General features: G+C 38.4%; 1 protein-coding gene across 1 annotated transcript; it reads right to left on the reverse strand.

Annotated features, from left to right (window-relative positions):
- Positions 1 to 28746: 28746 nt before the first annotated feature.
- On the reverse strand, positions 28747 to 57528 carry stox1 (storkhead box 1). The gene is made up of 4 exons (XM_042502728.2): positions 56976 to 57528; positions 35266 to 35418; positions 31023 to 33657; positions 28747 to 29384 (listed from the first exon to the last, which is right to left on the reverse strand). The coding sequence occupies exons 1-4, from the start codon at positions 57304 to 57306 to the stop codon at positions 29231 to 29233; spliced, it is 3273 nt and encodes a 1090-aa protein (XP_042358662.2). The 5' UTR covers positions 57307 to 57528; the 3' UTR covers positions 28747 to 29230.
- Between the last annotated feature and the right edge of the window lie 11864 nt (positions 57529 to 69392).

Consider the following 69392-nt stretch of genomic DNA (forward strand, 5'->3'; position numbering starts at 1 on the left):
TTTTTGGTGATAGTTTCGACGTTCCAAATTATGCTGTTTTTGGCCGTTTTTGCAACTTTCTTTGCTATGGCATGTCTTGGCATGCTATTTTAAGCAGTTTCCAGCTGTTTTCAACACTTTTTCCAACATGCCAAATTTTGAGATTTTTGCCTTACTATAGTCTTGGATTTTTGGTCATATTTTCGACGTTCCAAATTATGCTGTTTTTGCCTCTTTTTGCAAGTTTCTTTGCTAGGGCGTGATTCTGCAGGCTATTTTAAGCAGTTTCCAGCTGTTTCCGACACTTTTTCCAACATGCCAAATTTTGAGATTTTTGCCTTACTATAGTCTTGGATTTTTGGTCATATTTTCGACGTTCCAAATTATGCTGTTTTTGGCCGTTTTTGCAACTTTCTTTGCTATGGCATGTCTTGGCATGCTATTTTAAGCAGTTTCCAGCTGTTTCCGACACTTTTTCCAACATGCCAACTTTTGAGATTTTTGCCTTACTATAGTCTTGGATTTTTGGTCATATTTTCGACGTTCCAAATCATGCTGTTTTTGGCCGTTTCTGCAACTTTCTTTGCTATGGTGTGTTGTGGCAGGCTATTTTAAGATATTTCCATCTGTTTTCAACAGTTTTTGGGACACGTCAAATTTTGACATTTTTGCCTTACTATAGTCTTGGATTTTTGGTCATATTTTCGACGTTCCAAATTATGCTGTTTTTGCCTCTTTTTGCAAGTTTCTTTGCTAGGGCGTTATTCTGCAAGCTATTTTAAGCAGTTTCCAGCTGTTTCCGACACTTTTTCCAACATGGCAAATTTTGACTTTTTTGCCTTACTATAGTCTTGGATTTTTGTTCATATTTTCGACGTTCCAAATTATGCTGTTTTTGCCTCTTTTTGCAAGTTTCTTTGCTAGGGCGTTATTCTGCAAGCTATTTTAAGCAGTTTCCAGCTGTTTCCGACACGTTTTCCAACATGCCAACTTTTGACATTTTTGCCTTACTATAGTCTTGGATTTTTGGTGATAGTTTCGACGTTCCAAATTATGCTGTTTTTGGCCGTTTTTGCAACTTTCTTTGCTATGGCATGTCTTGGCATGCTATTTTAAGCAGTTTCCAGCTGTTTTCAACACTTTTTCCAACATGCCAAATTTTGAGATTTTTGCCTTACTATAGTCTTGGATTTTTGGTCATATTTTCGACGTTCCAAATTATGCTGTTTTTGCCTCTTTTTGCAAGTTTCTTTGCTAGGGCGTGATTCTGCAGGCTATTTTAAGCAGTTTCCAGCTGTTTCCGACACTTTTTCCAACATGCCAAATTTTGAGATTTTTGCCTTACTATAGTCTTGGATTTTTGGTCATATTTTCGACGTTCCAAATTATGCTGTTTTTGGCCGTTTTTGCAACTTTCTTTGCTATGGCATGTCTTGGCATGCTATTTTAAGCAGTTTCCAGCTGTTTCCGACACTTTTTCCAACATGCCAACTTTTGAGATTTTTGCCTTACTATAGTCTTGGATTTTTGGTCATTTTTTCGTCGTTCCTAATCATGCTGTTTTTTGGCCGTTTCTGCAACTTTCTTTGCTATGGTGTGTTGTGGCAGGCTATTTTAAGATATTTCCATCTGTTTTCAACAGTTTTTGGGACACGTCAAATTTTGACATTTTTGCCTTACTATAGTCTTGGATTTTTGGTCATATTTTCGACGTTCCAAATTATGCTGTTTTTGCCTCTTTTTGCAAGTTTCTTTGCTATGGCGTGATTCTGCAGGCTATTTTAAGCAGTTTCCAGCTGTTTCCAACACTTTTTCCAACATGCCAAATTTTGACATTTTTGCCTTACTATAGTCTTGGATTTTTGGTCATATTTTCGACGTTCCAAATTATGCTGTTTTTGCCTCTTTTTGCATGTTTCTTTGCTAGGCGTTATTCTGCAAGCTATTTTAAGCAGTTTCCAGCTGTTTCCGACACTTTTCCAACATGGCAAATTTTGACTTTTTTGCCTTACTATAGTCTTGGATTTTTGGTCATATTTTCGACGTTCCAAATTATGCTGTTTTTGCCTCTTTTTGCAAGTTTCTTTGCTAGGGCGTTATTCTGCAAGCTATTTTAAGCAGTTTCCAGCTGTTTCCGACACTTTTTCCAACATGCCAAATTTTGAGATTTTTGCCTTACTATAGTCTTGGATTTTTGGTTATATTTTCGACGTTCCAAATTGTGCATTTTATGACTCTTTCTGCAACTTTCTTTGCTATGGCATGTTTTGGCAGGCTATTTTAAGTAGATTCCAGGTGTTTTCAACAGTTTTTGGGACGTGTCAAATTTTGACATTTTGCCTTACTATAGTCTTGGATTTTGGTCATATTTTCGACGTTCCAAATTATGCTGTTTTTGCCTCTTTTTGCAAGTTTCTTTGCTAGGGCGTTATTCTGCAAGCTATTTTAAGCAGTTTCCAGCTGTTTCCGACACTTTTTCCAACATGCCAAATTTTGAGATTTTTGCCTTACTATAGTCTTGGATTTTTGGTCATATTTTCGACGTTCCAAATTATGCTGTTTTTGCCTCTTTTTGCAAGTTTCTTTGCTAGGGCGTTATTCTGCAAGCTATTTTAAGCAGTTTCCAGCTGTTTCCGACACTTTTTCCAACATGGCAAATTTTGACTTTTTTGCCTTACTATAGTCTTGGATTTTTGGTCATATTTTCGACGTTCCAAATTATGCTGTTTTTGCCTCTTTTTGCAAGTTTCTTTGCTAGGGCGTTATTCTGCAAGCTATTTTAAGCAGTTTCCAGCTGTTTCCGACACTTTTTCCAACATGCCAAATTTTGAGATTTTTGCCTTACTATAGTCTTGGATTTTTGGTTATATTTTCGACGTTCCAAATTATGCATTTTTTGACTCTTTCTGCAACTTTCTTTGCTATGGCATGTTTTGGCAGGCTATTTTAAGTAGATTCCAGGTGTTTTCAACAGTTTTTGGGACGTGTCAAATTTTGACATTTTTGCCTTACTATAGTCTTGGATTTTTGGTCATATTTTCGACGTTCCAAATTATGCTGTTTTTGGCCGTTTTTGCAACTTTCTTTGCTATGGCATGTCTTGGCATGCTATTTTAAGCAGTTTCCAGCTGTTTCCGACACTTTTTCCAACATGCCAACTTTTGAGATTTTTGCCTTACTATAGTCTTGGATTTTTGGTCATATTTTCGACGTTCCAAATCATGCTGTTTTTGGCCGTTTCTGCAACTTTCTTTGCTATGGTGTGTTGTGGCAGGCTATTTTAAGATATTTCCATCTGTTTTCAACAGTTTTTGGGACACGTCAAATTTTGACATTTTTGCCTTACTATAGTCTTGGATTTTTGGTCATATTTTCGACGTTCCAAATTATGCTGTTTTTGCCTCTTTTTGCAAGTTTCTTTGCTAGGGCGTTATTCTGCAAGCTATTTTAAGCAGTTTCCAGCTGTTTCCGACACTTTTTCCAACATGGCAAATTTTGACTTTTTTGCCTTACTATAGTCTTGGATTTTTGTTCATATTTTCGACGTTCCAAATTATGCTGTTTTTGCCTCTTTTTGCAAGTTTCTTTGCTAGGGCGTTATTCTGCAAGCTATTTTAAGCAGTTTCCAGCTGTTTCCGACACGTTTTCCAACATGCCAACTTTTGACATTTTTGCCTTACTATAGTCTTGGATTTTGGTGATAGCTTCGACTTTCCAAATTATGCTGTTTTTGGCCGTTTTTGCAACTTTCTTTGCTATGGCATGTCTTGGCATGCTATTTTAAGCAGTTTCCAGCTGTTTTCAACACTTTTTCCAACATGCCAAATTTTGAGATTTTTGCCTTACTATAGTCTTGGATTTTTGGTCATATTTTCGACGTTCCAAATTATGCTGTTTTTGCCTCTTTTTGCAAGTTTCTTTGCTAGGGCGTGATTCTGCAGGCTATTTTAAGCAGTTTCCAGCTGTTTCCGACACTTTTTCCAACATGCCAAATTTTGAGATTTTTGCCTTACTATAGTCTTGGATTTTTGGTCATATTTTCGACGTTCCAAATTATGCTGTTTTTGGCCGTTTTTGCAACTTTCTTTGCTATGGCATGTCTTGGCATGCTATTTTAAGCAGTTTCCAGCTGTTTCCGACACTTTTTCCAACATGCCAACTTTTGAGATTTTTGCCTTACTATAGTCTTGGATTTTTGGTCATATTTTCGACGTTCCAAATCATGCTGTTTTTGGCCGTTTCTGCAACTTTCTTTGCTATGGTGTGTTGTGGCAGGCTATTTTAAGATATTTCCATCTGTTTTCAACAGTTTTTGGGACACGTCAAATTTTGACATTTTTGCCTTACTATAGTCTTGGATTTTTGGTCATATTTTCGACGTTCCAAATTATGCTGTTTTTGCCTCTTTTTGCAAGTTTCTTTGCTATGGCGTGATTCTGCAGGCTATTTTAAGCAGTTTCCAGCTGTTTCCAACACTTTTTCCAACATGCCAAATTTTGACATTTTTGCCTTACTATAGTCTTGGATTTTTGGTCATATTTTCGACGTTCCAAATTATGCTGTTTTTGCCTCTTTTTGCAAGTTTCTTTGCTAGGGCGTTATTCTGCAAGCTATTTTAAGCAGTTTCCAGCTGTTTCCGACACTTTTTCCAACATGGCAAATTTTGACTTTTTTGCCTTACTATAGTCTTGGATTTTTGTTCATATTTTCGACGTTCCAAATTATGCTGTTTTTGCCTCTTTTTGCAAGTTTCTTTGCTAGGGCGTTATTCTGCAAGCTATTTTAAGCAGTTTCCAGCTGTTTCCGACACTTTTTCCAACATGCCAAATTTTGAGATTTTTGCCTTACTATAGTCTTGGATTTTTGGTTATATTTTCGACGTTCCAAATTGTGCATTTTATGACTCTTTCTGCAACTTTCTTTGCTATGGCATGTTTTGGCAGGCTATTTTAAGTAGATTCCAGGTGTTTTCAACAGTTTTTGGGACGTGTCAAATTTTGACATTTTTGCCTTACTATAGTCTTGGATTTTTGGTCATATTTTCGACGTTCCAAATTATGCTGTTTTTGCCTCTTTTTGCAAGTTTCTTTGCTAGGGCGTTATTCTGCAAGCTATTTTAAGCAGTTTCCAGCTGTTTCCGACACTTTTTCCAACATGCCAAATTTTGAGATTTTTGCCTTACTATAGTCTTGGATTTTTGGTCATATTTTCGACGTTCCAAATTATGCTGTTTTTGCCTCTTTTTGCAAGTTTCTTTGCTAGGGCGTTATTCTGCAAGCTATTTTAAGCAGTTTCCAGCTGTTTCCGACACTTTTTCCAACATGGCAAATTTTGACTTTTTTGCCTTACTATAGTCTTGGATTTTTGGTCATATTTTCGACGTTCCAAATTATGCTGTTTTTGCCTCTTTTTGCAAGTTTCTTTGCTAGGGCGTTATTCTGCAAGCTATTTTAAGCAGTTTCCAGCTGTTTCCGACACTTTTTCCAACATGCCAAATTTTGAGATTTTTGCCTTACTATAGTCTTGGATTTTTGGTTATATTTTCGACGTTCCAAATTATGCATTTTTTGACTCTTTCTGCAACTTTCTTTGCTATGGCATGTTTTGGCAGGCTATTTTAAGTAGATTCCAGGTGTTTTCAACAGTTTTTGGGACGTGTCAAATTTTGACATTTTTGCCTTACTATAGTCTTGGATTTTTGGTCATATTTTCGACGTTCCAAATTATGCTGTTTTTGCCTCTTTTTGCAAGTTTCTTTGCTAGGGCGTTATTCTGCAAGCTATTTTAAGCAGTTTCCAGCTGTTTCCGACACTTTTTCCAACATGCCAAATTTTGACTTTTTTGCCTTACTATAGTCTTGGATTTTTGGTCATATTTTCAACGTTCCAAATTATGCATTTTTTGACTCTTTCTGCAACTTTCTTTGCTATGGCATGTTTTTGCAGGCTATTTTAAGTAGATTCCAGCTGTTTTCAACAGTTTTTGGGACGTGTCAAATTTTGACATTTTTGCCTTACTATAGTCTTGGATTTTTGGTCATATTTTCGACGTTCCAAATTATGCTGTTTTTGCCTCTTTTTGCAAGTTTCTTTGCTAGGGCGTTATTCTGCAAGCTATTTTAAGCAGTTTCCAGCTGTTTCCGACACTTTTTCCAACATGCCAAATTTTGAGATTTTTGCCTTACTATAGTCTTGGATTTTTGGTCATATTTTCGACGTTCCAAATTGTGCATTTTATGACTCTTTCTGCAACTTTCTTTGCTATGGCATGTTTTTGCTGGCTATTTTAAGTAGATTCCAGGTGTTTTCAACAGTTTTTGGGACGTGTCAAATTTTGACATTTTGCCTTACTATAGTCTTGGATTTTGGTCATATTTTCGACGTTCCAAATTATGCTGTTTTTGCCTCTTTTTGCAAGTTTCTTTGCTAGGGCGTTATTCTGCAAGCTATTTTAAGCAGTTTCCAGCTGTTTCCGACACTTTTTCCAACATGCCAAATTTTGAGATTTTTGCCTTACTATAGTCTTGGATTTTTGGTCATATTTTCGACGTTCCAAATTATGCTGTTTTTGCCTCTTTTTGCAAGTTTCTTTGCTAGGGCGTTATTCTGCAAGCTATTTTAAGCAGTTTCCAGCTGTTTCCGACACTTTTTCCAACATGGCAAATTTTGACTTTTTTGCCTTACTATAGTCTTGGATTTTTGGTCATATTTTCGACGTTCCAAATTATGCTGTTTTTGCCTCTTTTTGCAAGTTTCTTTGCTAGGGCGTTATTCTGCAAGCTATTTTAAGCAGTTTCCAGCTGTTTCCGACACTTTTTCCAACATGCCAAATTTTGAGATTTTTGCCTTACTATAGTCTTGGATTTTTGGTTATATTTTCGACGTTCCAAATTATGCATTTTTTGACTCTTTCTGCAACTTTCTTTGCTATGGCATGTTTTGGCAGGCTATTTTAAGTAGATTCCAGGTGTTTTCAACAGTTTTTGGGACGTGTCAAATTTTGACATTTTTGCCTTACTATAGTCTTGGATTTTTGGTCATATTTTCGACGTTCCAAATTATGCTGTTTTTGCCTCTTTTTGCAAGTTTCTTTGCTAGGGCGTTATTCTGCAAGCTATTTTAAGCAGTTTCCAGCTGTTTCCGACACTTTTTCCAACATGCCAAATTTTGACTTTTTTGCCTTACTATAGTCTTGGATTTTTGGTCATATTTTCAACGTTCCAAATTATGCATTTTTTGACTCTTTCTGCAACTTTCTTTGCTATGGCATGTTTTTGCAGGCTATTTTAAGTAGATTCCAGCTGTTTTCAACAGTTTTTGGGACGTGTCAAATTTTGAGATTTTTGCCTTACTATAGTCTTGGATTTTTGGTCATATTTTCGACGTTCCAAATTATGCTGTTTTTGCCTCTTTTTGCAAGTTTCTTTGCTAGGGCGTTATTCTGCAAGCTATTTTAAGCAGTTTCCAGCTGTTTCCGACACTTTTTCCAACATGCCAAATTTTGACATTTTTGCCTTACTATAGTCTTGGATTTTTGGTCATATTTTCGACGTTCCAAATTATGCATTTTTTGACTCTTTCTGCAACTTTCTTTGCTATGGCATGTTTTTGCTGGCTATTTTAAGTAGATTCCAGGTGTTTTTAACAGTTTTTGGGACGTGTCAAATTTTGACATTTTTGCCTTACTATAGTCTTGGATTTTTGGTCATATTTTCGACGTTCCAAATTATGCTGTTTTTGCCTCTTTTTGCAAGTTTCTTTGCTAGGGCGTTATTCTGCAGGCTATTTTAAGCAGTTTCCAGCTGTTTCCGACACTTTTTCCAACATGGCAAATTTTGAGATTTTTGCCTTACTATAGTCTTGGATTTTTGGTCATATTTTCGACGTTCCAAATTATGCTGTTTTTGGCCGTTTTTGCAACTTTCTTTGCTATGGCATGTCTTGGCATGCTATTTTAAGCAGTTTCCAGCTGTTTTCAACAGTTTTTCCAACATGCCAAATTTTGAGATTTTTGCCTTACTATAGTCTTGGATTTTTGGTCATATTTTCGACGTTCCAAATTATGCTGTTTTTGCCTCTTTTTGCAAGTTTCTTTGCTATGGCGTGTTGTGGCAGGCTATTTTAAGCAGTTTCCAGCTGTTTCCGACACTTTTTCCAACATGCCAAATTTTGACTTTTTTGCCTTACTATAGTCTTGGATTTTTGGTCATATTTTCAACGTTCCAAATTATGCATTTTTTGACTCTTTCTGCAACTTTCTTTACTATGGCATGTTTTTGCAGGCTATTTTAAGTAGATTCCAGCTGTTTTCAACAGTTTTTGGGACGTGTCAAATTTTGAGATTTTTGCCTTACTATAGTCTTGGATTTTTGGTCATATTTTCGACGTTCCAAATTATGCTGTTTTTGCCTCTTTTTGCAAGTTTCTTTGCTAGGGCGTTATTCTGCAAGCTATTTTAAGCAGTTTCCAGCTGTTTCCGACACTTTTTCCAACATGCCAAATTTTGACATTTTTGCCTTACTATAGTCTTGGATTTTTGGTCATATTTTCGACGTTCCAAATTATGCATTTTTTTACTCTTTCTGCAACTTTCTTTGCTATGGCATGTTTTTGCTGGCTATTTTAAGTAGATTCCAGGTGTTTTTAACAGTTTTTGGGACGTGTCAAATTTTGACATTTTTGCCTTACTATAGTCTTGGATTTTTGGTCATATTTTCGACGTTCCAAATTATGCTGTTTTTGCCTCTTTTTGCAAGTTTCTTTGCTAGGGCGTTATTCTGCAGGCTATTTTAAGCAGTTTCCAGCTGTTTCCGACACTTTTTCCAACATGGCAAATTTTGAGATTTTTGCCTTACTATAGTCTTGGATTTTTGGTCATATTTTCGACGTTCCAAATTATGCTGTTTTTGGCCGTTTTTGCAACTTTCTTTGCTATGGCATGTCTTGGCATGCTATTTTAAGCAGTTTCCAGCTGTTTTCAACAGTTTTTCCAACATGCCAAATTTTGAGATTTTTGCCTTACTATAGTCTTGGATTTTTGGTCATATTTTCGACGTTCCAAATTATGCTGTTTTTGCCTCTTTTTGCAAGTTTCTTTGCTATGGCGTGTTGTGGCAGGCTATTTTAAGCAGTTTCCAGCTGTTTCCGACACTTTTTCCAACATGCCAAATTTTGAGATTTTTGCCTTACTATAGTCTTGGATTTTTGGTCATATTTTCGACGTTCCAAATTATGCTGTTTTTGCCTCTTTTTGCAAGTTTCTTTGCTAGGGCGTTATTCTGCAAGCTATTTTAAGCAGTTTCCAGCTGTTTCCGACACTTTTTCCAACATGCCAAATTTTGAGATTTTTGCCTTACTATAGTCTTGGATTTTTGGTCATATTTTCGACGTTCCAAATTATGCTGTTTTTGCCTCTTTTTGCAAGTTTCTTTGCTAGGGCGTTATTCTGCAGGCTATTTTAAGCAGTTTCCAGCTGTTTCCGACACTTTTTCCAACATGGCAAATTTTGAGATTTTTGCCTTACTATAGTCTTGGATTTTTGGTCATATTTTCGACGTTCCAAATTATGCTGTTTTTGGCCGTTTTTGCAACTTTCTTTGCTATGGCATGTCTTGGCATGCTATTTTAAGCAGTTTCCAGCTGTTTTCAACAGTTTTTCCAACATGCCAAATTTTGAGATTTTTGCCTTACTATAGTCTTGGATTTTTGGTCATATTTTCGACGTTCCAAATTATGCTGTTTTTGCCTCTTTTTGCAAGTTTCTTTGCTATGGCGTGTTGTGGCAGGCTATTTTAAGCAGTTTCCAGCTGTTTCCGACACTTTTTCCAACATGCCAAATTTTGACTTTTTTGCCTTACTATAGTCTTGGATTTTTGGTCATATTTTCAACGTTCCAAATTATGCATTTTTTGACTCTTTCTGCAAGTTTCTTTGCTAGGGCGTTATTCTGCAAGCTATTTTAAGTAGATTCCAGGTGTTTTCAACAGTTTTTGGGACACGTCAAATTTTGACATTTTTGCCTTACTATAGTCTTGGATTTTTGGTCATATTTTCGACGTTCCAAATTATGCTGTTTTTGCCTCTTTTTGCAAGTTTCTTTGCTAGGGCGTGATTCTGCAGGCTATTTTAAGCAGTTTCCAGGTGTTTCCGACACTTTTTCTAACATGCCAAATTTTGAGATTTTTGCCTTACTATAGTCTTGGATTTTTGGTCATATTTTCGACGTTCCAAATTATGCTGTTTTTGCCTCTTTTTGCAAGTTTCTTTGCTAGGGCGTTATTCTGCAAGCTATTTTAAGTAGATTCCAGGTGTTTTCAACAGTTTTTGGGACACGTCAAATTTTGACATTTTTGCCTTACTATAGTCTTGGATTTTTGGTCATATTTTCGACGTTCCAAATTATGCTGTTTTTGCCTCTTTTTGCAACTTTCTTTGCTATGGCATGTTTTTGCTGGCTATTTTAAGTAGATTCCAGGTGTTTTTAACAGTTTTTGGGAAAAGTCAAATTTTGAGATTTTTGCCTTACTATAGTCTTGGATTTTTGGTCATATTTTCGACGTTCCAAATTATGCTGTTTTTGCCTCTTTTTGCAAGTTTCTTTGCTATGGCGTGATTCTGCAGGCTATTTTAAGCAGTTTCCAGCTGTTTCCGACACTTTTTCCAACATGCCAAATTTTGAGATTTTTGCCTTACTATAGTCTTGGATTTTTGGTCATATTTTCGACGTTCCAAATTATGCATTTTTTGACTCTTTCTGCAACTTTCTTTGCTATGGCGTGATTCTGCAGGCTATTTTAAGTAGATTCCAGGTGTTTTCAACAGTTTTTGGGACATGTCAAATTTTGACATTTTTGCCTTACTATAGTCTTGGATTTTTGGTCATATTTTCGACGTTCCAAATTATGCTGTTTTTGCCTCTTTTTGCAAGTTTCTTTGCTAGGGCGTTATTCTGCAAGCTATTTTAAGCAGTTTCCAGCTGTTTCCGACACTTTTTCCAACATGCCAAATTTTGACATTTTTGCCTTACTATAGTCTTGGATTTTTGGTCATATTTTCGACGTTCCAAATTATGCATTTTTTGACTCTTTCTGCAACTTTCTTTGCTATGGCATGTTTTTGCAGGCTATTTTAAGTAGATTCCAGCTGTTTTCAACAGTTTTTGGGACGTGTCAAATTTTGACATTTTTGCCTTACTATAGTCTTGGATTTTTGGTCATATTTTCGATGTTCCAAATTATGCTGTTTTTGCCTCTTTTTGCAAGTTTCTTTGCTAGGGCGTTATTCTGCAAGCTATTTTAAGCAGTTTCCAGCTGTTTCCGACACTTTTTCCAACATGCCAAATTTTGACATTTTTGCCTTACTATAGTCTTGGATTTTTGGTCATATTTTCGACGTTCCAAATTATGCTGTTTTTGCCTCTTTTTGCAAGTTTCTTTGCTAGGGCGTTATTCTGCAAGCTATTTTAAGCAGTTTCCAGCTGTTTCCAACACTTTTTCCAACATGCCAAATTTTGAGATTTTTGCCTTACTATAGTCTTGGATTTTTGGTCATATTTTCGACGTTCCAAATTATGCTGTTTTTGCCTCTTTTTGCAAGTTTCTTTGCTAGGGCGTTATTCTGCAAGCTATTTTAAGCAGTTTCCAGCTGTTTCCGACACTTTTTCCAACATGCCAAATTTTGACTTTTTTGCCTTACTATAGTCTTGGATTTTTGGTCATATTTTCAACGTTCCAAATTATGCATTTTTTGACTCTTTCTGCAACTTTCTTTGCTATGGCATGTTTTTGCAGGCTATTTTAAGTAGATTCCAGCTGTTTTCAACAGTTTTTGGGACGTGTCAAATTTTGACATTTTTGCCTTACTATAGTCTTGGATTTTTGGTCATATTTTCGACATTCCAAATTATGCTGTTTTTGCCTCTTTTTGCAAGTTTCTTTGCTAGGGCGTTATTCTGCAAGCTATTTTAAGCAGTTTCCAGCTGTTTCCGACACTTTTTCCAACATGCCAAATTTTGACATTTTTGCCTTACTATAGTCTTGGATTTTTGGTCATATTTTCGACGTTCCAAATTATGCATTTTTTGACTCTTTCTGCAACTTTCTTTGCTATGGCATGTTTTGGCAGGCTATTTTAAGTAGATTCCAGGTGTTTTCAACAGTTTTTGGGACACGTCAAATTTTGACATTTTTGCCTTACTATAGTCTTGGATTTTTGGTCATATTTTCGACGTTCCAAATTATGCTGTTTTTGCCTCTTTTGCAAGTTTCTTTGCTAGGGCGTTATTCTGCAAGCTATTTTAAGCAGTTTCCAGCTGTTTCCGACACTTTTTCCAACATGCCAAATTTTGACATTTTTGCCTTACTATAGTCTTGGATTTTTGGTCATATTTTCGACGTTCCAAATTATGCATTTTTTGACTCTTTCTGCAACTTTCTTTGCTGTGGCATGTTTTTGCAGGCTATTTTAAGTAGATTCCAGCTGTTTTCAACAGTTTTTGGGACGTGTCAAATTTTGACATTTTTGCCTTACTATAGTCTTGGATTTTTGGTCATATTTTCGACGTTCCAAATTATGCTGTTTTTGCCTCTTTTTGCAAGTTTCTTTGCTAGGGCGTTATTCTGCAAGCTATTTTAAGCAGTTTCCAGCTGTTTCCGACACTTTTTCCAACATGCCAAATTTTGACATTTTTGCCTTACTATAGTCTTGGATTTTTGGTCATATTTTCGACGTTCCAAATTATGCTGTTTTTGCCTCTTTTTGCAAGTTTCTTTGCTAGGGCGTTATTCTGCAAGCTATTTTAAGCAGTTTCCAGCTGTTTCCAACACTTTTTCCAACATGCCAAATTTTGAGATTTTTGCCTTACTATAGTCTTGGATTTTTGGTCATATTTTCGACGTTCCAAATTATGCTGTTTTTGCCTCTTTTTGCAAGTTTCTTTGCTAGGCGTTATTCTGCAAGCTATTTTAAGCAGTTTCCAGCTGTTTCCGACACTTTTTCCAACATGCCAAATTTTGACTTTTTTGCCTTACTATAGTCTTGGATTTTTGGTCATATTTTCAACGTTCCAAATTATGCATTTTTTTACTCTTTCTGCAACTTTCTTTGCTATGGCATGTTTTTGCAGGCTATTTTAAGTAGATTCCAGCTGTTTTCAACAGTTTTTGGGACGTGTCAAATTTTGACATTTTTGCCTTACTATAGTCTTGGATTTTTGGTCATATTTTCGACGTTCCAAATTATGCTGTTTTTGCCTCTTTTTGCAAGTTTCTTTGCTAGGGCGTTATTCTGCAAGCTATTTTAAGCAGTTTCCAGCTGTTTCCGACACTTTTTCCAACATGCCAAATTTTGACATTTTTGCCTTACTATAGTCTTGGATTTTTGGTCATATTTTCGACGTTCCAAATTATGCATTTTTTGACTCTTTCTGCAACTTTCTTTGCTATGGCATGTTTTGGCAGGCTATTTTAAGTAGATTCCAGGTGTTTTCAACAGTTTTTGGGACACGTCAAATTTTGACATTTTTGCCTTACTATAGTCTTGGATTTTTGGTCATATTTTCGACGTTCAAATTATGCTGTTTTTGCCTCTTTTTGCAAGTTTCTTTGCTAGGGCGTTATTCTGCAAGCTATTTTAAGCAGTTTCCAGCTGTTTCCGACACTTTTTCCAACATGCCAAATTTTGACATTTTTGCCTTACTATAGTCTTGGATTTTTGGTCATATTTTCGACGTTCCAAATTATGCATTTTTTGACTCTTTCTGCAACTTTCTTTGCTATGGCATGTTTTTGCAGGCTATTTTAAGTAGATTCCAGCTGTTTTCAACAGTTTTTGGGACGTGTCAAATTTTGACATTTTTGCCTTACTATAGTCTTGGATTTTTGGTCATATTTTCGACGTTCCAAATTATGCTGTTTTTGCCTCTTTTTGCAAGTTTCTTTGCTAGGGCGTTATTCTGCAAGCTATTTTAAGCAGTTTCCAGCTGTTTCCGACACTTTTTCCAACATGCCAAATTTTGACATTTTTGCCTTACTATAGTCTTGGATTTTTGGTCATATTTTCGATGTTCCAAATTATGCTGTTTTTGCCTCTTTTTGCAAGTTTCTTTGCTAGGGCGTTATTCTGCAAGCTATTTTAAGCAGTTTCCAGCTGTTTCCGACACTTTTTCCAACATGCCAAATTTTGAGATTTTTGCCTTACTATAGTCTTGGATTTTGGTCATATTTTCGACGTTCCAAATTATGCTGTTTTGCCTCTTTTTGCAAGTTTCTTTGCTAGGGCGTTATTCTGCAAGCTATTTTAAGCAGTTTCCAGCTGTTTCCAACACTTTTTCCAACATGCCAAATTTTGAGATTTTTGCCTTACTATAGTCTTGGATTTTTGGTCATATTTTCGACGTTCCAAATTATGCTGTTTTTGCCTCTTTTTGCAAGTTTCTTTGCTAGGGCGTTATTCTGCAAGCTATTTTAAGCAGTTTCCAGCTGTTTCCGACACTTTTTCCAACATGCCAAATTTTGACATTTTTGCCTTACAATAGTCTTGGATTTTTGGTCATATTTTCGACGTTCCAAATTATGCATTTTTTGACTCTTTCTGCAACTTTCTTTGCTATGGCATGTTTTGGCAGGCTATTTTAAGTAGATTCCAGGTGTTTTCAACAGTTTTTGGGACACGTCAAATTTTGACATTTTTGCCTTACTATAGTCTTGGATTTTTGGTCATATTTTCGACGTTCCAAATTATGTTGTTTTTATTTCTTTTTTGCAAGTTTCTTTGCTATGGCGTGTTGTGGCAGGCTATTTTAAGCAGTTTCCAGTTGTTTCCTATACTTTTCCAACATGCCAAATTTTGACTTTTTGCCTTACTATAGTCTTGGATTTTTGGTCATATTTTCAACGTTCCAAATTATGCATTTTTTGACTCTTTCTGCAAGTTTCTTTGCTAGGCGTTATTCTGCAAGCTATTTTAAGTAGATTCCAGGTGTTTTCAACAGTTTTTGGGACACGTCAAATTTGACATTTTTGCCTTACTATAGTCTTGGATTTTGGTCATATTTTCATTTCCAAATTATGCTGTTTTGCCTCTTTTTGCAAGTTTCTTTGCTAGGGGCGTGATTCTGCAGGCTATTTTTAAGCAGTTTCCAGGTGTTTTCCGACACTTTTTCTAACATGCCAAATTTTGAGATTTTTTGCCTTACTATAGTCTTGGATTTTGGTCATATTTTCACGTTCCCAAATTATGCTGTTTTTGCCTCTTTTTGCAAGTTTCTTTTGCTAGGGCGTTATTCTGCAAGCTATTTTAAGTAGATTCAGGTGTTTTCAACAGTTTTTGGGACACGTCAAATTTTGACATTTTTGCTCTTTTACTATAGTCTTGGATTTTGGTCATATTTTGACGTTCAAATTATGCTGTTTTTTGCCTCTTTTTGCAACTTTCTTTTGCTATGGCATGTTTTTGCTGGCTATTTTAAGTAGATTCCAGGTGTTTTAACAGTTTTTGGGAAAAGTCAAATTTTGAGATTTTTGCCTTACTATAGTCTTGGATTTTTGGTCATATTTTCGACGTTCCAAATTATGCTGTTTTTGCCTCTTTTGCAAGTTTCTTTGCTATGGCGTGATTCTGCAGGCTATTTTAAGCAGTTTCCAGCTGTTTCCGACACTTTTCCAACATGCCAAATTTTGAGATTTTTGCCTTACTATAGTCTTGGATTTTTGGTCATATTTTCGACGCTCCAAATTATGCATTTTTGACTCTTTTCTGCAACTTTCTTTGCTATGGCGTGATTCTGCAGGCTATTTTAAGTAGATTCCAGGTGTTTTCAACAGTTTTTGGGACATGTCAAATTTTGACATTTTTGCCTTACTATAGTCTTGGATTTTTGGTCATATTTTCGGCGTTCCAAATTATGCTGTTTTTGCCTCTTTTTGCAAGTTTCTTTGCTAGGGCGTTATTCTGCAAGCTATTTTAAGCAGTTTCCAGCTGTTTCCGACACTTTTTCCAACATGCCAAATTTTGACATTTTTGCCTTACTATAGTCTTGATTTTTGGTCATATTTTTCGGACGTTCAAATTATGCATTTTTGACTCTTTCTGCAACTTTCTTTGCTATGGCATGTTTTTGCAGGCTATTTTAAGTAGATTCAGCTGTTTTCAACAGTTTTGGGACGTGTCAAATTTTGACATTTTGCCTTACTATAGTCTTGGATTTTTGGTCATATTTTCGATGTTCCAAATTATGCTGTTTTGCCTCTTTTGCAAGTTTCTTTGCTAGGGCGTTATTCTGCAAGCTATTTTAAGCAGTTTCCAGCTGTTTCGACACTTTTCCAACATGCCAAATTTTGACATTTTGCCTTACTATAGTCTTGGATTTTTTGGTCATATTTTCGACGTTCCAAATTATGCTGTTTTGCCTCTTTTTGCAAGTTTCTTTGCTAGGGCGTTATTCTGCAAGCTATTTTAAGCAGTTTCCAGCTGTTTCCAACACTTTTTCCAACATGCCAAATTTTGAGATTTTGCCTTACTATAGTCTTGGATTTTTGGTCATATTTTTGTTCCAAATTATGCTGTTTTTGCCTCTTTTGCAAGTTTCTTTGCTAGGGCGTTATTCTGCAAGCTATTTTAAGCAGTTTCAGCTGTTTCCACTTTTCCAACATGCCAAATTTTGACTTTTGCCTTACTATAGTCTTGGATTTTTGGTCATATTTTCAACGTTCAAATTATGCATTTTTGACTCTTTCTGCAACTTTCTTTGCTATGGCATGTTTTTTGCAGGCTATTTTAAGTAGATTCCAGCTGTTTTCAACAGTTTTGGGACGTGTCAAATTTTGACATTTTTGCCTTACTATAGTCTTGGATTTTTGGTCATATTTTGACATTCCAAATTATGCTGTTTTTGCCTCTTTTGCAAGTTTCTTTTGCTAGGGCGTTATTCTGCAAGCTATTTTAAGCAGTTTCCAGCTGTTTCCGACACTTTTTCCAACATGCCAAATTTTGACATTTTGCCTTACTATAGTCTTGGATTTTTGGTCATATTTTCGGCGTTCCAAATTATGCATTTTTTGACTCTTTCTGCAACTTTCTTTGCTATGGCATGTTTTGGCGAGCTATTTAAGTAGATTCCAGGTGTTTTCAACAGTTTTTTGGGACACGCGTCAAATTTTGACATTTTTGCCTTACTATAGTCTTGGATTTTGGTCATATTTTCGAGCGTTCCAAATTATGCTGTTTTTGCCTCTTTTGCAAGTTTCTTTGCTAGGGCTGCTATTCTGCAAGCTATTTTAAGCAGTTTCCAGCTGTTTCCTACACTTTTTCCAACATGCCAAATTTTGACATTTTTGCCTTACTATAGTCTTGGATTTTGGTCATATTTTGACGTTCCAAATTATGCATTTTTGACTCTTTCTGCAACTTTCTTTTGCTGTAGCATGTTTTTGCAGGCTATTTTAAGTAGATTCCAGCTGTTTTCAACAGTTTTGGGACGTGTCAAATTTTTGACATTTTTGCCTTACTATAGTCTTGGATTTTTGGTCATATTTTTGACGTTCCAAATTATGCTGTTTTTGCCTCTTTTGCAAGTTTCTTTGCTAGGCGTTATTCTGCAAGCTATTTTAAGCAGTTTCCAGCTGTTTCCGACACTTTTCCAACATGCCAAATTTGACATTTTGCCTTACTATAGTCTTGGATTTTTGGTCATATTTTGACGTTCCAAATTATGCTGTTTTTGGCTCTTTTTGCAAGTTTCTTTGCTAGGGCTGCGTTATTCTGCAAGCTATTTTTAAGCAGTTTCAGCTGTTTCCAACACTTTTCCAACATGCCAAATTTTGAGATTTTTTGCCTTACTATAGTCTTGGATTTTTGGTCATATTTTTCGACGTTCCAAATTATGCTGTTTTTGCCTCTTTTTGCAAGTTTCTTTGCTAGGGCTGTTATTCTGCAAGCTATTTTAAGTAAGCAGTTTCCAGCTGTTTCCGACACTTTTCCAACATGCCAAATTTTGACTTTTTTGCCTTACTATAGTCTTGGATTTTTGGTCATATTTTCAACGTTCCAAATTATGCATTTTTTACTCTTTCTGCAACTTTCTTTGCTATGGCATGTTTTTGCAGGCTATTTTAAGTAGATTCAAGCTGTTTTCAACAGTTTTTGGGACGATGTCAAATTTTGACATTTTTGCCTTACTATAGTCTTGGATTTTTGGTCATATTTTCGACGCGTTCCAAATTATGCTGTTTTTGCCTCTTTTTGCAAGTTTCTTCTTTGCTAGGGCGTTATTCTGCAAGCTATTTTAAGCAGTTTCCAGCTGTTTCGACACTTTTTCCAACATGCCAAATTTTGACATTTTGCCTTACTATAGTCTTGGATTTTTGGTCATATTTTCGGACGTTCCAAATTATGCATTTTGATTCTTTCTGCAACTTTCTTTGCTATGGCATGTTTTGGCAGGCTATTTTAAGTAGATTCCAGGTGTTTTCAATAGTTTTTGGGACACGTCAAATTTTGACATTTTGCCTTACTATAGTCTTGGATTTTGGTCATATTTTCGACGCTCCAAATTATGTTGTTTTTGCCTCTTTTGCAAGTTTCTTTGCTAGGGCGTTATTCTGCAAAGCTATTTTAAGCAGTTTCCAGCTGTTTCCGACACTTTTCCAACATGCCAAATTTTGACATTTTTGCCTTACTATAGTCTTGGTTTTTGGTCATATTTTCGGCGTTCCAAATTATGCATTTTTTGACTCTTTCTGCAACTTTCTTTGCTATGGCATGTTTTTGCAGGCTATTTAAGTAGATTCCAGCTGTTTTCAACAGTTTTGGGACGATGTCAAATTTTGACATTTTGCCTTACTATAGTCTTGGATTTTTTGGTCATATTTTCGACGTTCCAAATTATGCTGTTTTTGCCTCTTTTGCAAGTTTCTTTGCTAGGGCGTTATTCTGCAAGCTATTTTAAGCAGTTTCAGCTGTTTCCGACACTTTTCCAACATGCCAAATTTTGACATTTTGCCTTACTATAGTCTTGGATTTTTTTGGTCATATTTTTGATGTTCCAAATTATGCTGTTTTTGCCTCTTTTGCAAGTTTCTTTGCTAGGGCGTTATTCTGCAAGCTATTTTAAGCAGTTTCCAGCTGTTTCCGACACTTTTTCCAACATGCCAAATTTTGAGATTTTTGCCTTACTATAGTCTTGGATTTTTTGGTCATATTTTCGACGTTTCCAAATTATGCTGTTTTTGGGCTCTTTTGCAAGTTTCTTTGCTAGGGCGTTATTCTGCAAGCTATTTTAAGCAGTTTCCAGCTGTTTCCAACACTTTTTCCAACATGCCAAATTTTGAGATTTTTGCCTTACTATAGTCTTGGATTTTTGGTCATATTTTCGACGTTCCAAATTATGCTGTTTTTGCCTCTTTTTGCAAGTTTCTTTGCTAGGCGTTATTCTGCAAGCTATTTTAAGCAGTTTCCAGCTGTTTCCGACACTTTTTCCAACATGCCAAATTTTGACATTTTTGCCTTACAATAGTCTTGGATTTTTGGTCATATTTTCGACGTTCCAAATTATGCATTTTTTGACTCTTTCTGCAACTTTCTTTGCTATGGCATGTTTTGGCAGGCTATTTTAAGTAGATTCCAGGTGTTTTCAACAGTTTTTGGGACACGTCAAATTTTGACATTTTTGCCTTACTATAGTCTTGGATTTTTGGTCATATTTTCGACGTTCCAAATTATGCTGTTTTTGCCTCTTTTTGCAAGTTTCTTTGCTAGGGCGTTATTCTGCAAGCTATTTTAAGCAGTTTCCAGCTGTTTCCGACACTTTTTCCAACATGCCAAATTTTGACATTTTTGCCTTACTATAGTCTTGGATTTTTGGTCATATTTTCGACGTTCCAAATTATGCATTTTTTGACTCTTTCTGCAACTTTCTTTGCTATGGCATGTTTTTGCAGGCTATTTTAAGTAGATTCCAGCTGTTTTCAACAGTTTTTGGGACGTGTCAAATTTTGACATTTTTGCCTTACTATAGTCTTGGATTTTTGGTCATATTTTCGACGTTCCAAATTATGCTGTTTTTGCCTCTTTTTGCAAGTTTCTTTGCTAGGGCGTTATTCTGCAAGCTATTTTAAGCAGTTTCCAGCTGTTTCCGACACTTTTTCCAACATGCCAAATTTTGAGATTTTTGCCTTACTATAGTCTTGGATTTTTGGTCATATTTTCGACGTTCCAAATTATGCTGTTTTTGCCTCTTTTTGCAAGTTTCTTTGCTAGGGCGTTATTCTGCAAGCTATTTTAAGCAGTTTCCAGCTTTTTCCGACACTTTTTCCAACATGCCAAATTTTGACATTTTTGCCTTACTGTAGTCTGGGATTTTTGGTCATATTTTCGACGTTCCAAAGTATGCATTTTTTGACTCTTTCTGCAACTTTCTTTGCTATGGCATGTTTTTGCTGGCTATTTTAAGTAGATTCCAGGTGTTTTTAACAGTTTTTGGGACGTGTCAAATTTTGACATTTTTGCCTTACTATAGTCTTGGATTTTTGGTCATATTTTCGACGTTCCAAATTATGCTGTTTTTGCCTCTTTTTGCAAGTTTCTTTGCTAGGGCGTTATTCTGCAAGCTATTTTAAGCAGTTTCCAGCTGTTTCCGACACTTTTTCCAACATGCCAAATTTTGAGATTTTTGCCTTACTATAGTCTTGGATTTTTGGTCATATTTTCGACGTTCCAAATTATGCATTTTTTGACTCTTTCTGCAACTTTCTTTGCTATGGCATGTTTTTGCAGGCTATTTTAAGTAGATTCCATCTGTTTTCAACAATTTTTGGGACACGTCAAATTTTGACATTTTTGCCTTACTATAGTCTTGGATTTTTGGTCATATTTTCGACGTTCCAAATTATTCTGTTTTTGCCTCTTTTTGCAAGTTTCTTTGCTAGGGCGTTATTCTGCAAGCTATTTTAAGCAGTTTCCAGCTGTTTCCAACACTTTTTCCAACATGCCAAATTTTGAGATTTTTGCCTTACTATAGTCTTGGATTTTTGGTTATATTTTCGACGTTCCAAATTATGCATTTTTTGACTCTTTCTGCAACTTTCTTTGCTATGGCATGTTTTTGCAGGCTATTTTAAGTAGATTCCAGGTGTTTTCAACAGTTTTTGGGAAACGTCAAATTTTGACATTTTTGCCTTACTATAGTCTTGGATTTTTGGTCATATTTTCGACGTTCCAAATTATGCTGTTTTTGCCTCTTTTTGCAAGTTTCTTTGCTAGGGCGTTATTCTGCAAGCTATTTTAAGCAGTTTCCAGCTGTTTCCGACACTTTTTCCAACATGCCAAATTTTGACATTTTTGCCTTACTATAGTCTTGGATTTTTGGTCATATTTTCGACGTTCCAAATTATGCATTTTTTGACTCTTTCTGCAACTTTCTTTGCTATGGCGTGATTCTGCAGGCTATTTTAAGTAGATTCCAGGTGTTTTCAACAGTTTTTGGGACACGTCAAATTTTGACATTTTTGCCTTACTATAGTCTTGGATTTTTGGTCATATTTTCGACGTTCCAAATTATGCTGTTTTTGCCTCTTTTTGCAAGTTTCTTTGCTAGGGCGTGATTCTGCAGGCTATTTTAAGCAGTTTCCAGGTGTTTCCAACACTTTTTCTAACATGCCAAATTTTGACTTTTTTGCCTTACTATAGTCTTGGATTTTTGGTCATATTTTCGACGTTCCAAATTATGCATTTTTTTGACTCTTTCTGCAACTTTCTTTGCTATGGCATGTTTTTGCAGGCTATTTTAAGTAGATTCCAGGTGTTTTTTTTAACAGTTTTTGGGAAAAGTCAAATTTTGAGATTTTTGCCTTACTATAGTCTTGGATTTTTGGTCATATTTTCGACGTTCCAAATTATGCTGTTTTTGCCTCTTTTTGTAAGTTTCTTTGCTATGGCGTGATTCTGCAGGCTATTTTAAGCAGTTTCCAGCTGTTTCCGACACTTTTTCCAACATGCCAAATTTTGACATTTTTGCCTTACTATAGTCTTGGATTTTTGGTCATATTTTCGACGTTCCAAATTATGCATTTTTTGACTCTTTCTGCAACTTTCTTTGCTATGGCGTGATTCTGCAGGCTATTTTAAGTAGATTCCAGGTGTTTTCAACAGTTTTTGGGACACGTCAAATTTTGACATTTTTGCCTTACTATAGTCTTGGATTTTTGGTCATATTTTCGACGTTCCAAATTATGCTGTTTTTGCCTCTTTTTGCAAGTTTCTTTGCTAGGGCGTGATTCTGCAGGCTATTTTAAGCAGTTTCCAGGTGTTTCCAACACTTTTTCTAACATGCCAAATTTTGACATTTTTGCCTTACTATAGTCTTGGATTTTTGGTCATATTTTCGACGTTCCAAATTATGCATTTTTTTGACTCTTTCTGCAACTTTCTTTGCTATGGCATGTTTTTGCAGGCTATTTTAAGTAGATTCCAGGTGTTTTTTTAACAGTTTTTGGGAAAAGTCAAATTTTGAGATTTTTGCCTTACTATAGTCTTGGATTTTTGGTCATATTTTCGACGTTCCAAATTATGCTGTTTTTGGCCGTTTTTGCAACTTTCTTTGCTATGGCGTGATTCTGCAAGCTATTTTAAGTAGTTTCCAGCTGTTTCCGACACTTTTTCCAACATGCCAAATTTTGAGATTTTTGCCTTACTATAGTCTTGGATTTTTGGTCATATTTTCGACGTTCCAAATTATGCTGTTTTTGCCTCTTTTTGCAAGTTTCTTTGCTAGGGCGTTATTCTGCAAGCTATTTTAAGCAGTTTCCAGCTGTTTCTGACACTTTTTCCAACGTGCCAAATTTTGACATTTTTGCCTTACTATAGTCTTGGATTTTTGGTCATATTTTCGACGTTCCAAATTATGCATTTTTTGACTCTTTCTGCAACTTTCTTTGCTATGGCATGTTTTTGCAGGCTATTTTAAGTAGATTCCAGGTGTTTTCAACAGTTTTTGGGAAAAGTCAAATTTTGACATTTTTGCCTTACTATAGTCTTGGATTTTTGGTCATATTTTCGACGTTCCAAATTATGCTGTTTTTGCCTCTTTTTGCAAGTTTCTTTGCTATGACGTGATTCTGCAGGCTATTTTAAGCAGTTTCCAGCTGTTTCCGACACTTTTTCCAATATGCCAAATTTTGAGATTTTTGCCTTACTATAGTCTTGGATTTTTGGTCATATTTTCAACGTTCCAAATTATGCTGTTTTTGCCTCTTTTTGCAAGTTTCTTTGCTATGGCGTGATTCTGCAAGCTATTTTAAGCAGTTTCCAGCTTTTTCCGACACTTTTTCCAACATGCCAAATTTTGAGATTTTTGCCTTACTATAGTCTTGGATTTTTGGTCATATTTTCGACGTTCCAAATCATGCTGTTTTTGGCCGTTTTTGCAACTTTCTTTGCTATGGCGTGATTCTGCAGGCTAATTTAAGCAGTTTCCAGCTGTTTCCGACACTTTTTCCAACATGCCAAATTTTGACATTTTTGCCTTACTATAGTCTTGGATTTTTGGTCATATTTTCGACGTTCCAAATTATGCTGTTTTTGCCTCTTTCTGCAACTTTCTTTGCTATGGCATGTTTTTGCAGGCTATTTTAAGTAGATTCCATCTGTTTTCAACAGTTTTTGGGACACGTCAAATTTTGAGATTTTTGCCTTACTATAGTCTTGGATTTTTGGTCATATTTTCGACGTTCCAAATTATGCTGTTTTTGCCTCTTTTTGCAAGTTTCTTTGCTAGGGCGTTATTCTGCAAGCTATTTTAAGCAGTTTCCAGCTGTTTCCGACACTTTTTCCAACATGCCAAATTTTGACATTTTTGCCTTACTATAGTCTTGGATTTTTGGTTATATTTTCGACGTTCCAAATTATGCATTTTTTGACTCTTTCTGCAACTTTCTTTGCTATGGCGTGATTCTGCAGGCTATTTTAAGTAGATTCCAGGTGTTTTCAACAGTTTTTGGGACACGTCAAATTTTGACATTTTTGCCTTACTATAGTCTTGGATTTTTGGTCATATTTTCGACGTTCCAAATTATGCTGTTTTTGCCTCTTTTTGCAAGTTTCTTTGCTAGGGCGTGATTCTGCAGGCTATTTTAAGCAGTTTCCAGGTGTTTCCAACACTTTTTCTAACATGCCAAATTTTGACTTTTTTGCCTTACTATAGTCTTGGATTTTTGGTCATATTTTCGACGTTCCAAATTATGCATTTTTTTGACTCTTTCTGCAACTTTCTTTGCTATGGCATGTTTTTGCAGGCTATTTTAAGTAGATTCCAGGTGTTTTATTAACAGTTTTTGGGAAAAGTCAAATTTTAAGATTTTTGCCTTACTATAGTCTTGGATTTTTGGTCATATTTTCGACGTTCCAAATTATGCTGTTTTTGCCTCTTTTTGTAAGTTTCTTTGCTATGGCGTGATTCTGCAGGCTATTTTAAGCAGTTTCCAGCTGTTTCCGACACTTTTTCCAACATGCCAAATTTTGACATTTTTGCCTTACTATAGTCTTGGATTTTTGGTCATATTTTCGACGTTCCAAATTATGCTGTTTTTGGCCGTTTTTGCAACTTTCTTTGCTATGGCGTGATTCTGCAAGCTATTTTAAGTAGTTTCCAGCTGTTTCCGACACTTTTTCCAACATGCCAAATTTTGAGATTTTTGCCTTACTATAGTCTTGGATTTTTGGTCATATTTTCGACGTTCCAAATTATGCTGTTTTTGCCTCTTTTTGCAAGTTTCTTTGCTAGGGCGTTATTCTGCAAGCTATTTTAAGCAGTTTCCAGCTGTTTCTGACACTTTTTCCAACGTGCCAAATTTTGACATTTTTGCCTTATTATAGTCTTGGATTTTTGGTCATATTTTCGACGTTCCAAATTATGCATTTTTTGACTCTTTCTGCAACTTTCTTTGCTATGGCATGTTTTTGCAGGCTATTTTAAGTAGATTCCAGGTGTTTTCAACAGTTTGTGGGAAAAGTCAAATTTTGACATTTTTGCCTTACTATAGTCTTGGATTTTTGGTCATATTTTCGACGTTCCAAATTATGCTGTTTTTGCCTCTTTTTGCAAGTTTCTTTGCTATGACGTGATTCTGCAGGCTATTTTAAGCAGTTTCCAGCTGTTTCCGACACTTTTTCCAATATGCCAAATTTTGAGATTTTTGCCTTACTATAGTCTTGGATTTTTGGTCATATTTTCAACGTTCCAAATTATGCTGTTTTTGCCTCTTTTTGCAAGTTTCTTTGCTATGGCGTGATTCTGCAAGCTATTTTAAGCAGTTTCCAGCTTTTTCCGACACTTTTTCCAACATGCCAAATTTTGAGATTTTTGCCTTACTATAGTCTTGGATTTTTGGTCATATTTTCGACGTTCCAAATCATGCTGTTTTTGGCCGTTTTTGCAACTTTCTTTGCTATGGCGTGATTCTGCAGGCTAATTTAAGCAGTTTCCAGCTGTTTCTGACACTTTTTCCAACATGCCAAATTTTGACATTTTTGCCTTATTATAGTCTTGGATTTTTGGTCATATTTTCGACGTGCGAAATTATGCTTATGCTGTTTTTGGCCACTCCATAGCATAGAAAGTTGCAAAAAGTACCAAAAACAGCATAATTTGGCACATCGAAAATATGACCAAAAATCCAAGACTATAGTAAGGCAAAAATCTCAAAATTTGAATTCTCCCAAAAACAGCTTAAAACACATCAAAACAGCATAAAATAGTTTGCCAAGACATGCCATAGCATAGAATGTTGCAAGAATGGTCAAAAAATATCATAATAATGCATGTAAAAAAATAATGACTGCAAAGGCAAGGCCATAGTATCGCTAAAATTTCAAAATATGAGACGTCCAAAAAAAAACCCTGAAAACACCTCAAAACCACATAAAATAGCGTGCCGAGACATGCCATAGCATAGAATGTAAAATATGTAGATATAGCATGCTGAAAAAAATGACCGAAAAGGCAAGGTCAAGGTTATAGTATGGCTGATAATGTCCAAATATGACATGTCCCAAAAACAGATATAAACACCTCAAAACAGCATGAAATAGTGTGCCGAGACACGCCATAGCATAGTATGTTGCAACAACGGCCAAAACCACCATGATATAGAACGTCGAAAAATGACGAAAAAGGCAAGGCTATACAGTATGGCTTGAAATGTCAAAATATGACATCGTCCAAAATATGTGCAAAAACCTCAAAAAAGCATAGAAGAGCATGTCAAGACCATTATAACATAGTATGTTGCATAAACTGCCAAAAACACCATGATAATGCATGTAAAAAAATTGACCGAAATGGTAAGGCTATTGTACGGCTTGAAATGTCAAAATATGACATGTCCTAAAAACAGCTGAAAACACCTCAAAACAGCATAAAATAGTGTGCCGAGACACGCCATACCATAGAATGTTGCAAAAATGTAACACACCACACACCACCATACATTAGTATTGCAGTGTAGCCGTTTTTTCATCATGCTTTATCATGGTGTTATTGGCCGTTTTTGTAACATTCTATGCTATGGCTTTTCTTTGCACGCTATTTTATGTTGTTTTCAGCTGTTTTCGTGACATGTCATATTTTGACATTTCAAGCCATTACTATAGTATAGCATAGAATGTTGCAGACAGCCAAAAACAACATAATGTTGCACATCAAAAAATCCACCAAAAACACCATTCATTTTTCTAACATTTAAGACATATATGTAAGCATTACATGTCTCAATGTATTTGAAATAAAAAATATATATACTGACTATATATACTATATATACTATATATACTGATATATATATCAAAATTGCCATATATATACACACATATATTTGTCATTCAGTGTAATGGATGATGCTGTGGTTAAACAGAAAAGTTGTGTAACACTGAATGACAAAACATTACAACTGAATGATGAAACTTTTACTTCAGTACATTTTGAAGGCAATCACCTGGCCACCTATATCAAGCAATGACTTTTACCAACAAAGTTCATCATAATTATTCACAAGAAAAAGATGACTTTTTAAAAATCTGTAAGTGTGTTTTGGACATTTCACTGAATGACGACAGTTTTGTGACCTGGATAACCACATTGTGAAAAAGGGAAAATTAGTGAAAATTAAATTAGTTGAGAGAAGAGCTAACCTTTCTGCAGCACCACAGGGATTTTTGGGGTCTGCTTCATGATGTCACAGACTGTCACATGACTATCATTTTTTGATATGATTGCAGAATGGCTGCTTGATTTTGGTTACACTGAATGACTTCACAAGCAGTTATTTTGGTCATATCAGTACTTTAAAAAATAATAAAAGAGGCTATGTTTTTAGCATGACATAGTCAACACTCATAAGAAGATGCCAAGAAAACAGTTTGTAATTTAACTTAGAATACATAGTGTTTGTTATATTTATAGGCCTGTATCCCCATACAGCTCTCACAGGTGCCAGACTGCACGCAGCAGGCATCCAGAAACACAGAGCCTTGAAAATGCCAATACAGCGAGGTAAAATGCCAAACAAGTAAAACTGGGCTTGACTTTCATTTTTACTTTTGCTGGCAAGCATGTTCAAAAACATTAATTTATATTTCTGCATATTATGTCTTTTTTACTCTTCGATTTTATTGGGTCTTCTTTTAGAGCATCTTAAAAAAACAAACAACATTGCGTGGCATTAAAACAAACACAGTTCATCACATCGAGAAAATAGACACAGTGTCATGGATCACAGGCAGAGTGTCCTTCTACAGCACTTAATTTACCATGATTATATAAGCAAACAGCATAAAAAGAGTTATCTCACATTTGAAGCAGTATTGGTCATTTCCTGTCATAGTAAAACTTTAAAAAGGTATGATAACCCTGAATAAAAGTCTTACTGGTCAATATCACTATTTTTTTTAATCCTGCAAAAATAAAAAGGCTGGTGCATGATGGTGACACGGAGTTTCATTTCTTGCATTAAGTAAGTTTTCAACAGTTAACAACAGATGCCACTCCTCACTGCAGTGCCTCAATAAATCCACATGATGTCACTCTATACCACTTAGTTTAGAAAGCCCGACATCAGTTACATTGATCTAAAGGGCATATTCCATATTTGGGGAAGGCAATTATGCTTGAGTGTTTTATATCAGATTTTATAGGACTTATCCGTCCCACAGCTGGAACATTGAAGTCTTATATGGAATCTGAATGATACTGAACCAGTCAGAGCAACAGAGGTTACTGTGTAATTTGATCAATGTGGCGAAGGCTCTTGGGAATGGCTTGCAAACTGTAAAAACATCAATACAATGCCAGGAAACTACCCTTCTTCCCACACTCACACAAGGATTTACATTCACTCACAGCTGGAGGACAGACTTCAGTGGAGGTAGACACTCAAGGTTGGGATCCACAGAGTTATATTATACCATAATATGAACCCATCAGCCCTCTGGGTATAGAGTGATGATTCATGCCAAAATCAAAAATACATATTTTTTTCTCTTACCTGTAAGAGCTGTTTAATAATCTAGATTGTTGACATCTCTACGGCCGACATCTTAAACACCCTGTAACTCACTCAAAAACAATCTAGATTAATAAATAGCTGCCACAATAACAAAACCCAGGAGAAAAAAAAAAGATGTTTAATATTTAATATGGACCTGTCCTTTAAAATGTGTTTTTGCAGATACTCATCTGCTGCTGGTGGTAAATGTTTTATAGGAAGTGATATTACAACAAGGATCACATTGGTTGACATACACAATTTTATTTGTGGTAATTGCTACATAACAAGAGAAAAAGGAAACACTAGGAGATGTTATTCATGCTATGAACATTTTAACTAATTAGAGATTTGGAGAAGAAAAACTGTACATTTATATCTCAAAAAGCTGTAGATATACCATGTATTTAACAGCACACTCACAATGTGGTTCGTGAATGAATAAATCTGAGCAATTCCCTTTAAAATTATTTACAAAGAGTAATTGAAATATATATATATATATATATATATATATATATATATATATATATATCAATCATCATCATCAGTATGTGGGTAGGCAACAAAGTGTAAACCATCCTTAATAGATAGGTTTATGATATACTGCAGCAGTTGCATAAATTTGAAGAGTCAGTCACCTGGTTTTGGCCTGTTCATACAGAGCAACATGAGAACATGAGTCCGCTCCAACAAAAAGTCTCGGCAGGCAACTCGGGGCTGCTACACGTTCATGACAGGAGTCAGCTGTAGCAGTGAGCTCTGTGGTCGAATGCCGCTGCTCTTTGAGTGCAGCTTCTCCAAGTTTTGCAAAAAACCTCTTCTCTTGAGACCCTCCAGAATGACGGTGTTGCTGGAGGCCAGACTGACGCGGGTCCTTTTGGGGGAAAAAAAGGAGGGCATGAGGTTGATATCTTCCATAAATATGCCATTTAAACAAGGTGACGTGTTCATGCACCCCATCTGTCCACAGAAATACTGGGGTGCACAGCGAGTTCAATGTCAGAAAAGAAGTCTTTTCTTCCTTCTTTGATTATAACATGAGAATTTAAGTGCTGCACAGCAATTACACGTAATTATCAAAATGACTCCCTCCTGTCCAAATACTGGATGCTGTAATTGTTCAGGTGTTTGTTCAGCTTACTTTAAAGGAAAAGCATAAATTTAGAGGCCAACCACAGACATGTAACCCAGAGGTTAACTTACATGAGTACAGGGTTTATTTTGCCTGTCTCTAAAGCTTCTCCAGAATAAGGAGGGACAGTCTGGTCAGAGAGATAAAACCTGAGCTGAAGGTGTGAAAACTAGAGAAAATACCAGCCTGAAGAGAATGTGTATCTGGGCCAATGGAACGTGTCCACAGGAACGTTTTAGGACTTGAGGTTTCGTGCCACTTTCCAGCATTGGACGCTTGATGCCACTATGTGGACTTTCTGCTGTTGGATTTCATACTAGACTAACATGGCAGCTCATTTTTTATAAAGTCACGTTAGCAGGGCAATCATAGTTTGTAGACATGCACCAAATAGAAATGTGATTTGCATTGCTTAGATCCAACTTCATACACATTAAGAGCGGACAAACGTCTCTCAAAACACGACATGGCAGTACCAGAATACCTTGCACAGCTGCTTTCATAGACAATGAATAAAAAGTATGGAAATACAGACACATACCCTAAAGGACTAGACAAATTTCCCTACTGGTTGTGGAGCATTTTTCCTCTTCACACCTTAAAAACTTAACATCAGCCTCATTCTGTGTTAAGACCGTGACACACCAAGCTGACATTCGAGAATTGGCAGCACAAATGCTCCCTGCTGCACTGCCCTCACGCCGTCATGTCTCAGCCAAAAAGTTGCACAGGAACACACCAAACTGATGGCCAACCAGCACATATGTTCTACAGCTATGTGAGAGGAGATACTCCTTTATACCAGCAAATGCTGGTTGTTTGTAATAGTCATTCAAAATGGAAATCCAAAAGACTGCCGTGACGCTAGTTTGCCTGGTAGCACATTAACAACACAATCCAACACTGAAAAAAAAAACCAAAACATATCTACTTTGTGCCACTTAACAGCAACAACCCATCAGGGAACATTTCTGTTTAGAGCTCAATAGTTAAAGAAAAACAATCTTACCTCATATAATAAGTTTGTTTCGACTTCACTCCCTCTTAACTTTAGCTGCTGGTTTACTTCCTCCCTTCCATTTCTCTTCTTGTGCGCTGAGCTGAATCAAAGTGATTTAATTCGCAGACGAGCTCCGCAAAAATGCCGACAAGGGTTGTTGAGGGTTGACAAGAGTCGACTAGGGACAAGGAGCCGTGAGCACTCGAGCGGAGAGCAGCCGTTGGCTTGGTGTGTCACAGCCTTTAGCTGTCTACCTTTCAATAAGTTCCATGGCTTTGAAAAGATACCTCTGGTCTCAGAGCAAGTCATACGAAATGGAAACACTATATCACAATATGTTATTGCAACCGAAAAGAACAACCATAGAGAGAGGCACTCACCGAGGAGAATCTATACCGCTGTCTCCCGTGATGCTCTGGTTCTCCCCCATCTCCACCGCTTCCCTGGTCTCGGCCCCTCTGGCTCCATCGGGTGAATTCATAACAGCTCTGTGGGTCTGAGGGACACCTGTCTCATCAAACATGTCCTCCTTGGCTTCCTCGACCTCAGCTGCCCAGTGAGCAGATTCACCGTCGCCATCATCGGCTGACTTGCGTACAGTCTCTGTGTCTGACTCTATTTCACTGGTCTGGCAGTAGTCAAAGATGCTACTGTCTGCAACTTCAGATGGTTCGGGACAATCCAAATCAACCTCATGTCGTCTCTCCACCTGGATCAATGTGCCTTGTCTGGGGCTGGATTCACTTTGGGCCCCCGGTGACTGAGTCCTCTGATGAGGATGGTGAAGTCTCCAGCTGGTCTCTCCAGATCTGGTGGGACTGAGGGAAGCTTCCCTCTGGGTTGTTGAAGGAATGAGATCTGTGAAAGTGCTGTCCCTTGAATCTTGTGAGGCAATTTGTGGTTGGTGGAAGTTATAATAGTGATGCTGATGTCCCTGATACTGCAAATCAGATTCAAGGTTTTGGTAAACCAACTGGTGGCCATGGCAGTCCGCTGCACCTGTTTGGTACGCAGATGCAGCATTGATAATCTCCTCCTCATTCAGACACAAGGAGCTACAGGCGTCCTCGTCCTCCTGGTCATCTGTTCTCTGATAAAGCCTGTAGTCATCCTCTATAAAGAGATCAGTGTCTGTTATTGTGCTATTAGGTATCAGTTCTGGTCTTTCTCCCTGGCTCATGGTCCTTTGCTCTCTGTTGCTGTTGCTGTTGCTGATAGTGACAGGTCTTATCTCTCGTTGTTCCTGGGTGGTTGTAGTTTCACAGTTCTTCTGGTGTGAAGAAAGTTCCAGCCTCTGATCATCCCTCTGAGGGTTGGAGAGTCTGAGGGAGTGTTTCCGCTGTAAAGAGGGCTTGGGCCAGGGCGGAGTTGGGTCATATGAGTGGTTTATGACAGGCTCGTAAGGATGGGTAGGGAGAATGGTATTGGAGTACTGGAGGGTGTCATCTACGGTTCGATTGTGATCAGGCTCATTATTGGCTTCTCTCTCCCAGCTCTCCTTGCTGTTGCCCTCCTTCTGATGTCGGATCTTGTCGTCTATTCGGAGCGTACTACTCTGTGGGTACACAGAGCTGTAGTCCAGCGGCAGCTCTCTGTTGAGCTTCATGTCTGCTTGGAGCAGATGGTCAGCACTATAGTCCATCTCATGCACATGGTCATACCTGTCCTCAGATGTAGGGGATTTCCCTGCATGCTCTCCATCCGCCGTGATCGCTTTGGCGCGATGCGGGTCCCACGATTTGGATCGGTGACTTATTCGATCCTTTCTCCCTGGCCCCAAAACCTTGCCCTCTTTCAACTCTCGTCTTCTGTGCTCTTTGTTGATGATAGCAGGGAAAATGGCCTCAGGGTCTTTGATTGGATGAGTCTGAAAAGGGTTTTCAATACGTTTCTTGTAAAGAGATTTCCCCTCAACGGCTCCACCTTCTTCCACTTGATCTGGTTCATCAATAGGGATTTCCACTCTGAGCCGAGCAGGGATCAAATCCTCTCCCTCTGGATGATCGTCAGCACATATGGGAGCCTTACTGATAACCCTTTCCCTCTGCTTTTCCCTGGAGGAATGGGCCTTCCTCTTGCTGCGAGAACCTTTATGAGCGGACCTTTTCCCTGCCTTAGAGGAGTGATGATGCCTGGGTTTTGAGAATGCAAGGATCTCAGTAGACATTCCCTTGTCTACTCCTTTATCGTCTTTATCCAAAACCCTGTCCAACACCCTCTCTACGCCCCTCTCCCTTCGCTCCTCCAGCTTCTTCATTAACACCGTGTGACGCGTCAAGTTGTCCACAGTCAGTTCAGGGTTGATGCGTTTGATGATCGCATGCTCCAGGTCACGAGGTAAGTTGTTCAGGTCGTCCTCGTCTCTTACCGGCCACTCCTCTGGAGGGAACTGGGCTGAAAATGATGCATATTCTTTCTTTGGCTTCTCTTTTTTAGCTCCGTTTCTCCGAAACAAACTGAGACCGAACTTCCTCCCTGGTTTGTTGTCTTTGTCTTTGCGGCCCGTGGCGTTAGAAGTGGCTGTAGTTTTGCTTATCTCACTTGCCTGACAATCTGCGGCTGTGGAGGTGGACTGATGCTGCACTGTGGGTTTGTGATCTATCGGTCGAGGCCACTTTAAGCTCTTGCCTGTGCATTCACTTATGGAAACGGAGACAGAATGCTGGTCTGGGACCGTGGAGGGAGGGACAGTGGCTGTTACTGTCGTTGAGGCGATATTGGTGGAGGTTTGTTGAGGACTGAAGCAGCTGCATGACTTGCAGTGCGCCACTGGCAGCGTCTGGGTGTTCTCAACACAGGCATCATTGCTCAGAAGGTAAGTAATAGGAGGAGGTGAGGGGGGGTCGTCAGCTGAACCAGAGGTCCACCAGTTCTTCTCTCGGACTATGGTGTTGGTAATGAAATAGGTCTGAGGCGTGACAATGAAGTAGCCCTCACCTGTATGGTAAATCTTACGCTCCTTGATCAGAGAGCCTAGAGCATTGTAGAGGATGTCCTGAGTCGGGATGGTTATCCCTGAGAGACAGAAAGAGAGAAAAGTGTTAAAGGCAAAACAAAAACAAGTGGACAAGGTGTGTCTGGTTTAAAAGTGAACATCTAAATATTTCATGTTTTTTGCTTTTTGGCACAAAGTTGAATGAAAAGATTGAAACCACTCTCATATATGTCAATTAAATATGAAGTGACAGCCAGCTGCCATTTAGTGTAGCTTAGCACAAACACTGGAAACAGGTAAACAGCGAGCACCGCCAAGATCACTAAATGTATCTTACATGCTTTTTTATTACAAGAAACAACCATGGTGTAAACAAACAAGGTAGCACTTTTAAAGGGAGTTAACCTAATGTGCAGGACTCGAGAAAGAGTCCCATAATTTGGTTTAATAAGTGACTGTGTTAACTGGTGACTTGAATGCTTCTTGGTTGCTTTTACTGATGGAAGCTGTTACACAAACACAACATGGAGGTGGCCTCCTGAAAGCATTCAAATTCCCTTAAATCAATTTTAAATGCATACATATCTGTGTTTATAATCTACGCCAACTATAAACTACTGCAAGCATCCATGAACACATTCAGCCTAAAGTCATCAGTTAACATGGTCACTGCATATAACCCCATATGCATATAAACACAGGCATTTAACCCCTCATAAAGCAGCAAATTGATGTTTTTACACTTTTTTGTACAGATAAAACAGATTCATATTTGTTGTAACTCTTAAGGCTCAGACACGTTTTCCACACTGAACATCCACAAACAGCTGCAGTCACAAGGACACAGTTGTATTTATACTGTAGTACCACTGAGGGTCTGCATCAGCACCCAGCAATAAATGGGAGGAATGGGAGGTGACCTTATCATCTTCCTATTACCATCCTCAGTTGAAAGTGATACTAAGAAGACAATGCTGGGGCTGGAGCGAATGTCTGTCAAAAATCCAACTTACAAGTAACATCAATATATTGAGGCCACTGCAGCTGGCTTGACTACAGTGTTCTGGACAGGACTGGAGTTTAGAATGATAGATGAATAGATAGAGTAACTTTATTGTCCACCTCAGTGAAAACTTGTCTTGGGCTTAACTCACAGACACAGCAAAGATACATACAAATACATAAAACAATTCAACACTGAAATCGCATAAATGTACAATATACAAGGCTACAGTAGTGCATACAGGCAGGTGGGAGCAAAAAATCATATAAATATAAATTAATAATAAAAGAGAGTTTGGAACCTGAGATTGAAGCGTGCCTGGTTGACATGTTTGCTATGTGTACAGTCCGCACTGTTACAAAAAATGAGCTGCACTCAGACATTTGTGTGGACTTCACAGACATTGGTGGACAACATTTCCGTCACGTGGACCAAAGCGGACCCTTGCAGACAGATGGATGTGGATAATATTAATTGACCTTTAATGAGCTTCAGAGGAGCTGGTAGGCAGATTTTGTTGCCTTAGGACAGAGCCATGTTTCCCTGTTCCTAGACTTTTTTGCAAAGCTAAGCAAATTCATTTTTAACTGACATATACAAGAACAAATACCCAAGCAGCACAGCACATTTCCCTAAATGTCCATTAGTCTAAACAAGTATGCGGAGGTAATATTTTCTGGATTACCTGGGTGGGCTTTGCTCATGTAGTTGATAAGTGCTTCCTGGTTGACGGTGATTTGTGAAGAGTTCATGTCTGAGATGACGGAGCACAACACCTCAGCCAAGGGAATGAACTGGGACTGGGGGACAGGGGACATCTGCACCGGGGACAGGTCACCTGAAACAAACACACACCAGCAGATTATTGAGAGAAACAGGTGGGTCTGCTGCAGCACACACAAACACACCTGGGTTAGGGCGGTCTCTGCTTGACTTGTGCTGCCAGCGAAAACAACTCAGAGTACTGAAGTTGACATTCCTCTGCTAACCACATTCTAAATCATGACCGATGTGGTCTATTTATATGAGTTATATGAACCATGCCTGACTGCTTTTGAAATTCCATCAGTACTGGGACAGACCGCGAAATTCCATTACTCCCACAGAAGTGACCACAGGTCTGCCTGCTGGGGCGATCACATATCCTGCCCCCCATATCATGCGGCCCTACACGTCCAGGAGGTGCCCTTAGACAAACATGTTAGTGAAAGTGAGAGAGATGAAAAAAAGAGAGTCTTGGAAACATTTGTCTTATAGTTATAAAAATAATATGAATTTTATTCTGAGTACCCCACATCAAAATACCACCAATCTGACTCTGCAGGCTGACAGCATCTCATACAAACTGTGGGAGCCTATTAGACAGAAGCCACAAGGCTTTCAAATCATAAAACTAAGCTGCTTTAAAAGACAACCAGACATTTTAGAAACATTTCATTTCAGTCTCAAAAACAATCTACAGAGTTTCACACATGGGGAAACGTAATTGAAGCAACATGCAGTCGTTAAGTTCCTTCAAGAAAAGAGGGTTTGGGGTTTTTTTCATGTGAAGCCTATGGTAAAACAAAGCATGAAGCAGTAAGATAGTTGTGCCATAAAGACTTCTAAACTGAACGTGAACTTTGACACAGTTGTATCTAAGTAAGTGGTTACCTCACTTGATAATGTCAAAGTCAAAGTCTCTAATCTTCAATAAGTTATCTGGTTCAGAGACAAGAGGTCACTAATAGCACCAGTTTAGGGACAGTTAGGCCTAAATTATAGTTTGGCGCTTGATACTTCAGAAGTGTTGCTTGACAGAAATAACACATTTTTGGCAAAAAAATGTGTCAATCTGCACTCGTCTTTCATGTCATACTTGGAGAATTTTTGTATGTTGTGGACATTGTATTTTGTCACGCAATGTGATTGGTAGTGTAATTCAGTCAGACAGTTCACATTTGAAATACTTATTAGAGCAGCAAAACATGGTTAGAGTTTGGCATCTAGACTCCGACCTCATCACTGCCCGCAGATATGTTTACATAGAGATATTGGGGAGTGATGAGCAAAACATCTTGAACCCTCTGCCGGAGCCCACAGGTGGATGCTGGGGTGGCGGCGGGGCTGAAAGAATCATGCAGTAATACGCAGGGCAGTGGTGGCATGACAGGCAGAGGGAGATTTTTGCAGTTTAAATAGACCGCTATATTGACAGGGTGCGTTGGTAAATGATTGCAGAGCATGAGGCGTGGCACGTGTATATCGGTGCAGCTCGAGTTGTCTGCCTGAATCAGCTCGCCGGCGTCGCTCCATTTGTGGTCTTTTCTTACAAATGAATTCTCCAGTTCAGCCTGAATTCCTGAAAGGAAATTTTGCGATAAAGATGTCCAAAAAGGGCAGATTGCAGATGCAAAAATTTGGGTTATTATGGGCAGAGATGCTGTTACTGCCAAACTGGAAGGTTGTGTTTAGACATAATAAAAATGTTTTTCTTCAGATATAGGCCTTTAGGCGGTTAGTTTCAGTTAAAATGTTTGCGTTTAGGTTAAGATTAGAGATGGCTGGGGTTACATTTAGCTTTAATGTGGTTAGGATAAGAATGTAGACGGAGGTTTTGTTGCTCTGCATAATAACAGTGGTATCCCCAAGAATGCATTAGGGACCCCTGAGCCATAATATAAAAGGGAAACAGAGAAATATTTGGTTTGCTCCCAGTGGCCTTTATGAAACAGTTACTACTTTTCCAAAGCTCATTATGGTTTAAATTGCTGACATACTGACACAAAAAATGTACTCATCTACAGAGCACAAAGAGCGATGTTTACTAATGAGAAGTGAGCTCAGCGAGAGCACCAAAACAAACCAGATCCCACTGCTGATGAATGATTAGCATCTGGGCACCAACTATCCCCATATGAAGCGCAGACACAAGGGCATGAACACAACCTTACCCACAGGACTGGAAAATTAGTTTTAGTTAATCAGCTACATCTCATTAATGTAAGGAGCATAATGAGTGAAAGGAGGTAGAAAAAACAGCAAGTGCTCCGCGATCTACCTGCTGTACTTTATTTACTATCAACAGTGTTTATTTCAACTTGAGTGCAAGCTTGAGTGTGATAAATGCCACACACATATAAGTGATTTCCACTGAATAGCCAATTGGAGCTTCAACTTCTTTTTGTTGCATTTTCCCCATGTGACTTCAAGTTTCCATTTGTGCCGACAACAACAATTTGTGCACCAATGTGTGAATTAAGCTTCAACATGTGGCGTGTGTGACTGAGTGATTCTCCCATCAACCCGAGGGCACTCAATGAAAACACTGCCAAGCTCACACTTGATGTAAACTAAACATTTACAACCCTCACACTTGAACCACTTATGTCCGAAGCAGGGGAAATAAACAACTAATCAAATGTCTTCCGTGGCAAAACATGACAGAACACACACATTGCAATTACACACACCACTTTTTTTTTTAGCGCTGCACATATGTTTAATCACCACCAATGAAGCACCACAGACAATGCTGCCTGATTTGACTCACAAAAAGTAGTGGTGGAAGGTAATTTAGTGCATTTACTCAAGTTCTGGTATGAAGTGCAAATGTGGTATTCCTGTACTTTACTTGAGTCATTCCTTTTCATGACACTTTAAACTTAAACTCACCTACAGTTCAGAGGGAAATATTGCACTACCCAAATTGTATGTATAAGTACAGCTAAAACATGCAGTTGATTAGATGATTGACAGAAAATTATTGCAACTATTTTTTATACAAAGATGCCAAACCTTTCATGGTTCAATCCTCACAAACATGGAGTTATGCTGATTTTTATTTTTTATTTTTTTGAGTTTATTTGTAAAAATCTTAAGTTTCGGACTATTAGTTGGACAAAAAAAAAAAAGCAAAACATTGTGAAGGTGTCACTTTGGATAATTGTGTCAGCATTTCTCTATTTGAGTATTTACAAACCAAAAAAAAAACAACCACCCAACCAATTAATGGAGAAAATAATCAGCCAATTACTCCTTAGTGTAAAAAAAAAACTTTTTTTAAAAATTAACTTCACTTCAACTTACTACAACAGAACAATCCTGCTTTCACATGGATGCATGTGTAGTTATAATCTAATGATATAATATCGAATAGTGTACCTACAGCTCTAAATTATTAAGTTGAATAAATACTTTTGAACTGTTTATCATGTTCGCCCCGAGTGCATTTAGAAAGTTGTGTTGGCGCCCTTCTGTGGTCACAGTGCGAAACTGCAATATGTAATTAGTTGCGCTAAGTCAATACGAGAGTCAAAATGAGAGTCTACACTAGCACTTCCACTGAATGTTAAGCTATTATTATTTGTATTATTATTAGACTTTTTCCTGGTTATACTTACATACTTTCAAGTGAGTAACATATGTAGCACTTTAAGTTGTAACAGTATTTTCACACAGCGGTATCAGTACTAAGCCTAAAACCTGCATAATAACAAACCAGTAATTCTTTGAATAGGAATAAAATATTTGAATTGTAATGACCTAGAATGACATTTGGTCTCCAGTTATGCAGTTAGTCATTGCATGTCGAGCTGAGCCTACTGAATTTACTGCCCTGTCAATCTCAGTCAAATTTATTGGAGGAGGGGCGGATTTACTGGAATATAGCTGAATTTTCTGTAGGTGAAAACCTCCCAAATGGTACAAAAGTAGCTCAGATTTAGCCACACAGCGTTTTACCAGTCCAATTAAATAAAAAGTAGCCTACAACTGACAACGGAGCAGTTTTTCCACACTAAAATATACTGATCCAGCTGCTACACACTCTGTTTTACTTGAGTAGAAAATGTTTTATCCTCTGTGAGGACTATGTCAAGTAAAGTCAGCAAAAAAACAATTATCAGCACAGCGAGCTCACTTAAGGCCCATAAGTCTCACAGACGGGGGTCTCTCTGTGTAAAACTGATCCCATGACACACAGTGGGGTTGTAAAAAAAAAAAGCCATCTGCCTCCTCTCGGCTCCGACAGAAGACGTTAATCTGACTAAACCTCAGAGCGGATATCTCAATAGCAGTCTCCCTGGGCAGTGAATTAGTGTTGCTGACTTAGCAACTCATTGTTGTTAACTTCCTATAGGAATGTCTGGCAGGCCGTCCACATGGCAACCACTTAAAACCACCGTCAACAGTCAAAAGGTCACCGAGGATATGATTTGAGGAGGGGGAGGCAGATAATTAATCTCAGGGAATCAATAAACTAACGGGAAATCACTATCTTCTTAAAATGGTTCCAGATCTTTTTGCACAGACGCAGTTTTGATGGATTGAGTGTTTTCCTCTTTTACTGTTTCCTGGTACAAAGCAGGATATCCTCCGCTCAAGCAGCACTGACGAATAAATTCAACAGAAAAGTGAAACTGACCCTTAAGGTGTGAGACAGAAGGGAAAAAAACACACCTACGTTTATTTGTGGGAAAAGTTGGTGTAATATAAGGACGGGCCCAGCGGAGGATTAGTGTTTATTGAGTCTAACATTAGCAGGCGTGACCGTCGGGGGAGGTTCACTGTTGTAACCGTCTTCTCTCGGGGGGAACCGAACCTCTGTGTTCCTGTAATCTTAGACCAGGCCACCGACATTACACTCATTGTCATACACAGCATGAATACCCTGCTGGGTGCCATGGCAACCCCACTCTGTGCCGCAAGGACGAGGGAGGGAGTCAAACAGGAGACGAGGCTTGTGTTGAGTTAAAAGAAGCAGCAGATTAATAAAACCCCTTAAAGGAGCGCTCCACCAATTTAACATGTCAAATTCTACTCACAAGTGATGTTTGTAAGACCTATTCTTGTGAAAACAGTATCAGGAGTCAACGATATTGTTTTTTCAGGGCCAATACAGACACATATTTAATGAGACCAAACACCGATATCTGGAACCAGTATGCATTTCGATAAAAAATTAAAATCTTTCTGTCAATTTTTAGAATTTGGAATATAAACGAACTGCAACACAAAACTTAATTTAATTGTCTTTAGCAAAAGTTGAATCCAAACTGAAATGTTCAAAATCATATAGTGAGTTCCCAGCAACTTTTTTTATAGATAAAAAATAGATATAATAAAAACGAATAAATAAAAATAGCTTCCTGAGGTTTTACAAAGTAAACGTTGCTCCCATGCTGACACTAGTCAGCAATGTCAGCTGGAACGTTCCAAAACAAACACTGACACCTACTTCACGCAACTACTGGCCACTCAGAACAACTGTAAAAACTTGTCAGACTAAGTAGTTTTTCAAGTTGCATTATGGGAAGTGTGATCCAGTGTTTCTCGGAACCAATGCCAAAGGTTGTGTCTTCAACAGAGGTTTTTGTACAATGCAAAAAGTAAACAGTAGAGGAAAAATTGGCATTATAATAGTCGCCTGTTCTGTTACAGCAGGCATGTCCGAAGTTGTGGCCCTCAAATCAATTTTAAATGGACCTTAGTTTGACTTTCATAATATATGTGGCCCACCACACAATATTGGTTCATCGAGCAAGATCACTTTGCATTTTCTCCCTTCACCTCACAATGGGAAGATTATCAAACAGTTTGTTGACATGCATCAAGTAGGATCTATGCAGGCTGAACTGATGTATTTTCATTAACAGACAGTAAACAAGCAAACGGAAAGGTTACCTAACAGCAGCCATGTCCTGTCTGGCTGATTAAATAATCGGCCCTTAGATATTTTTCACATTTTCTAAACTGGCCCCCATTCGGAAAAGTTTGGACGTCCCTGTGTTATAGATATTTGTTTTTACCCAATAAACAAGCATTGACCAACTATAGATGAAACCACTGCACGCTCTTTTTTATATCATGATCTCTGGCTCCTTTGTTGCCCTCTCCATCCTCACTTTCCAACCTGTAAATTATGAAATGCCTGATGACGTTTTCATGGTTCGTACTTACCTGATATTTTTTTGTTCCCAGCTGAGAACCAACTTTTTGCATTCTGTATCAATTTACTTTTGGTCAAAATGCTCTTAACAGTTCAAAATTAGATGTGGGAACTGGAACGGCACTGGTTCCATGTTCCATTTGGAAAACGGATATGAGGGCATTGGCCAATATTTCGGGGGTATATCTAGGCCACGTTTTCCTCTACTGTACAGTGGTTATTGCTTATAGTTTGTACAGCAAGTTGAGACAGGACCAGACAGATATTTGCATAAAAATGCAGATAAGTTAGATAAAAACGTATAAAACTCTAAATCGACATCTGACGATGGCCAATGGGTTGTGAGATTGCATTTTGACCAATGCGTTCTGCCTTCTCTTTTTCTACAAACGGACGGTTTACCTGCAGACAACCAAAGCTCACTCAAACGTGATTGGTCAGTACTATTTAGGCTACAAAACAGAACGCTTCAAGTACCAAAATCTTGTTCCACTGACTCTAGTTTTTGTAATACATATGCAGATATCTGTATATAAAAATAAGCTTGACCCATACTTAGGTCTAAAACTCAGGATTTCTCAGCCTCTGCTGCTGGACATATTTGTTTCTTTGCTTATCCCCAAATGTGAAAGTGACATTTTAAAAAGCAATGACCTTTGTTTCAACATCTCAAAAATAAAAATGCAGAGAGGCAAACCGTTGAGGAAAATCATTTTTTTTTCCTGTCAGGCTCGTTTCGTGTGATTTAGTGTATGAATTAGACTAGAAATATTCCTTCCTTCTTCATTTTTTTAATCCCATTAGTCATCCCATGACCTCCAAAATTCAATCCAGAGTAGAAGACAGAACCACTGGCATAATGGGCACTTTATATGCCAATATGGATTAAAATAGATCACTGCAACTTTACATAACAAGTCAGAAATGTTACTTCAGTGGTATAACATAAAAATAAAATGACAAAGGCCGCACTGTGCTTTCTGCTCCATGCAGAGTGAAAAACATTTCTTCCCATGTCATTAACTTTGCATGTGAGAATAAGTTGCTGGCTGGGGGATAAAAATGAAAATGTTGACTGCTCAGATTGTAGAGATGACTGACAGAGACCTTCTCTATTCTGTCCCCGCTGAGATCTTTTTGGCTGTTGCCGCTGATCAATGCCACATGTATTCACATGGCTGCGTTGCTCACCGGCCACATGAGTCCCATTTCATACATGATTGCATTACCTCCAGTCTCTCGGAGGAATCACACAGGAAAAACACAACATGCAGCACATACTGTGGGCCTTACATGAGCTGCACCCTGCTGCTCTGAACGGGAAGATCGGGTCATGCATCTACACATTCTGACAGGATCGAATGTCTTGATGGAAGACCAGACACCAAAGCAAGAAAGAAGGTTGCACAACTTGTGACTGAATCCTCGACCTTTCACCTTCATGCTATCACAGGTAAAATCTAACTGAAACATCAGGTCTGTTGCCACAATCCTTCGCTCCACAGCCCCCCTGGAAACACACACTCGCAGACCACCATCTTTATCTCATCCTGGTAACGTCTAATCTTTAAGCTCCAGTAAGCAAACAGGCTAATCTTCTCTCTCCCTCATTAAGGACACACTGCATGGCATTCAACATGAACTTGAGGCCTGCCCAAACTGCAAAATCCCTCCCTGTGTCTCATCGACTGAGACCTTGTGAAGAAAACGCTCCAGTGAATCTGTACGTGAGTAAAGTCTCCGGTGAGACAATGTCAGACATTCATACACTTAAATTTAGTGTAATGGGAAGAGATGCCAACTGTAATTTATGTTGTGACTGCCTCCGAGTCTCAAAACCACCTCCCTTTGTTTGAGGTTTCTTGGTCTGATGCCCTCCTCTTCTCATATGTGTGTGTGTGTGTGTGTGTGCGTGTGTGCGTGTGTGCATCGCACTTTTTAAAAGGGCTTTACGAGTTTGTGTCTTTCACTCCCACAGAACACACAGATGTGGGCGTTGCAGTTAAATGGCCCAATAAACTGAGTGAAAAGATCCCTTCAGAGTGCAATCACAGACCGAATGTCCCAACAACCAAACCTCGCCCAGTCTGACAACACTGCCCTTTCCTGTCCAGCTCCCACTCTGAAGACATGGAAACAAACTGCGTGACCGTCAGCATTATATAACACGGTTAGCAATAAATATCTGTCATACTGGACATGATTTTCCTGTATTCAGTTAAAATGTTATCAACATGGCTGCCACTTAAAAACACATCAATAACCTATAAAATGGACAGACTGAGCCACTGATCATTTTACAGCTTTATTGATTCCCAACAATAAAGCCAGCTTTTCTGCCCAAACATGACGGCATTAGGTAAATATTTAATCTGACCGCTCAATGTCTCAGAGTGCTGGTGTTTAAATATTAAGTGAAGCGTCAAAGTGGGAGGAAAAGAGTAAAATTTGGACTGTGCCCTCTTTGTTATCAGTGTGTGAGAAAATGTCTTTGTTGGCAGGTTTACATGGCGACGCTAAGTCAGATCTGATCTCATTTAAGACGGCCTAATAACTGAACTTTTGCAAGTTTCTCTGCAAATTGTGTCCTTCTCATCCTTGTCTCATATGAAACCATTTTGAAATAGATGTGTGAAATATTGCATATTACTTTGAAAGAAGCTGCATCTTAAAGTAATCTGTACTATTTTTCTGCATTGGAATTAGAAATGCTTTGTAACCATGTAAATTTGCACTTACAAAAATTTGACTTGGTAATGATCTTGTGCACGACATTGCAAAAAATAGACATAACCTGAAATAAAATTAAGAAAATTCACAGTAGAATACAAAAAAATACACATTAATGTATTTAAAAGAACAGGTATATATGTATATGTTGTTAAAGTAACTGTTTCTTAAAATGTAATATTTAAGTTTTTGAAAGTGTTGAAATTATTACCCAGGGGATGTAAAAGTTCACAGTATAGAAAACTCACCAACACAGTCAGAAATGAACCCTTTAAGTTTATTGATATTTGGGAGATGTTTATGTTTTTATAATTTGTAAAAAAAAAAAAAAAAAAAAGAAAGAAAAGAAAAGAAAAGAATAAAAAAAGGCAATATTTAAGATACTCAAATTGTAAGGCTACAATGGAGGGCATAAACTACTGTTACTGTGAGGAAAGTGTGCCTTACCTGGTCCAAAATGTGTGCTTATATATTATATTATTACATTATTATATGTATATTTTTAATAGTATTTTATTGTTATTATCATTATTATTATTTGTTTGTTATTTTTCTTGTATTTAGATTTTTTTTAAATTAAATGATGATTACTATTATTTTTGTATATATTATGTTCTGGGGGTGGGTTCTTATGTGTCTGCATATCTCGTTAAATGTTTAAAATCAATACAATTATTTTTATTTAAGTTCAATATATATATATATGTTAGTGTTACAAAAATATGTGCACGATGGATGATATTAATGATGGTAGACTGTGCATTAATGTAACAGGATGCAGAGGAACAGATAAGCGAAAAAGTCAAAAAGCCATGACTTAAGAGGATTCAAGGGCTAAAACTTTGAGGAGAAACACAGGAAGGCTTTGTGTTGACCCCTTGTCACCATAGAAACCTTTACTGTGGCAGCGACCTGCCACATGCAATACAAAGCCAAAGAAAAAGAAGAACCAGCAACAAAGTGGAGTACGGGTATCTGTAATCCAGCTCGAGCCTTGAGACTCACTTTGCCAAACCAACCCTTTGACATTTAATGTATGTTGGCAAGAAAGCATAAACACGCTGTGACTAAGCTTCTCAAACTGACATTCACAGAGCTTAAAACATCTACGCTCACATAGTTGGTCACCGCAGATCTTGGCCACAAATCCTTGCAGCTGTAATGCCATTTAATAATGTTCTTACCATCTGATTCACAGAACAATTAGAATAGCAGCTCAGGCTATAACAAATAAATGAACTGAACTAATGTGCAGAGACCTTGTTATCATGTTCCTGTGAACTAAGAAATACACCTGCGCAGGTGTTGAACAGAAGAGCGGTAACAATGTGCCTGTATTTTATAGCACGACCCAAAGTGCTCCATGTAACATGAAACCAACACACGCTACTGCCAGGAGACAGGATTTAAAGCACTTGATTTCCCATCTTTTTACCTCATACCTCCTCAGACTTGACGGGCCACGCCCCAAAATATCTGGCTCTCGTCTGCCTTCATGAACATGAACATTACCCCACAGTCTGCCAGTGCCGTCTATGCCAGACGTCAGGGAAGTCCAAACTGTTTAAATGTGGACCACAGCGCCTTTTCTTTGTTCGTGTGCATGTTTTTCACATTTCTGTATAGAAACTATATCCAAGTCCTCTGCCTTGTCCCATGCCAGACTTGTCACACTCTCCTGAGTAACTACTTCATCTCAGCTCGATTCCAGACCAGATCTAATGAGTTTAAGGGTGAACCTAACATTTCATTTTAATAGCAGACATTCGATTTAAGGGGTACTCCAGAGGATAGCGTTGTGGGGCTTGGAGACAAAGTCAAAATAAATGGTCAAAATGATATCCACAGAGGAGGTTGCGATATCCTAGCCTTTAGTGCCTTAAAAAATAAGCTGTGTGAGCTGCTTTCCATTTACCACGTGAGTCAGAGCTTGAAAAAATGACATCACACCCAAGTTAAATATGTCAGAACGACAAGTCACAAAAAACAAGATTTTGGTAGCGACACAAGCTTCAGCCAGGTTAGCCATTGTTCAGGGTTCCCACGTGTTTTCATGGACAAAATTTCAAAACTTTTTCATGACTTTGCAAAGATCCATAATAAAAATGTCCACAAACATTTAGCATGCATTACATGAACAGAGTGTATAGTACTTGATTACAAATGTTTATTGTATTATTATAGGAGCAATAGAGCTCTCACAGAGGGGAGTGATGGCCAACATAGCTATGAAGATATGATACGGCTGATTTAAACAACCAAAAATAAAGTTGTGTCATGATGCAAGGAAGGTTATCCATTAAAAATTACTGTAACATTTATTTCATTAAATACAGCAAAATGACATGACTTTTCCAAAAACATTCATGGACTTCACTAATTCCATGACCTTTCAAGGCTTGACAAAACGAGATTGTGGAATTCCATACAAACATACCAGTTTCTCCATGACCATGGAAACCTTAATTGTTAGCATTACCAGTTGACAACAACACATTATGCTATATTTGCACATACAAACACTACAGAAACATGTCCACAGATAGAAGTTGGACAGGACTGTGTGTATGACTGTTTCAATGCGAAACAAACAAGACAGAAATGCTAATAAAGAGCCTATCACTGCAGTCTTTACCACTGTTAATGCACAGAGCAGCAATATTGGATTTTGAGGTCGGGGTAGGTGAGGCTCTTCCAACTTTCCAAGTTGGAAATACAACTTCAGGGGGCATTTCAGTTTATATTCCAACTTCTTAGTGCAAATGAAACACAACATTGAAGAGATTTCTCTTCGTGGCACTGCTGATATTCTGGCTGAACTTTTTGTTCCCTCCCTGAATTTATAATTATGGGTGATCTTAATCTTGATTAGTTGATGCAAGCAGTCTCATTTAATTACGTCTTAATTGGCTGTAGATGATAATAGAGCCAAAGTACATGAAGTCCACCAACAAAAAACAACCCTAAAAGTCCACACTGAAGGACTTAACACTAGTTTAACCTTACTGACAATTAATGTATAGCTTGAGTGACACCAAATTAATGAGAAAAAAAAGAAAAAAGAAATTAAAATCTTCTCTGCATGAGCTTTTCAACAGAATGTAATTGATTGGATGCATGTAGAGCTGGATGGTTAAGCTGTCAGTAAATCATTTTGTAATTACTTTAAATTCTGTTTGATAAAAAGATAAAAGACAATGACACAGTTCACCGCAGTCTGTTTTATTTAAGAGAAGTTTTTAAAAAAAGTCTGTTCCAGATGTTGTGCTGCCTGTTCTGATTGGCTTACCTTCAAAGTAAAAACATTTCCTTATGAGGAACACTAAGTCATAAACGCAATGTACAGCTCTTGGACAAACTGAATAAATCCTGTAAGGTAGTAAATTCAACCAGAAAGAAAAATACCATTTCAATTTCTTATGTAAACAGACAGATCTAAACATCTTTAAAGTATTATTTTAGATTATAGGGACATTAAAGGTCACAGATGGTTGCTCATATTCTTCCACTGTATAAAGAAGGAGATAAAAGTCCTTTTGATAACCGTCTTTCTCCAAAATATCTAAAAATGGACACAATGCTCTTCTATTTGCTGATCCTTTACTAGAATTCAGTCAATCACAACAACCTCGCTAACTGATATCAGCGTGAAAAATGTGTCCAGTGTTCATTCTTTTTTCATTGGTGTAACAAAAGTAGCTCCCCAGGATTCAATTTTAGGCCCTCTCTTGTTCTCTATCTAGACTGTTTGCAGAAAACTTTAAACACCTGTACAGTTTGGCCCGTTGTCGTTGTCAAATCGTCCAATACTGCCACTTTGACAGTGCTTTGGGCATACAATACCAACACCAAAAGCCACCTTTCGTGTCCACATGACATGCCTCTGAATGGCATCAGCTGAGAATGCAGTGTGACAGAACCGGTCACGGTGTTATTATACGCCAGCCGACGGTCAGACCACGGCAGCCTGATATGTGGACGGGGGATATCAGATGAGAAAATGGCAGGACAGTACCTGCTGCATCTGCAAGATAAGCCACAGAACAGCATCAGGTTGAAACACTGCCGGTTACGACGTAATTTAGGGAGCACACCATGTGCCTTCTTTAAGATGCTTTTGAGCTGTTTCAGTGATGACAAAAACTAAACTGTGCTCGGCATTTCACTCAGTTTGTGCTCCGTTGTTAAACTGACCACTGAGCACAGAAATAGGCAAGAGCCTGTAGTTTCCCCAGTTTGGTCTTAGTTAAAGTTTCAGGTATTTTCACCCCACTCCACCCATGTGGCTTTTCCCCACTAACACCCACCACCAAAACATATACACACAATCTGAGAGGGTTTCCAGCAGCACCACACCCCTTAATCAAGAGTGATGGCAGTCATTGGTTGCAGATGAAACCCATTTCCTTTTCTTTAACCAAGCTTGAGGTGCAGCAGATTCCTGGGTTTGTTATCCCAGTATTCACAGCAGAGCTAACGTCCAGTGTCCGCCATATGATCCATCACTTTTTAATGCCCTACAACTGGTCAGCACACAGCTCCGCCACAATCCTTGAAAGTATCTTTGACTCTTGAAATACAATAACACAGCACTTTCATACTGCAGGCCTGATGTTAGCATACCACTGCACTTATCAATGCTAAATGAAGCAAAGAAAACATCCTGTCAGGAAACTGTAGAGTCATAGTAATACCAAATTTAATGCAATAAAGCCTCACTCCTGTGTCGACCCATTTGTCTGACCAGAGAGTGAATGAAGTTAAATCCCACGAGGGAAACCCAAGCGGCCGCTGACAGGGTGTATAAGCTGAGGGATACAGAGGAAACTCCTCGACTGTTGTTGTTGGCACCGCTCCACTCCACCGCTACGGGTGAGCCCAAAATTTGGGTCGATAAAGAGGCCGACGTGCCTGATTCGCACCAGGGGTGAGCTTCCTGCTCGATGGGAAAGGATGTGGCTAACAAATGATGTGCTGAGAGGCATGCATGCACACGCACAGTCTGTCACACATGTGTAGGCACTTCAGAGGGTCACGTCAGAGAATAGAGGTCAAGGCTTCCTCATATCAGAACCATGTACTAAATATTTTACAAGTGCAGGAAACGGAGAGACATTCCAGATAAATGCAGAGAGATGGCCTTGGCACTGGCACAGTAATATATAATAAAAAAGATTCTTGTGTCACAAGACTGCAGCTTACTGACTTACACCAACAATGCAATTTGAAATGCAATCTAAACGTTCAACAAAGCGGCTTTTCTTCCCATTACAAAACCATTCACGTTACTATTTAATTCATCTCCAGTCAACTGTTTATTTTGGATAAACGAAACGTTCTTTGATCTATCAACCAAAAACCAGACATAAGAACCTCCACACTGTTGCATACGAGCAGATTTGGTGTATGGTTTCAGCAAGAACCCACCTCTGTTTTTGTGGGGAGAACAAGATTGAACCAACCGCTGTCATAATACCGACTTTTCGTCATTTTGAGCCTGAAAAACAGCAGCATATATTTTGTGTAACAGCTTAATGTTATAGTATCAGTGTCGAGGGAGCTGGAGAGCAATTATCTTTAACCAATATCGTCGGAAAGCCGCTCAGATGTAACTGAGCAGAGCGGAGCAGAACTCACATAAATGTGCTGAGTGTTTCCCTTCATCACCAGAAATAACATACAGATAAATACATTAACAAGTCATGGGGGTTCTTTAACATTGTCCTAAGTAAAACACATATTATGTACTTGTACTCCAGGGAGCAATTCTACAGTTTCCAGGGGATACATGGAAAACTCAACTATCTCAATTAAAAAATAGAAATTGTCCCTTGACTGAAACAAATCTATAATTAAATTAGGTAGAAATATTACAGCCAAATTTGATTAGTTAATGGTGTAATCCTCAGTTAATTGCCAAGTTCAAAGACGTTATGTGAGCTAAGGATATACAGTTGAATAGATAATTAATAGTTAAAAAATAATTAATTTATGAATTAACAATTTAAAAATATAACTAAAAGTAGGTAAGCGGTTGCCTGGGTCCAGCCCTTTTGAATCTGCCCACTCCAAAGAGTTCGAGTATACTGATTCATCTTGCACTGTGAAATGTAACAAAGATTCCTCAGTTAAAAAAAAATGACCAATGAGCGCAATGTGGAGACTCGATTTGACAATCAGTGCCACAGGTGGGACTAGCATTGTTTTCAAGCTGTTCTCAAGTGTTGTCAAACGGTGCCGGAACCAGTGTGAAGTAATAATAACTATGGCGAGCACAATAAACAAGAACAACACTGCTACTGAGGTTGATTATTATTATTATTGTTAAGTTATGAATGGTTGAAACATTCTGCTTTTGCCACTGTGGTAGAAATGCAAACTTGACCAAAGCAACCTAAACTTTGACAATAGTATGGACAATATTTCTGTGACCATATCCACTTTTATTGTGTGGAACAACATCCAGTTTATAAGAACATATCTGTAAAATAACAAGTCAGAAACAGAAGGTTTGGAACCAGTAAAACCACTAACAGAAGCTGAGCTGACCAGTGAGTGAAGAACACCTGGATACTGTATTGATGTTTGTTGCTGTTTGTCTTCTAACAAACGCTCTGAAGCTATCTGACCTCAAGGAGGCTTGTTAGCAAGAAGGCTGTGACCTTTGACCTGTGCTGCTTGGTTAGGACAGGGTGGGCCATTTAAAGCCTGTGAGGGGGTGTCATGGTTAATAAGCGAACATCTGGAAGAGTTATGACCATTAGTGAAGCGCTCTGAGACTTTGACAAAATACCCTCATGAAAGAAGACACTCCTTGTGTGAAAACGCAACACTTTCAAGTGAAAAGTAAAGAGCAGAAATGAGGCTCTCTGAGCCGACAGACTCAGGAAATGATCTCAAGAGTAAATGAAGCATTTCAGGAATGCTTCACCACCTCATGGTATGGTGAGTTAAATGAAACATACCATTTAAAAAGGAAACTTGGCTTAAAAACTGCAGCATAGCCGCGCCTTAGTTCTCCAAAAATACACCGAGGGAGACCTACAGTTTGTCTTACAATGGCCAAAAAAATGCTTTCCATAGCGAAAGTGAGAGGCCGACCAGAGGACTCATTCATGTCCATGTCCAAAGAGCACAAGCAGTTTACAGAGCTTTATGTGGGGAAGATACAGGACACCTCATTACACTGCTCGCTGACTCCATATAAATGTTTCAGCTGTGGATGCACGCTCATCCTGCTGCAGAGACAATAGCACGACTCTAAATAATGCAGAACCAGCTAACGGTCATTATGAAGCCTTTGGTTTCAACAGGAGAGCATGGATACATCTCCACTAAGAACTTAATTGTCAGAGAATTTTTACGTTTTTTTCTATTAAAGACTTCTGACAAGACAATTAAGGCATTTTCACACGCAATCTAACTTCAGTTAAAATCTGATTTCAGGAAATATACTCATTCTCTTTCAAGTTTGATCAATAAGAAGATCAATACCACCCTCATGCCTCTGTGTTAACTGGAACTAGAGCCAATAGGCAATAAACTCAGTTTAGCATTAAGACTGGAAGAGAAATGGCAAAAGTGCAAAAATATGCTACCCAGCACCTCTAAGTTTTATTAATTAACATACTTTATCTTCTTAGTTTAATGTGGAAAGATTTTTTTCCCTGCCTCCAGTCTTTTTGCAAATCTGGCTAATCGTCTCCAAACTCTAGCTCCAGAGACACTTTGAATCTACAGTTGGTAACTTTTATGAAAATAACTTTCTAATTTTTGCTGAAGCTGTCTGTATTCTAAAAGAAGTACACGTGACAAATAGTCTATGAAAAACACAATGTCCCACCTCCTCTTCCTACTGCTTCTAAAGGCATTTGCTGAAAACGACAAATCAGAGTCCAACAGCTTTTAATCATATTAATCACGACTTGTGAACTGCAGTTAAACTATCACATGAGGCAGCGCTGGTCAAATGTGAAACACAGTTCAGGTGTTGCCTGTTTATCATCTAAAATGTTTTCAAAAACATTTTTTGTGTGCTTTTTAGCTATAAAATAAGAAAGTTTGTGACCAGGCCGTCATTTTGCAGACAGACGACTGAAGTAATAAGCACCATCGCCTAGAGCAAATGTTTTCGTTTTGCAGATAAATATATATATCTGAAAATAATCTGAGGCGAGAAAAAAAGAATGTGGTACAGGAATCTTGATTAAAATTTAATCAGCGCTGCCTGCTTTGACAGTTTTGACCACAGCTCACAGTTACAGACATGACTGACAGCTGCATTCGTTATTCCACGGCCCTGATTGTTTTCGTTCACATGCAGTAGTGCCATTAGATATGCTACAAGGCAATAGAGTCGGCAGAGGGGCATGATTTTTTTCACAGATCCATCTCATTTTGTGCTGTGTGAATATAGTGACAGTTTCAAAAAGTTGGGTTTTTTTTTGGTAAAAGATATCACCTACTGCTTTCAGTCAATATGCTGATTATTGCAACAGGTAAACTATCTTAACTGGATTACTTTTTTTTCCTTTTTTCTTAAAAAGAAGTAAATATGTCGACCCATCTGATAGAACTGATTTATTCATCAGTCATGTGGATTAATGTGGCATGTACACAGCATATCTTGAATTTGGTTGGGGAGTTTTATTCTGCACATGCAATAAAAAAGGACGGAGCAAGCTGAATGTAATGCATTGTATCTATGTGGAAACAGCAGTGCTGCTAACAGTGGTGAGAAATCTAATTTAGGTGCATTTATTAAAGCAAAAACAACAAACAAATCTTTCTTCTCATATTGTGTTTCCAGCAGAATACCACGTCCTGATTATTAAAGAATGATGTAATCTCAAAGAGGTTTACTGTAAACCAGATCTCAATCTGATTATTAACAGCATTCAGGTTAAAGTGTAAATGCAAACAGATGTCAATACACTCAGCGAGGAGGACGTCTACTCACACTTTTCTATTAATGAAAAGATTCTGTGGTGGGACGCCGGTATTGTTTTGTAGATAACTGCTAAAAGGAAGAAAGTGGATAAAGAGATAAGATTTTTAAAAAAAAGCAGACGTTTGTGAGCTGAAGCAGAGAGGTCAACCCCAGTACCAGTGGGGCCCATTCCCACAAGGATAACAACGAAGCCTGTTCATACTAACTCCTCACTCTGTCTGTTTATCTCGGCCTAACCTCACCACAATCCCCTTCTTCCATCAACCCTCCCCACCTCCTGCACTCCTCCTTTTCTGCATATTCCCCCCCAAGAGGAGGCCCGGAGGAGCTGGTGGGCAAACAGGACAATCTGTCTTCTCTAAGGCTCTTAGCAATGATAACCAGAAGGAAGTAGCATAAATTAATCAAAGTGATTGTGTCTGTTTGTCTAGAATCTTTGATTTAAATCTATGCCTCTGGTTCATTTTAAAGGGACAAGTTCACCCAAGAATAAAAAAATACAAATTTAACTACATATTTCCTCTTACCTGTAGTGCTTTTCATTAATCCAGACTGTTGCGGTGTCTGTTGCATCAGGTTGGAGATATAGGCCTTAGAGATGTCTGCCTTCTGTCCATAATAATGGAACTAGATGGCACTCATGTTGATGCTCAAAGCGCCAAAAATTTATTTTAAAAATCAACAGCAATGTGTCTTTACAGAAATCATGACCCGGTTATTTAAGATAATCCACAGACCTTGTTGTGAGCATTTTCATGTAGGAACTATTTCCCTTCCAATGAACTACACTTGCCAGCCTCATCACCTCACATAAGGCAGACTGCATCTACTGCAAGCTCACTTAGCACCACTGAGCTAGCTAATGTTGCAGTTAAACTGAGGACTTCATTCAAGTTTACATCTCACGCTGTCATGAGCAAAAGCCTCTCATCCATAATGCACACTTAATTATGAGCAGCGATACAGTTGGCAGGTGTAGTTAGGTAGAGAGAAAATAGTTCCTTCATGAAACAGCAAACAACACGGTCTGTGGATTATACTGAGTAAGCAGGTCATGATTTAATGAAAGATACATTGTTGGGTTTTTCAAATGTATTTTTTTGCCGCTTTGAGCACCACAAGCTGAAAAGCTTCTAGTTCCATTATACTGGAGAGAAGGCAGATGGCCGATTACTCCAACACTCAGTATCTCACACCAAAACAATCCTGGTTGATTAATAGCACAACAAGTAAGAGGAAAAACATGTACTTTTGATTTTAGGGTGACCTGTCCCCTAAACATCCTAGAAACTTGTTTCTCTCCTTTACTTTCAAAATCCTCCTCACGTCAATGAAGTCACATCTCAACCTTGCTCTGACCTGGGAAAGGAAATACGGCCGTTTGGAATCCGCTGTAGCTCATAACTCAAAACATTTCTGTTTTCTACCTGACATATTTATATGAGGACAATGTCAAGGCCTCGATGTCCATGCCTGATATCAATCTAGGAATCTGACTTCCACAGTCCCTCACTGGCCATGAAACGCAGGGACATTAATCCTGGGCAACAGAGAAGCGGCGGTGGTCGGCAGCCAGTCGCACAGTGATTCACTGCTGACCAATTCTCAGTGAGGAGGCAGTAAACCAGACTCTGACAGCCTGCCAGTGCTGATCTCCATACAAATTACTGCAGTGTGAGGCAAAGGATTTGTCAAGGAGGAGTGGGAGGTGGCATGTCCACACACACAGACGTGTTTGCTTACAAGTTTCTGGTGTGAAGCTCAAACATGAGGTGTCTGTTGAGGTATTGACGCCTGCCTTGCATCTGACTGTGAGCTCATGCATGTGTGTGTGCACCTTTGTGCTGACAATGTGCATAGCAATAAGCTGGGCATCACCTTTGGCTCATGTGGTGTTTGTCTGTGGAACTGTCTCACAGTGGGATGGCATGTCAGCCTCCACCTCCCCCCTCCCTCTGATGCTCCACACCCTCCTGGGTCTCCCCTTGTGTGGTCCCCTTCATATCACATTCCTCCCTTTACGTGTCCGTGCATTGTCATTTTGGCAGATCTGACGGATTGACACAAAGTCAGCAGGTAGACAGTGTGCATCCAGACAAAACTACACCAAGATAGACACATTTTTGGACAGACTGACACTGAATGTGGATGCTGGATCAAATGGGAACTCAAAGCCAATGTGTGTGTTGCTGGGACACTGTTTCAACAACCAAAAGGAACGTGCTGCAACATTTGGAACCTCTAACACTATTACATCCGGCAGTTTTTTGAATTTTAATGGGATTATAGTGAGTCAAAGGTAGTGCTTTGTGGCAGAAACATAAAATCATTTCTCAAATATATATACTTACTACAACCTTGAGTTCAGCAGCTTCCCTCTAAACTAAGAAAAAAATGTGAATAACCTGGTGCACCTCTTAAGAGTACTGTCATTAGGCATAAAAACCCACACAGGGTTGTCATTTTCTCCAGCAGCCGGTGCTGTCAGGCATTTACAGCCCATGAGATCATGCTATAGGAGGCTGCATAAAGGTTTCCATTCATTGTTTCTGTGCAGCGATATGCTGCTTTAAACACATCTGAGGAGGAGAGCCATGAGACGAGGAGCAATTAGAAGTAATTACACAGTATACAGAGCTTTGTTAACAAGCGCTGGTAAACATATCACTGTGACGACAACATTGAGAGGCTGACGGGTCGTGCATTCTGCTCAAATCCACCAGATCATATTTGGGGGAATAGAGATTTAAAAAATATCATATCTCCGGCAAGGCTGTGGGTTTTGTTTTATCATCGGGGAGGACACAAATGAAATGAGAGGTTTTGGGGTCCATTGCAAGACAATTTAAAGCATTAAACACTACATTTCATGCATTTGGGTGAAATTTTCTGCACCAATATGTTTGTTTTCTACAGCAAATTATGGTACAAATGTCGAATTATATCACAGTAAAGGTCCTCTGCTACTTTCCTGTTAAGAGAGACAGGGCCCCTGCGTCCCTCCACACCTGAAATCTACACTTAACCTCTCAGGCAACAAACACCTGTAATGCTGAAAAGTGGTTTGCAACAACATCTCACTGCTCATACTGACAAATTGAAGTGTCTTTTCAAATCATGCCCATTTCTGAAAGGTGTTTTACATGAGAATAATGAGAAGAAAAAATCCAGGTAGGCTGTACCAACAATACAAATATGAAAATAAAAATAAATCCATTTTGAGGGGGAGTTTTATTTATCTCTACACATTGCAACATCTAAGACACAAGTGATTGAGTGACAAAAATTTGGTAAAACCTAGATTTTGAAAAAAAGGACTCACTAAAAACATATAATTTTGACACTAAGAGCACAGCAACCTTTGGTTTAAAACACTGTTAACATCAAATTAAACTGAATTAAGAGGCCAGTCTCGATGAAAATCCAAAAGAGGAGGAGACAGGGTGTTAAACTCTGGCAGCTCTGTGTTGTTAAGAGTTTATGGCTTTCACACATTTCTCTCTGTGGTAATGTTGTTGGATGTGTGACTCTGCTGTGTCCCCTAAAAGGAAAAAAACACATAATGCTCTCTGGTATGACTGTGGTAGCTGTTCACTGAGGTCTGTAAATTCCCTGTGCATCTCCACCTGTAATACTCTTGCTGTTATTCTAATACATTCTGTAACAGGACTGTTTCAGGTAACGTTTTGGACTCGAGATGCATATTTAAAGGTGTATTAGTATCAGTGTTCGCTTCATGATATAATATCATTTGTTAGAGTTCATTGACAGGAATGATGTTACTTACCGACAGCTTTAATGATAAATCCCTTAGGTGACCTCAGAGCTCTGCGCATCCACGCTTCTCTCAGCACCTCCAAGTTGTTCGCGTTCCCTTGAATGAAAAGCACCATGTTTTCCATCCATCCCTGAAAGTAAACTTCAGCCATGGCCTTTACGAGTCTCTTATTCCAAAAACTGCGCAAGTTTTGCGCCTTGAAGTCCGCAAAAATCTCCTGGCCACTCGTAGTGTTAGCATTGAGTTTCCCTCCGCCGGCGCGCGAACTCTCCTCGTCCGGGCCGAAGACCACGGCGAGCGAGGCGGCGGAGAGCTGGACAAACCGCGACTGGTGAGACATTTTAACGCCTTTATCGGCTCCAGAGAAGAGCTATCATGCTAGAAATGAAAATGCACTGGTTAAAAGAGCGTGCTCCTCTCTGGAAATCCAAACAGACGCGATATTTTGCCACGCATTCCTCCTGTGAGCGTCTGAATCCTGCAGCGTGTGAACCGGAGGAGCAGTGGACGTCCGACTGGTTTCTCTCGGCTTCTGGGGATCTAATGACGGTGGCAGAGAGGAGGAGGAGGAGGTCTTACCAGCCTGCTGCTGGCTCGCACAGGTAGACCTCCCACTGCCTGCTCACCGCTGCGTTTGGGTCGCTAAATTCTTCTCTTCTGCAGGAACCTGCCGGACAGGTGCTGTTTCACTTATGCAGTCGTAAAAGAAAAATTCAGATCTTTTGATGTAGTAAACGTAAAAAAATAAAATAAAAAAAAGTAAAATACTCTATTACAAGTAAAAGTCCTGTAAACAAAATCTTACTTAAGTAAAAGTACGCAAGGAATAGCATCAAACCATACTTAGAATACCAAAAGTAAAAGTTGTGATTATGCAGAACGGCCCATTTTAAAATAATATTGAATTATAATTTTTGTTGCATTATTATGTCCATTACTTTAACGTTGCTTCTTGTAAAGGTGGATCTAATTCTATTATTTGTATACAGAGTAGTTTGCTGTTTAATAACTTTGCATCAATAATCTAAATTTGTAAAGTAACTAACTAAAGCTGTCAGATAGATAAATGTAGTGGAGTAAAGAGTACAATATTTGTCTCTGAATGTAGAGAAGTAGAAGTATAAAGTTGCATAAAATGTAAATACTCAGGTAAAGTACCCAAAATAAGTACTTATCTATCTATTTGAGTAAATGTACTTAGTTACTTTCCACCACTGCACATTTTAATTTTTAAAATCCCTTGAATATTTTTGTTTTATATTTGTTTGTTTTTTGGGGTTTTTTTTACATCTTCTTTTTGTTCTTGTTCTCATCAAACTAAAGGTGATGTTTCTAAAAAAAAAAAGACAATTTGATGATAACATTAACTTATTTGGATAAGAGCAACATATGAAGTACTTTGCAAAGTAGCATGCAAGTTGCAAAGCAACATGCACAAATCTTGTCCATAAAACAGGAAAGGTTTAAATTAGTACCAGCAACACAGAGAGCTTGTAAAATACTTCCTGCACAGAAAAACAGGTTATAGGAATCAACATCAAAGGAGACCAAAGTTCACTGCAATCCCAACAATGCTTGAGAATAACTTCAGTTGAGTGATTTTGCATTAAAACATAAAATATCAGTTTATTTCCATCGATAGTCTCATCATAACGTGTCGCTGCTGCTGCACACAAATCATTTAACGTAGACGCCAGAGCCAATTTGTATTGTGTCGTAAACGGAGATCTCATGAGAAAATGTAATCCCTTAAAATATTGTATTTCACAACAATGACTTAAGAGCAAATGTTGGTTCAATAAAAGAGAATGAGCCTGCGGGAATATTTTTGCCACTAAAATGAGAACCAGTCCCATCTGTGCTTTCCAGAGAAGGACCCCATTAGTCTGAGTTTTTACTGTCACTGTAACAGGCGGTCTAAGGCACAGACAGACAGACACCTCATATATCAGAGAGCCTGTGGCTTTAGTTTCAGGAGCACTCAGGCCCCCAAGAGGCTGGGGGCCAGTCTACCTCAGTGTGGTATTAGAGCCCATGCGGGAACAGGATATTGCGCTTCCTCTGTACATGAAAAGAATACATCACCTCAGCCTTCACAGGATGAATTATGTGCAGTCCGTCCCCGGGAAGCAGAGTCGAGTGAATTTGGAGGGCAAAAGAGAAAACTTGCAAGGATTCTGTGTGGGATTAAAGATTCGAGTCTTCTGAGTTAAAAAGATTCTTTGTGGCTTATTATTTTTTAAAGCTTCTGATAATAATTTTAAACACTACCAGTTCAGACCAGCTTTCACAATCATTACAGACACATGCTGTGCAGCCAAACTTTGCTCAAACCCACAAAACTTTATGTCAATTCCAGGGAAGATCCCAAAGTTTCCAAAGATGTTAAATCCTTCAGACCAACTTATGGAAATGTGAATAAATTAATACTATAAAAATGTCTATTTAATAGAATCATGCAGCCATAAAGCATCTCACTCATTGTTAACATACAGTGAAATAAGATGATTTTTCCAACCTTAAAGGTAGCCTTTGGATTTTTTTTTTATTTCTGGTAACTTGGGAGCTGCTTGTTTTTATGAGTGGGTCCCTGTTTTGTTTATCTTGTGCATGAGAACGCATGTTCAATTTTTAGTTTTAAGAGGCTCCTTTTTCAAAATGACAAAAAATTACCTTAAAGGGACACAAAATGGCCACAAGGATGTGCAAAGAAACTGCAAAGAGACAAAAGGACCAAAAAAACACAAAAAGTGATCCCAAAAAGACACCAATCAACTGCAAAGAAATGCAAAGGTACATAAAGAGGCAAAGAACAATCCCAAAAGACAAGAATGTAACTAAAAGATGCACAAAGCGACCACAGAGACAAAGATAACCATATACACACAAAATTACCACAAAGAAAAACAAAACCACAAAAAGATGCATAGATACTACAAAGAGATGCAAAACAAAGAAAAAAGAAGTCAACAGAAACCATCACAAAATCTTTGTGTTGTGTTCGTAAGTAGGAGAGGTGATGGGGCCTTCTGCATATCTGTGCCCTGGGGCCCATTGTTTCATAATCCACCCATGTCTGCACTTTAAACTCACAGGATGCAAGAACAAGAGATAACGGGTTTAGGAAATAGAATAGAAAAATGCTTGTCAAAGGGTTAACCTTATTTACAGTAAAATCTTAAAACAATTTTTGTTTACCAGATTTATTTTACAGTAGTACAGTGAGTTTTGGCATGTGTGGTATAACAAACACAAATATTTTTAGCTGTGTTTGCATAACATGGAAGTGTGCATAAATGCTCTCATTGTTTAATACCGTTAACTTCCTCTAGATAAAAATATTGGCACACACATTGTTTTATCCGAACACAGACAATGGGACTTGACCCGCCAGCCCGACCCACATTTCAAATCTGAGGGCTCTTTCTTCCAAATGTTTAGTCTGCTGGTGGGACTGATTATCAAGAAGCAAAGTTCACCAAGTTACCATAATTACATGAAACTCTGCACTCCGGCCCCTGATTTTCAATTAGCATACATATCTCTCCCTCTTGCTGTGCATGAAGCAATTTCAAAGCAGTATCAGGTGTCTCTGAAGGGCCGACGACCTTGACGTGATCACAGTGTATATTTTGAATATGATAATTTCAATGGACCACAATCCTAAACTGAAAGTCTCTTCATACAAACTAAAACATCTGGTCTTGCTATAAGATCTTGGCTCTCGGGACATTTTCTGACTAAAACACCCCCAGAAGGCTTCCCCTTAACCTCCACACCAAGAATAAATATGACCCAAATCATCCCTAAACCGTAGCAGAATTCCCGCACATGAGCTAGTAGGTATATGGCATAACTTCTGAACCACTAAAATTTCACTTTTCTATGTGTTAAATGTGTTTTAGAGGGTGTATCACCTCTTTGTTAGGGTTAGGATGACACTGAGAAATTTAAATCTGAGTCGTAACACAGGAGGTCAGTATTGCTTCATATGGTGGAGGTCAAAGGTCATTCTGGGGTCAAGTGTAGGCCATTTGTTCAGTAACCTGTCAAAATGGTACTCTATGAGGCGTATGAGGATTTAAGGATCAATACCACTTTCATGTCACTGTGTTATCTACAGAGTTAGAGTTTGGAAGCAATTATCGTAGTTTAGCTTAGCTTAGTTTGGCGTAAACACTGGAAGCATGGGGGAACAGATAGCCTGGCTCTTTCCAGATTAAACAAACAAGAAACAACATGTTATTGAGGAAAAGTTGGAGGTGAAATGGTGCATTCAATTCGCAGAGAGAAGTCAGAATTTCTGAGTTCCCTGTCAAGAATTTCAACTGGAACAACCCTGAAGACTAGACTGGGAAAGTCGTAACCTCACTGAAATCGATGTCACATCCGTTATGGCTCCTCTACACATCAACAGTAGTGAAAGCTTCAATTAAATAAATAAAATATATATTAAAGGGCTCTAGAAAGACTTTTAATAAAGTGTGGAATGGCTTTCTTAATCATATTAAAGAGAAGGTAAAGTTGCCTGCTGCTCCGTAAAATCAAAAAATCAGAAGTTTAACACGTTCACTTACTACAACGCTCCCTGCCCTGCAAATTGTCTTTTTTAAATGTATACAAAAATGTATCTGATAGCCTGCTACCTGATTTGATTTTCTTTCAGAAGAGCAGAGCAAAAAAGCACCAAATTAGTAAAAAGTTACAAGAAAACTACCTGCGTATGAGCAAAAAAAGTAAAAGACAAAAACAAAGGTAAAAAAAACCCCAAAAAAACAAAAATGACCTAATAAAAGGGCAGAAAATTAAAAGATACAATATATGTATAACTTTATTTTCTGTTATATAATTCTAACTATATAATAATAAAAGTTATCTGGACATTTTTACTTACTTTGATAATTTTCTAACAATTCTCACTCCTTTTTAAAAAAAAGAAGAAGGCCTAAATATTTTTCACTGAAAATGTAGATATTGAGGTATTCAAATTAACCAGAAAGGATGAAAAACCAAAGCTCACACACAATTTTGCAGTAAACAGACCAGCAAATACCACCTTTCTCCAAAACAAATGTGACAGCGATCTTGTCGTGTTGCGTTTACTTTGGTGGTGTGGAACTATCCAGAGGCAAAAGATAACTCTGCAGACATGCAGGGCACGGAAGCTGACGTAAACATATTTTCTTGGATCCAAAATTCCCTCATCAACCTTGCTTGTTAAGCTCTTTTTTATCCTTGTCAGAGTTTTTTTTTAATCTTTATGCCTGAGTGAACATGTCCTAGCATCAGTCCTGGTGCTCTGTTATTACAGTTTCATTATTTCAGCACTCTGCCATCGCAGGCAGCCGAGATCAAAGGAGGACCAGGCTGGTTTGTGTTCAGTGTCTGCGGTGTGTATTGACATTTAAGACAGTAATGTATGCACGCCCGAGCGCTCCGGAGCACAAATCAATGCACATCTTAAGTGAAACCTGCAGGAGTGACTCACTTCAGAGTCAGTAGGCAGCCAGACAAACATAATGATAGTGGTTTTGCCATAAAACATGATTACTTAAGTCTGGATTATAATTGAGTCATGTTGTTTTAATAAGTCTAGGACAGAGAGCGACTCCAGCAGAGCACTTAGCTCTCAGTGGAGGAGGGTTGCTTTTATACTCGAGTCTTTTGGAAGACACTCTACCAAAGAGAAAAAGAGAAAAGAAAGAGATTTAGAGTTACTTTGAGCACTGTGTAGTGGTGAGTGATGGTTTACACCCACATCCTTGTGAACCACACACACACACACACACAAAGACCCTGTGGACATGCTGAAGATCACAGTCATGTGAGAGATGTCTACAGCTGCACTTTGAGGATGTGTGAGAGTGCAGGAGGGTCGGTTGGTTTAGTCTCCTCTTTCTTCCACAGTTTGTGCACTATCTGTAAGTTCACAGGTGCAACCGACTCATCAAACACTGACTCCAGTAAAGCCAAAACAGTCTGAGAGATTTCTCGCAGCTTCAAGTGGTGAAGAGACAAAATAGTACAGAGACAGAAGGTTGAATGAAGCAATAGTACTTTGACTTTTATGTGAAAAAAAGTTTTGCTTAAACAATATGGTAATTAATCTATTAATTAACAGAAAATGAATTCCAAACCTGATAACTGATTAAGTCATTTATCAAAAAACAATTGTCGACATGTAATCCAATCACCCGGGACACTTGTTAAGAGCAGGTGTAAAGATTGCCAAAGTCTCTACAGCCATGCTAGAATTAAGATTTATTGTCTGAGGACTATGAATGACTGTTTTATTGTAATACTTGTTAAAATGTTTCATTCTGAACATCGCTATATCTATAGATGCTAAATAATTTTTTTTTAAAAATCCGCTGGTTTAGGCCTCTTGATTTACAATTTTCCCCTATTTTTTTTTACTACTGTAAATTATTGTATTTTAGGATTTGGACTGACTCAGAAAAGCCTTGGAAAAAGCTTGGCCTCTGAGAAATTGTGATAGGCATTTTTCTCTACTTTTCAGATCTTTTATAAACAAAATGATTGATGTTACTGGACCTGGTGGTCAGATTGTTGTTGGGTTTTTTTTTTTTTTTTTACTGTTTTCAGGTTAAAAATGGACTTTCATAACACCACAATGTATTATTCTCTATTTCAAAATTAAATCAAATGAAAAAAAATCAATCTGCAATCTGCTTATCTGCTTTTTTATTGACTACTTGCCCATTTTGACTGATGCAGATTTTTTGAGGAATATCAGTAAAATATTTTTGCCTTTTTTAGTGGATTACTTTTATTATTGTACCTAAACAACATTGTCCCACTCATTTTTCTGTGCACCAGGTCTTTTGGATGTGTTCTCTAAATGCAGTTTAATGAGACGCCATCAGCTGAATGGCAGACTTCACCAACATCAAGGCACACTCCGGTCTGTGATGTGTCACCTGTCACCAAATTAACATCCAGGCCACCACTAACCATATTAAACCAGGATCTAAATGACCGGAGCTTTGAACTGAAGAAGCAGAGCCTGAGAGCCCCGTGGTAATGTGACATCAAAGACGAATGCAACAAACGAGCTTCATTCACATGTTCTTTTTATAACACAGAAATATGCACACATGCGAGAACACACAGAGGACACCGTTGTTAAGAAGAGCATGCTTCCACTGTTCCCAGTGACCCCTGCTTCAAGGTGATGTAAGGCATGCAGGAAATGCCTCATGGTTACTTCCTGGCCTGTTTTAGAGCTTTGAGAGAGGAAGACGTTCAGGAAGGAGAGCTGGAGAAGGCAGAGAGAGGTATGTGGTCGAAGACACATTTATATTTAATATTTATCTCAGAAGTTAGAGATGACCAAAATCATATTGGACATATTGGACTTTATCATTTGGCCGGAAACATCCTTCCAAATAAATACTAATGCGTCACAGCATGTTTCTGCTGCCCCCAAGTGGCCAAAAAGTCAGATTTAATTAAATAATTCTGTACTGTAGCAGTGGAAGTTTGGTTTGCTGTTGACCTCAGAAAGTTATCTATATGCAAAGAGAGACATTTTCAGAAATTAGTTTTTGTTTTGTTTTGTTTTATTTTGTGGCCAATTTTTAACATTTGAACACAAAATGACTCCTAATTATTAGTTCATTCTTTTATGAATCAACAGCACAATATCTTTAGCGACGGGGCTAACTCAACTGATTTTATGTGGAAGTCAAGTTATGGTACAGCAACCTGCAGAAACTTAATTAAAGGTACAGTGTATAGGATTGAGGGACATGTATTGGCAGAAATAGAAACCTAAATAATATTTATAACTATGTTTTCATTAGTTTATCATCACCCGAAAACAAGAGACATGTGTTTTCATTACTTTATGAGCCATATCTCCATACGGAGCGGGTCCCCATCCATGGAGTCCGCCATAGGATTCTACAGTGGCCCAGAACAGACAAACCTAACACTGGCTCTAGATGAGGCCATTTGCGTTTTCCCATCAGCCAATGAAGGTTTCCTACATGCTCGTCACATAGGATAACAAGAAGCTTATAATCATGGAATATTTGCAGTGTTGACTGTGACGATGCAGTGGCTTGCACGGTTGAATAAATTACTGAAGTACCAGCTTTTAATTGTGGAAATATAATAATTATAGCAGCAGGAAGTTCTTTAACAGCATCGCAGCAACAACAGTGCTTACACAGGCACTGTGGTGTGAGTGTAATTCATTTGATTAGTTGGAAATTAGAAAACTATGAAAACTATAACAAACTAATTATGACTAAAAATATCTTTTCAAATGTTTTTTTAAGAGATGACAATTTGGACACACTATCATGTAACAAACTTTTTTATGTAAGTTAGAGCATGTTTTTTTTACTGTAGAGAAGATTTCGGTGCCAATAATCCTCTCATCTAACAAGTATACTAAGTAACTATCTGATCAGAACATGTTGTCATGATACAAATTAACGCTTATCTGAAAGGAAGCGGAAGAAATACAGAAATACAAATCAAGCATGGAGTCAGATGTTACACATTTGTTACAGATATTTAAATTGGTTTGAGCTCTTGGCCTGCTGACCCTGCACACCTGCAGCCTTTCCACTGACTGGTAGTTACCATACCAGCTGGCCTGAATGGAAATGTTTCCTCTTCACCACGCACACATACTGTTGTTGCTCCGTAGATGTTTTGACCCGTGTTTGCATGCACCATGTCAAAGCCAGCTTTGCAATTTTACAATGGAAATGTTTGTTTTTTCCAAATAGCAAGCTTGTACTGGAAATCATGAGTTCCCACTGTATGATTATCTTATTGAGTGACAGACTTTCCTTCAGGGCAGCATGCAGTGGCAATTAGAGAAGATCTGCTTTTCCCCCAAAGTGTAGATGCTAAGCCCAGATGAATGCTGCGCTTTGTGTATCTATTGTTAACTGCTGAAATGTGAAACGTGCTTCAAATTGATGTTAAGCAGTGTAAAGTTGCATTACAGGGCCACCTGATTTTGCAGCGTTGTAAGTGTCCTATCATTCATGCACATGAGGAGGATACTGTAGTGCAGTGCATTGTGGATGCTCTGCTGCTCCTAATGGTCTAGCGGCAGTCCACATAGCCCAGAGGTGAAGCGTTCCTGATGGGAGACGCCCCAGAGACACGCTGTCAAAAACAACCGTGGAACTTTCTCACAGTGTAACCCAGTATTCCCAGGGAAAGGCCTTTGAGAGGGGGATCGTTTCCTCAACAACTACACCACTTTGCTGTGCCGCTCCTGAGGAAGCTGTGCCCCCCTCTCTGCTCCACCCGCGGCCTGTGCAGGCTGCTAGGTAGACGAGCAAATGCTCAATAGAGCCTCTCATGTATCAATTACCTGAAATATCAAACATCACGTAAGAGGGCGGTTGACTTGTTTCTTTGACTTTGGTGGTCAGAACGATTTCTGGCAAATCTCCGAGATGTGCAAATAGTGAGAAAAAGTTTATTTACCAGAGGATGTGTGAGGGAAGCTGGGTCATTTGTCGTCTGGATGACTTATCTCCATCACAATTCATCGCCCAGGAAATTCAATTCTGTGCTGCACAATACAGCCGCACAATAATGAGCAGAGAATAAATCTTGTAGAGTTTTTAAGGTGAAACAAAGTTCAGCAAAGACAAAGATTTGGCACTGCTGTAAATACAAATGAAACAGTCAGTTACTTTAGATTCATTTGGATTCTGAGACTTTAACAAAATACCAGCAGGTTTTACAAATAATTTTAGCTACTTTAGCACAGAGATCGTGATATAGGGCTAAGTCTCTTTTATGCCTGCTTTGCATTTTTATACTGAACCAAACAATGGCGGTATCATTCTGCTCCATTGTGTGATTTTAGATAGCATGCTGGCATCATGGAAACAAACGAGGCTTGATGTTTAACACAACTGCGTCGGCCTTTTGTGACATTTAACATAAAGGTTGGCAGCACTTTCTAAACAATAACAACACTGTAACATGGCAATAATCATTTACCATCACTATTTTATGGCGGCTGATCTGGTCCTCTGCTCAGAGGGTATTAGCTGCATTTAAAATCTCCCTCGGTGGGTCACACACATTAACACGTCAAAACATCACGTCCTGCCAGCTGTGCTGTTAATACATACACGTGTACACATACATATGTTTCGGCGATGTTACTACCGTGGCGGCTTAAGGGCAAGATAACTCTGTCCCTCCATTCTGCCGTTGTTTGGTTCTGTGTAAACATGCAGAGGCGGAATAAAGAGGGGACTTCTTGCGGCCCTACTGCGCGATCTCTGGAAAAAAGCGGCTACTGTTTCGGCACTGTCACTCGCTCCTGCGGTGGCTTCGGTGAGACAACTCTGTCACTCCTTTCCATATCATACCTTAAATACATAGCTGCAAGGCAGCCTAACGGCACGATATTGCTGCCTTGAACAGGCAGTAAAAGGGGCTTTTGTCTGGCTACATTTGGGCTGTGACCCACATTTGTGTCACCATCACAGGAAGAGCTGTCCAGAAATAATGCTGAGAGCTAACAAACACCGACTCCTGACAGGTTTTGAAAAGCCGACCCACTGGGACTCTATAGGCTGTGTGTGAGGCCGGGGAGATCCTTTTGTCATGGTAAGTATGACTCTGAACTTCTGACATGCACATAGGAGGGAGGGTGTTAATGGAAAAGAGTGATTTGCCAAAGTTCAGATGAGAAAGCAGGGAGAATTTAAACAAATCTACAAGCCTGTGGAAAAGAAAGAATTAGTCAAACTCGCCGGTGTCACGTCATGTGAAATCTACACATGCTCCACAACCGCACCCAAAGACTTCAGGGGTCTGATTTACATGAAAAGCGAAGAGGGGGTGAAAATGGCAACAACTAAACCAAACTCCCTCTTTACTAACCCTGTCTGCCCCCTCCCCTGGAAACCACGACCCTGCATTGAAACGACCTGATTGTCAACAGGCCGACCTGTGAGTGCAGCCGGTCTTTGATACTGGCGACAGGGGGTTTAAAGAGGAGGGGCGGGGAAGTGGCCACAAAAGCCTTCTGTTGCAGCCTGGGAGTGGGGTTACCTGCCCTGCTCTCTGCGGTGGCTTCTAATTTCAAACATCACATATGCATGCCTACGCATATGCATGCACATCCAAGTGCAAAACCTCACTTTCTCACACACACAAACACAAACACACACACACGCGCACATGCACTCACAGCTGCTGCAGGAGTTTGAGGCGTGAGGAGTGTGCACGTGGTTCCTTGGGGGACAAGTGTGGTTTGTTTGTCAAGTATTCAGAGCACGACATCGGGACAAAAGCAGCCACATAACCAAAGTGCTGGGTGACAGATAGTCATTGTTCTGTAGGAAATGGCATACAGACAAGCTGCTGGAAACAGACAGAGAAGTTTCCTGCAGGGTTTTTTTAAATTTTTTTTATGTGAACTAGGTCTCATTCTTGGTGGGAACAAAGTTAGCAGCCAGTGTCACAGTTGCAGCCCTTCCCTGGAGTCAGTGGTGTAATGTAACAAAGTGATAACACTATGTTACAGTACTCAGGCATTTTTTGGAAGTATCTGTACTTGACTTGAGTTTTTATATTTCTATCAGCTTTCACTTTTCTCCATTACATTTCCTAAATAAATGTATATTTTCATCCCACTAAGTTTTCCCTGAACATCTTAGTTACTTTTTACAAAATGGGTAACGGTGGGAGGAACTGACTGATGAAAATGTATTTTGTTCTTTAAATACATTAAGTTGCAAAGAAAAGACCTTGTTTTTCCTAAAGCGTAATATTCTCTCCATTTTTAAGATGGCATGTTACGAAGAATAAAACTTCATAATCCCCAGAATTATGAAGTTATTTATTTATTTTTTTTTAACATTTACTTGTACTTTTACTTTCAACACTTAGGATTTGATACTTAAAGTATCTGATATTTACTGTACATAAGACTTTTACTCAAGTAATATTCAGCATTGTATCTATACTTGAGTACCAGTATAGATAACTTGCCAGAGCAAGGTATCTATACTGGTACTCAAGTATCGTCTTCAAGTACTTCATCCAGCACTGACTGGAGTACTGAACAAAGACCAGTGGGTTTATATTGATATGATAACCTCTACAGGGGTAAAGCTCTAAGATGAGTATAAAATGGCCATCGCACACAAAGGCACTGTGAGATATGACAGATGAGATCTGTATGGTGTGACTGACTGTTATTCCACAATGTTATCAGAAATCTGAGATAGAAAATAATGATTGAATGACTGATACATTCATTAAAAACCACCCTTCCAATAGCGCAACAACATGTGGAAGGAAAGAGCGAAAAATAAAATGTTTGCTTGTGAAAAGAGTGGTGGGAGAGGAAACAAACATTACATTACATCGACAGGAGGTCAGACAAGTCCAGGAGACATAAAA

The sequence above is a fragment of the Plectropomus leopardus genome, chromosome 13 (genome assembly GCF_026936395.1).
Source record: "Plectropomus leopardus strain MGB_pleo_1.0 chromosome 13, ASM2693639v1, whole genome shotgun sequence".
NCBI classification, from domain to species: Eukaryota; Metazoa; Chordata; class Actinopteri; order Perciformes; family Serranidae; genus Plectropomus; species Plectropomus leopardus.

Coding starts and splice junctions, on each gene's coding strand:
- stox1 (XM_042502728.2), bottom strand. CDS start 57,306: ATGTCTCACCAGTCGCGGTTTGTCCAGCTCTCCGCCGCCTCGCTCGCC. Junction 35,419..56,975: donor ATTTATCATTAAAGCTGTCG/GTAAGTAACATC, acceptor TGTTTGTTTCAG/GTGACCTGTCCCCGGTGCAG. Junction 29,385..31,022: donor AGCGGTATAGATTCTCCTCG/GTGAGTGCCTCT, acceptor TTCCCCCAAAAG/GACCCGCGTCAGTCTGGCCT.